The 71,332-nt window shown below is 45.0% G+C and overlaps 2 protein-coding genes across 2 annotated transcripts in view; both read right to left on the bottom strand.

The window, feature by feature from the left end:
- The window catches only part of LRRC32 (leucine rich repeat containing 32), a 17,103-nt gene extending 4,177 nt beyond the window's left edge, over positions 1-12,926 (bottom strand). Inside the window, exons 1-2 of the mRNA XM_060685555.2 lie at positions 12,410-12,926; positions 5,694-5,788 (exon numbers count right to left, since the gene is read on the bottom strand). Coding sequence (XP_060541538.2) covers positions 5,694-5,783 — 90 coding nt within the window. The 5' untranslated portion in view covers positions 5,784-5,788; positions 12,410-12,926. The remainder of the gene's footprint in view (positions 1-5,693; positions 5,789-12,409) is intronic.
- A 14,545-nt stretch (positions 12,927-27,471) lies between these two features.
- On the bottom strand, positions 27,472-68,978 carry LOC117671260 (retinal guanylyl cyclase 2-like). The gene is made up of 18 exons (XM_060685557.2): positions 68,243-68,978; positions 64,515-64,816; positions 60,149-60,515; positions 58,691-58,775; positions 54,939-55,035; positions 52,340-52,471; positions 51,174-51,254; positions 50,905-51,081; positions 48,569-48,725; positions 47,004-47,153; positions 44,139-44,287; positions 39,877-40,040; positions 38,275-38,467; positions 35,211-35,385; positions 33,020-33,118; positions 30,451-30,545; positions 28,770-28,855; positions 27,472-27,678 (listed from the first exon to the last, which is right to left on the bottom strand). Exons 1-18 carry the CDS (start codon positions 68,976-68,978, stop codon positions 27,594-27,596), a joined length of 3,330 nt encoding a protein of 1,109 aa, XP_060541540.2. The 3' UTR covers positions 27,472-27,593.
- Positions 68,979-71,332: the final 2,354 nt, after the last annotated feature.

The following is a 71,332-nucleotide window of genomic DNA, read 5'->3' as shown; positions in this document are numbered from 1 at the left end:
AGTTCCACTGGGGTTTTAATGGGAATTTTAGTTTTTATTGTTTATTTATTTATTTATTTTATTTCTATACCGCCCTTCTCCCGAAGGCCTCAGGGCGGTGTACAGCCTGATTAAAAGCACAAAGATAGACAAAATTTAAATAAGCAATCGAATCATACTAGGAATATAAATATAAATATAAATCTTAAAGATACCAGCAACAAGGTTACAGTCATACATTCATAAGTGGGATGTATTTGCAAGCAGGATTATGTGATGGTCATTTGCAACCTTCAGCCGTTTTCCAACAAGCCAGGCCAATGAGGGCAAACTGGATTCATTTAACGACTATGTGGTTCACTTAACAACCGCAGTGATTTGCTTAACAACCCTGGTCAAAATAAGGTTGGGTTCGATTCACTTAGCAACCCACCGTACAAAGCGACTGGTCCCAAGAGCCTTAGTAGTACAGTGGTCTAAAGCACCCTGTTATTAAACTGGTTATTAAGACCAGCTGCCTGCAATTACTGCAGGTTCGAATCTCGCCAAGGCTCAAGGTCGACTCAGCCTTCCATCCTTTCTAAGGTGGGTGAAATGAGGACCCAGTTTGTGGGGGCAATAAACGGACTTTGTATAAATATACAAAAGGATGAAGGCTATTGCTTAGCGCATTGTAAGCCACCCTGAGTCTCCGGAGAAGGGCGGCATATAAATAAATAAATAAATAAATAAAAAATTGGGGTCGTAAGTTGAGGACTACCCATATTTCCTGTCTGGCACCGGATTGTCCTCCTACTCCGGAGGCTCCTTCTGAACTTCTCCTAAGTTTGTCCAGACTTCCCTTCCTCTTTGGCTTTTGTTCTTGGAGACAGATATAGCTCCTTGGTGGAGCGGCCCCAGTCTGTTAAGGGCATTCCCAGAGGGGCCCAGAAGGAATGCCGTAAGAAAACAGGATGCCTCGTGTTCACAGGGCCTGCAGCTCGGCAGGAACTGCCCCACTGAAACGATGTCAAGCCCTGGATTTTTATTTTTTTTTTTAAAAAATGCCTTTTTAAATGGAAGCGTGTTAGTGATATCCTCTTCTAACTTTCCAGGAAACCACCGAGTGCATCACTCATGGGAATCTCAGGTCAAAGGTTGGCCATGCAGACGGTTTTTAGAGGAGAACAAGAACCAAGAACCAATCTCCCATTCTCTCTCTCTCGTTCTCTCTCTCATCCTTTCTCTCTCATTCTCTCGTTCTCTCGTTCTGTCCCATTCTCTCTGTCCCATTCTCTCTCTTTCTCTCTTTTGCTCTCTGTGTGCCATTCTCTCTCTTTCATCTTTTCTCTCTCTCTCTCTGTCCCATTCTCTCTCTCATCCTTTCTCTCTCTCTATCACTCTCTCTCTCTGTCTCCCATTCTCTCTCTCATCCGTTCTCTCTCTCTCATTCTCTCTCTGTCTCCCATTCTCTCTCTCTCATCCTTTCTCTCTCTTTCTTTCTCTCTCTCTGTCCCATTCTCTCTCTCATCCTTTCTCTCTCTTTCTTTCTCTCTCTCTCTGTCCCATTCTCTCTCTCATCCTTTCTCTCTCTCTCTCATTCTCTCTCTGTCTCATTCTCTCTTTCATCCTTTCTCTCTCTCATTTTCTCTGTCTCCCATTCTCTCTCTCATCCTTTCTCTATCACTCTATCACTCTCTCTCTCTGTCTCCAATTCTCTCTCTCATCCTTTCTCTCTCTTTCTTTCTCTCTTTCTGTCCCATTCTCTCTGTCCCATTCTCTCTCTCATCCTTTCTCTCTCTCTCTCATTCTCTCTCTGTCTCATTCTCTCTTTCATCCTTTCTCTCCCTCATTCTCTCTCTCTATCCCATTCTCTCTCATCCGTTCTTTCTCTCTCTCTCTCAATCTATCATCTATTACCCATCCATCATCTCTATCAACTATCTTTTTGTCTATCATCTGTCTGTTATCTGTCTATCTGTCTATCATCTATCCATCATCTGTCTGTCTGTCTGTCTCTCTGTTGATCTATCATCTATTACCCATCTATAATCTCTATCATCTGTCTGTCTATCTGTCTATCATCTATCCATCGTCTCTCTCTCTCTCTCTCTCTCTCTCATCTACCTTTCTAACTATCTGTCTGTCTGTCCATTCTCCCCATCTATCCGGAATTATATAGGTTCTCCTGATTGAAGACCTCCAAGGCAGTAGTGGGTTTCAAATTTTTTTACTACCAGTTCTGTGGGTGTGGCTTGGTGGGCGTGGCATGGGGTAGGATACTGCAAAATCTCCATTCCCACCCCACTCCAGGGGAAGGATACTGCAAAATCCCCATTCCCACCCCACTCCAGGGGAAGGATACTGCAAAATCTCCATTCCCACCTCACTCCAGGGGAAGGATACTGCAAAATCTCCATTCCCACCCCACTCCAGGGGAAGGATACTGCAAAATCTCCATTCCCTCCCCACTCCAGGGGAAGGATACTGCAAAATCTCCATTCCCTCCCCACTCCAGGGGAAGGATATTGCAAAATCTCCATTCCCTCCCCACTCCAGGGGAAGGATACTGCAAAATCTCCATTCCCACCCCACTCCAGGGGAAGGATACTGCAAAATCTCCATTCCCACCTCACTCCAGGGGAAGGATACTGCAAAATCTCCATTCCCACCCCACTCCAGGGGAAGGATACTGCAAAATCCCCATTCCCACCCCACTCCAGGGGAAGGATATTGCAAAATCTCCATTCCCACCCCACTCCAGGGGAAGGATATTGCAAAATCTCCATTCCCACCCCACTCCAGGGGAAGGATACTGCAAAATCCCCATTCCCACCCCACTCCAGGGGAAGGATACTGCAAAATCTCCATTCCCACCTCACTCCAGGGGAAGGATACTGCAAAATCTCCATTCCCACCCCACTCCAGGGGAAGGATACTGCAAAATCCCCATTCCCACCCCACTCCAGGGGAAGGATACTGCAAAATCTCCATTCCCACCCCACTCCAGGGGAAGGATACTGCAAAATCTCCATTCCCACCCCACTCCAGGGGAAGGATACTGCAAAATCTCCATTCCCACCCCACTCCAGCGGAAGGATACTGCAAAATCTCCATTCCCACCCCACTCCAGGGGAAGGATACTGCAAAATCCCCATTCCCACCCCACTCCAGCGGAAGGATACTGCAAAATCTCCATTCCCACCCCACTCCAGGGGAAGCATACTGCAAAATCCCCATTCCCACCCCACTCCAGGGGAAGGATACTGCAAAATTTCCATTCCCACCCCACTCCAGGGGAAGGATACTGCAAAATCTCCATTCCCACCCCACTCCAGCGGAAGGATACTGCAAAATCTCCATTCCCACCCCAGTCCAGGGGAAGGATACTGCAAAATCCCCATTCCCTCCCCACTCCAGGGGAAGGATAGTGTAAAATCCCCATTTCCTCCCAATCAGCTGGGATTTGGGAGGCAGAGAATAGTTGGGGGCAGGGCCAGTCAGAATTTTTACTACCGGTTCTCCGAACTACTCAAAATTTCCGCTACCGGTTCTCCAGAACTGGTCAGAACCTGCCGAAACCCACCTCTGGTGGAAATGGAGATTTTGCAGTATCCTTCCCCTGGAGTGGGGTGGGAATAGAGATTTTACAGTATCCTTCCTGCCACGTCCACCAAGCCACACCCATAGAACCGATAGTAAAAAAAAAATTGAATCCCACCACTGCTCTAGTCCCATGGACCTCCAGATGTCAGACCCACAACTCCCATCTTCCCCTGCTCATTGGCAAGGGTAGAAAAACGCTCCTTGGCCCCTCATCTGGACAGCATAAGACCAAAAGAACAGACCCTGTGATCTCGCTTTTCCTGGATTGCATCATTACAGTGATGTCGGACGGTGGAGTCTTGCTCTGGTTGCTAAAGATAGGAAACAAGAACTGTTGATTCTGGATTCTCAGAGCAGAAAAGCCGAAGGCTTTAATCCAAATATTGCATCAGCTGTAATTTAGCAGAGAGCCTCCAGTCACTGTTTGGCTGGCGTTTGCTTAACCAGTTCGGTGAACAAGCTTTGCAGATGCTTTCATACCATCTGCTAAACCTGGTTAATAAGAATGGGAATAGGAATAGGAATAGGAATAGGAATAGGAATAGGAATAGGAATAGAATAGAATAGAATAGAATAGAATAGAATAGAATAGAAGAATAAGAGTAAGAGTAAGAATAAGAATAAGAATAAGAATAAAACAGTGGAATGGAATGGAATGGAATGGAATGGAATGGAATGGAATAGAATAGAATAGAATAGAATAGAATAGAATAGAATAGAATAGAATAGAATAGAAGAATAAGAGTAAGAGTAAGAATAAGAATAAGAATAAGAATAAAACAGTGGAATGGAATGGAATGGAATGGAATGGAATGGAATAGAATAGAATAGAATAGAATAGAATAGAATAGAATAGAATAGAATAGAATAGAATAGAATAGAATAGAATAGAATAGGAGAAAAAATGCAGAATAGAATAGAATAGAAATAGGGATAGGATAGGATTCTTTATTGGCCAACTGTGATTGCACACACAAGGAATTTGTTTTTGGTGCATACGCTCTCAGTGTACATAAAAGAAAAGAGACATTCATCAAGAATCATAAGGTACAACACTTAATGATAGTCATAGATAGATAGATAGATAGATAGATAGATAGATAGATAGAGATAGATAGATAGATAGATAGATAGATAGATAGATAGATAGATAGAGATAGATAGATAGATAGATAGATAGATAGAATTCTTTATTGGCCAAGTGTTATGGGACACACAAGGAATTTGTCTTTGGTGCATACACTCTCAGTGTACATAAAAAGAAAAAATACATTCATCAAGAATCATAAGGTACAACACTTAATGATAGTCATAGGGAACAAATAAGCAATCAGGAAACAATATCGATATAAATCGTAAGGATACAAGCAACAAAGTTACAGTCATACAGTCATAAGTGGGTGGAGATGGGTGTTGGGAACAATGAGAAGATGAATAGAATAGAATAGAATAGAATAGAATAGAATAGAATAGAATAGGAGAGCCTTGGTAGTACAGTGGTCTAAAGCACCCTGTTATTAAGACCAGCTGCCTGCAATTACTGCAGGTTCGAATCTTGCCAAGGCTCAAGGTTGACTCAGCCTTCCATCCTTTCTAAGGTAGGTAAATTGAGGACCCAGTTTGTGGGGGCAATAAGCTGACTTTGTATAAATATACAAAAGTATGAAGGCTATTGCTTAACGCATTGTAAGCCGCCCTGAGTCTCCGGAGAAGGGCGGCATATAAATCGAACCAATAAACAATAATAATAATAATTATAAAGCGGCACTAACACTTCACGTGACCTTGATTCTGTTTATACAATTCGGTTGTAGCCCCCCCGTGCCTTGTTTTACGGCACGGATGTTGGCCAATGCAGCCAAGCTGGCTATCTTATGATTCAGCGTAAGGCATGAATCCAGACGATGGATGAAATTCACCGGCCAAATTAAACAAATTGACAATGTTGGCAAAAAAAAAAAAAGGTGGTAAAACGGGCCAAAGCTCAACACTTAACGACCGTCTCGCTTAACGACAGACATTTTGGGCACAATTTGTGGTCGTACGTCGAGGACTGCCTCCTACAAATGGATTTTCCTTGTTGTTGTTTTTTTTGTTTTGTTTTTTTCTTGGCTAACTCAAACCCTTACCATTTCGCAGGGCGCAAGCACGATGGGCCGATACGTCGAGATGCCACCGTTTAGAACAGCCCAGAAGAAGAGTAAGAGGGAAAACTTCATGGCTTCTAGAGAAAGGGAGAAAGGAGCAGTGGTTAGAGATCAAACTGTGCATGGGAAACACTGGTATAAAAGTCGAGCCTGGGGGAACGCAAGCAGCTGGCGCGGACAGTGGGAATTTCACCAGTCTTTGGCGGCGTCAACATCCAGCTGCAGAACTGTTGAAGGGCGAAGCCAGATGTCGACTCTCAAGGAATTCAGGGCTTTATTTGAGCTGTCATTCCCAGGGATTAGACCTCTATGTCCCATCTCAGCCACTTTTAAAAAACTAAAAAAAAAAACCCCCAAAACCAGAGTTTCTGGCAGGTTTTTTTTCCCCTAGCTTCGTCCATCTCTCTTTCTAGCAAAGGTACCTGCACTTTTTTTTTCAGCCTGAGGTGCTTTAAGATCTCTGGACTTCAACTCCCAGAATTCCCCACCTGGCAAGATCTTAGAGCAGCCAAGGTTGAGAAACTCTGCTTTATCGGCTTCCTTGTGGCTTTTAAAAAGTTTGCTAACAACCTGTATGTGGTGGAGCCTTTGGAAGATGCCTAGATAATTCTACATGGGGACTGTCCCAGTTGAGGATTATGGGGTGAGAGGGGGAGGAGGAGGAGGAGGAAGAGAAGAATGAGGAAGAGGAAGGAAGGGAGGGAGGGAGGGAGGGAGGAAGGAAGGAAGGAAGGAAGGAAGGAAGGAAGGAAGGAAGGAAAATAGAGAGGTAAAATAGTGAGAAAGGAGAGAGGGAGGAAGGAAGGGGATCATATAAGGGAGGGAGGAAGAAGAGGGAGGGAAGGAAGAAGAGTGGGAAAGGGAGGGGAGGGGAGACAAGGGAAGAGGAAGGAAGGAAGGAATAAGGAAGGAGGGAGGGAGATGATGGGGGACAGAGAAAAGAGGAGGAAAGAAAAAATGGAAGGAAGGGAGGAAGGAAAAAAGGGGAAGGAAGGAAAAATGGAAGAGACAGAGAGAGAAAGGGGAGAAGGTGGAAGGAAGGAAGGAGGGAGGGAGGGAGATGATGGGGAACAGAGAAAAGAGGGGAGGGAGGAAGGAAGGGAAGGAAAGGGCAAGAAATGAAAAATGGAAGGGATGGAGGGTGAGAAAGAAGGAGAGAAGGAAAAAAGGGGAAGGAAGGAAAAATGGAAGGGACAGAGAGGAAGGGGGAGACGGAGGGAGGAAGGAAGGAAGGAAGAAAGGAAGGAAGGAATGAAAAAGGGGGAAGGAAGGAAAAATGGAAGGGACGGAGGGAGGAAGAGGAAGGGAGGGAGGGGATGGCATAAGGAAGGGAGGAAGAGGATGGAGGGAAGAAGGAGGAAGAAAGAAGAAAAAGGAGGGATGAAGGAAGGAAAACAGGGAGGGAGCGACAAAGGAAGAAAGAAATGTGCTCCTAATCATGCTATAGGAGCAGAGTTGCAGAGTTGTCTTATCCTGCAGATTTTATGGGGCAACCCAGCAGAGATGGGTCAGGCTGCCTGTTGACTTTAGGATTTCTGGGTCTCCCACGAGACTCTTCAAAGGAGCCAAAGGGCAAAAGGCACGTGGGCCTGTGGAAGAGGACAGCTCTTCCATCATCCTGCGGGAAGACGGGCAGGAGAAGTGGGCTTTTCCCGTGGTCGGCGTGGTCCTGTTGCAAAACCCCAAATTGTGAGCAAATAATTCGATCCAGCCAGGGCCGAAACACGAAGTGGTTTGGTGAATGTAACACACAAGGAGGATGGATTGAGGGAAGGGGTTTAGTAGTAGCATTTGGTGGGATGTTCATGTCCCTCCCATTTCAAACTCCAAGGTCCAGATTCAATTAATGTTGCATAGAATTATCTTAATTCTTGCTTGTCTATAGATAGAGGCGGAGACGCCACCCCTCCTTTCTATCAGGAGTGATTTTTTATTTTATTTTTTACTCCTGTCGGGGGAAAAAAAAAGAAGTCTTTCCCTTTAAGGATTGTGGAAAGGCAGAGCTTTCCCTTCCTGAATTCAAAACTATATAGAGTTTTATATAGAGCCTTGGTAGTACAGTGGTCTAAAGCACCCTGTTATTAAGAACAGCTGCCTGCAATTACTGCAGGTTCGAATCTCGCCAGGCTCAAGGTTGACTCAGCCTTCCATCCTTTCTAAGGTGGGTAAATTGAGGACCCAGTTTGTGGGGGCAATAAGCTGACTTTGTATAAAATATATAGAAAAGTATGAAGGCTATTGCTTAACGCATTGTAAACCGCCCTGAGTCTCCGGAGAAGGGCGGCATATAAATCAAATTAAAAAAAAAAAAAAAACTCCTGGAATCAGTTTATTTATTTGTTTGTTTGTTAGCAGCACAAGTTACTGCCCTTTTAGGAATTGTTACAGAGATGAGTTAGAAATTACAATATGTAATAAGAGAAAAGAACTAATGGCAGTGTTATAAATTGACATTCTTAAAAAGCCAGAGAACTCTGAAAGAACTAAGAATAGAGAGGGCCCTTCAGTGATCATCCAGCTGGACCCGCATTTACCTACATTAATTTAGTTCATGGGACTTTATTCAATTTATCTGAGGGACCCATCAGGTTGCACTTAAGTGCTGATGAAACTGTGGAATGATTTCCCCTCTTGGCAGCCTCTAACTAAACCTGGGGAAAAGCAGCTGGGATGGACCCATTTTTACATTTTTCTTAGTTAAGTGTGCCATTTCCCCACATTTTTCCACATTACTAACACGGTGGTTAAGTTGTTAAGTGAAAAATGGCTTCCCCGTTGACATTGCTTGTCAGGAGGTTGCAAAAGGGATGACATGAAAATTCAGACGCTTGGCAATTGACTCATACATTCGTGGCCAAAATTGTGGAAACCTGTTGGGAAAAGTGCATTTTTGAGGTTTGATGGCTAATAACACCACTTTTTTTGGGGGGGGAGTTTCAAGATAATGATATTCCACTGCTGGAAAGGCCTGGGAATAGCCCAGACCTTAACCCAATGGAAAATCTATGGAGCCCACTAAAGAAACTGGTTAGTCAGAAGCAACCCAGCAATAAAACCCAGTTAATAGAAGCCATCATTCAATCTTGGTTTCACATTAGAACAGCTGCAGGACTAAAAGGCTTGGTTCACTCCATGGGAAGACGTTGTAACGCCATAATTCATGCTAAAGGTTACCCAACTAAGCATTAACTGACATGGGGATCATTTTTGCATATCTCGTTTTTTTCCATGGTGATAATTTTTGTATATCTCATTTATTCTACGTGTTTCCCTTTTCTTCTTTATATTGTAACTGCTATTCTAATAGCAAATCCTTCATCAAAGTGATTGCATGACATTCTTGATTAAATTATCTTTCCATTGATATATAATTTTATGGTACTACTCCAAAGAAAAGTGGTCTTATTAGGTAGTTTTAGAAAATACACTTTTCCCAAAAGGTTCCCACAATTTTGGCCACTATTTATGTACTTACGACCGTTGCAAATGATCCTGCGATCCTCTTTTTGTGACCTTCTGACAAGCAATGTCAAGGGGGAAAGCCAGATTCACTTAACAACCGTGTGACTATCTTAACAACCGCAGCGGTTCGCTTAACCACTGTGGCAAGGAAAGTCGTAAAAGGGGGCAAAACTCACTTAACAACCATTCTCGCTGAGCAATGTAAATTCGGGGCTGTGTTGTGGTCATAAGTCCAGGACTATATCTGTGATGGCTTTATTCCTGCCATAGATTTAACAACGTCTCATCCAGACTAAGTTGCTAACTAGGCGGCTCAGTGGCTAAAGACACTGAGCTTGTCGATCAGAAAGTTTGGCAGTTCGGCGGTTCGAATCCCTAGTACAAGTCTCCTGCGTAAGAAGGGGGTTGGACTAGATGACCTCTAAGGTCCCTCCCAACTCTGTTACTGTTAAATACTGATAAATTTCTGAAATGGGGTTAAACAGATCAATTGCAAATCCAACAAAGATGTTTACAGGTTGAGTTTGAACAATGTTAATTTTGTTTAGTCTGAAAATATGCAAGGGAGACTTAACCAACCATAAATAGTTCAATTCAGAGTTATTGTGCCACTCCCAAAATGGCCTTTTTTGGGGAGTAAAAGGTGAAAGGAATATAGAAGTAACATCTTTCCAGAGCCATTTTTCAGAATGAAATAAGCGGCATATAAATTTAATAAACGAATGGATAAATAAATACGTCATTCACCTCTGACATTTCCCCAGCTGTCAGATCCCCTGAATTATAAGTAGTCCTCGATTTACAACAGTTTGTTTAGTGACCGTTCAAAATTACAATGGCGCTGAGAATTTACAGTGACTTACGACCATTTTTCACACTTATGACCGTTGCAGCCTCCTCGCTGTCACATGATCAAAATTCAGATGCTTGGCAACTGACTCGTAGTTATGACGGTTGCAGTGAGTGTCCCGGGGTCATGTGATCACTTTTTTTGTGACCTTTTGACCGACAACGCCAATGGGGGGGGGGAACCAGATTCATTTAACAACCGTGCGACTAGCTCAACAACTGCAATGATTCACTTAACAACTGTGGCATGAATAGTTGTAAAATGGGGCAAAACTCCCTTAACAAATGTCTTACTGAACAACGTAAATTTTCAGCTCAATTGTGGTCATAAGTCAAGGACTACCTGTATACCAGAGTGTTCAAAGTGGGCAACTTTAAGACTTGCGGGCTTCAAACTCCCAGAATTCCTCAGCCAGTTGGGAGTTGAAGTCCGCATGTCTTAAAGTTGCCGAAGTTTGGAAAAGCTATGCTGTACTATTTTATTTTGCATTCGGTTTAGACTGCTGTATAGTTTCCATCAGGGCTGAAATGCTCCCGGTTCGGACCGGATCACTCGATCCGGTAGTGATGGCAGGCAAGTGGTTCGGAGAAACGGTAGCAAAAATCCCTGCGGGCCCCCCCCTCCACGCCCAGCTGAGCTGCACGATCATCAGAGGCTTTTTTTTTTAAAGCATTTTTTCTACAATCTCTTCCGACGAAAAAATGCTTTTAAAAGTAAAAAAAAAAAAGCCTCTGATGATCGCGCGGCTCAGCTGGGATCGTCAGAGGCTTTTCAAAGCATTTTTTTCTGCAACCTCTTGGCCGAAGTGGTGGTTAAAAAAATGCTTTGAAAAGTCTCTCTGACGATCCCAGCTGAGTTGCCTGATCGGCAGAGAGGCTTTTCAAAGCATTAGAAAAAATGCTTTTAAAAGTTTTTTTAAAAAAGCCTCTGATGATCGCGCGGCTCAGCTGGGATCATCAGAGGCTTTTCAAAGCATTAGAAAAAATGATTTGAAAAGTTAAAAAAAAAAAAGTTGGCCACGCCCACCAAGTCAAATTGCCCCCCCCCACAAAGCCACGCCCACAGAACCGGTAGTAACAAATTTTATATTTCACCCCTGGTTTCCATCCCCTATAGAAGACATTTAGGGTGTGTCCTGCTAATAGTTCTTACTTTCCTGCATAGCTCCTTCAGGCATAGTTAATCCCATTGAGTACAATGGGATTTAATTTATGTTAAATCCCATTGCACTCAATGGGACTTTACTTATTAAGGAAGCTCCCGAATAAAAGAACAGCCCCTTAAAAGGAAGACATAATGCCTTCCACTGGTTGAGGGGCTGTCATAGAGAATAAAGAGATTGACATGTTCTCCAAAACACCGGAAGACAAGACAAAAATGGATGGGGACTAATCAAGGAGAGATTCAACCTAGAATTAAGGAGAAATTTCCTGACAGGGAGAACAATTCATCAGTGGAACGACTTGCCTCCAAAATTTGTGGATGCTCCATCACTGGAGGCTTTCCAAAAAATAGACTGGAGAACCGTTTGATGGGATGGTGTATAAGATCTCCTGCCTTGAGTAGTGGGCTCGACTAGATGACCTCTGAGGTCCCTTAAGGCCCTAGGATAGGATTCTATGTTCTTTAAAAAGGGGGAAGAAACATGCCAAGGGATCCTAAACTAAACATCCCAGCACCCACGCTCCAATGCCATTGAATGGAACTTACTTACGAGTCGGAGATGAGAGAAAGCATACGCTTAAATCAATATCAATCAGAATAGAGCTGGAAGGGAGGGACCTTGGAGGTCTTCTAGTCCAGCCCTCTGCTTGAGTAGGAGACCCTATGTCATTCCAGACCTAGTGGCTGTCCAGTCTTAAAAAATCACTCCAGCGATGAAGCACCCACAACTTCTAGTGGCGAGCTGTTCCACCGGTTAATCGTTGTCCCTGTTAGGAGGTTTCTCCTTAATTTCCAGGTTGCTTCTCTCCTTGACGAGTTTCCATCCGTTGTTTCTTGTCTTCTGGTGCTTTGGAAAATAAACCCCTCGCTATGATGGGGCAGGCAGTGGGAAGAAAAAATATGTTTCCCAACAGCTTCATTTCTATTCTATCATGCTTCTAATCCCCCTCACCCATTTTCCTCGTGATAAGGGAGGGGAAAAATAAAAAACACACAGCTATCTCATTGATTGCAATTCCCAGATCAAAAAGATCAGGCAGAGCTTTGCAAAAAATAAAAAAACACACACGTTCCAGCAGCATCTGGTTACATTTCCCTCTCCCCTGTAACATACAAACACACAAATACACAACAACACAGACCCACAGACACACCAGCCCTCATCCCACAGGTCTTCTCATCCTCCCAGGGATATATATAAAAAAAATCATCCGGTACCCACCTAATTTTGCAGTAAAAAATAAAGTGCTCGGTGGCTTCACCGGGGTTTTTCCGCAGCTTTCTAATTTTCTTCCTTTTCCAGATGGTCCAGCTGGATCAAGCTGTGGGAAGTTTCTCCTTTGGGGAGGTGGGTGGGTGGGTGGGTGGGAATGGGCTGGATTTGCTGACCAGCAGGCGTCCAAAGGAAGGAGAGGGGGGGGAGAACCGGTGGGGAAGGGCAGAGGGAGGGGGGTGCAAGAATTCAGTCACCCGAGGAACAGAGTGGGTGAGCGAAACTATTTCTCACAGATTTGTCTCCGGGCAGGAGAGCTGAGAATTCATCCTGGCTTCTGCCGAACCAAATCCTCCAGACGGAGCACATGAATTTTAGCTGGGGAGAGATTTTATAGCCAGGAGGTGGGTGGGGTGGGGTTAGGGAGCTGGAAGGGTGTGTTTCCTTCTCCCCCAGTGTGCCAAAATTTCGTATTATTTCATTTACCTCGCCTGGATTTCCTGGGGAAGATTGTAGAAGAACAGGATGACAGCTTTGGAGAAGGGACCTCGGAGGTCTTCTAGTCCAACCCGCTTCTGCTCTGGGCAGGGGACCCTATACAGGTAGTCCTCGACATCACTGGCCGCCATGGAGCCCCAAAATGCCTGTCGTTAGGCGAGACAGAGGTTCAGCGAGTTGTGTCCCGTTTTACGAATTTTCTTACCTCCGCTCTTAAGCGAAGCCCCCCTGCAGTGGGTTGAGTTAGTAAGACGGCTCTGAAGTGATTCTCTGTTAACATTTTTTTTATTGAGTTAGAAGATAAAATTAGAGGAAGGAAGAAGGAAGAAGGAAGAAGGAAGAAGGAAGGAAGAAGGAAGGAAGGAAAGGAAGGAAGGAAAGGAAGGAAGGAAAGGAAGGACGGAAGGGAAGGAAAGGAAGAAGGAAGGAAGGAAAGGAAGGAAGGAAGAAGGAAGAAGGAAGAAGGAAGGAAGGAAAGGAAGGAAGGAAAGGAAGAAGGAAGGAAGGAAAGGAAAGGAAAGGAAGAAGGAAGGAAGGAAAGGAAGGAAGGAAGGAAGGAAAGGAAGGAAGGAAGAAGGAAGGAAGCAAGGAGGGAGGGAGGGAGATGATGTGGGACAGAGAAAAGAGGGGAGGGAGGAAGGAAGGGAAGGAAAGGAAAGGGGAAGGAAGGAAGGAAAAATGGAAGGGAGGGAGAGAAGGAAGGAAGAAAGGAAAAAAGGGGAAGGAAGGAAAAATGGAAGAGACAGAGAGAGGAAGGGGGAGAAGAAGGAAGGAAGGAGGGAGGGAGAGAGGGAGGGAAGGAGGGAGATGATGGGGACAGAGAAAAGAGGGTAGGGAGGAAAAGGGACCTTGGAGGTCTTCTAGTCCAACCCCCTTCTACTCTGGCAGGGGGCCCTATACAGGTAGTCCTCGACATCACGGCCGCAATGGAGCCCCGAAATGTCTGTCGTTAGGCGAGACAGAGGTTCAGCAAGTTGTGTCCCATTTTATGAATTTTCTTACCTCCGCTCTTAAGCGAAGCCCTGCAGTGGGTTAAGTTAGTAAGACGGCTCTGAGATGATTCTCTGTTAACATTTTTTTATTGAATTAGAAGATAAAATAAGATGCAAAATACAAAGGAAAATAGGAAAACAATTGGGGGGGGGGAAGAAAAGTGACAAAGGATTAGGAAAGAAAGAAAGAAAAAGAGAAAAGAAACGTTAACATCAAATCACAATTTATGGGTTTTTTCGTAATAATATAAACTAGCCATTTCTATAAGGATCTATCAATTGAATAAGCGGCAATATGAATTCAATAGATAGATAGATAGATAGATAGATAGATAGATAGATAGATAGATAAAAATAAAATAAAAATAAAAATAAATAAATAAATAAAAATAAATAAAAATAAATAAATAAGTAAGTAAGTAAGTAAATAAACAAATAAATAAATAAATCAAATCAAATCAGTAAAACCCACAATCGCAATGTTGCCCCTTTTTACGGCTTTTCTTGCCCTGGTTGTTAAGTGAATCGCTGCAGTTGTTCGGGTTAGTAACACGGTCGTTAAGTGAATCTGCCTTCCCCATCGACTGTCGACCCGTCGGAAGGTCGCAAAAGGGCATCATCACCCGGCCTTGGGAACCGCAATGGTCGTAATGTGAGTCGGCGGCCGAGCGTCTGAATTTCGATCACGGAGATGCTGCAAAGGTCGTAACTGTGAAAAACGGTCATAAGTCGCTTTTTTTCGGTGCCGTTGTAACTTGGGTCGCTAAATGAAGTGTTGTAAGTTGGGGACTCCCTGTATACCATTTCAGCCCAATGGGTGTCCAATCTCTTCTTAAAAACCTCCAGTGATGGAGCATTTACAACTTCTGGAGGCAAGGAGTTCCACTGGCTAATTGTTTGTATGCACTCTCTCTCTCTCTCTCTCTCTCTCTCTCTCTCTCTCTCTCTCTCTCTCTCTCACACACACACACACACACACACACACACACACACGGATACAGGTAGTCCTTGATGTACAACAGTTTATTTACTGACCGTTAGAAGTTACAGAGGCACCAAAGCCACTAAAAGTTCAAATTTTAGCAAACTCCTAGAAGTTCACATTTTGCTAACATTTTTCACACTTATGACCATTGCAACTGGCATGTACCTATGACAGTTGCAGTGTCCCAGGGTTATATGGGATCAACTTTTGTAACCTTCTGACAAGCAGTATAGAGGTTGGACTAGAGGATTTCCAAGATCTTCTCCAACTCTGTTATTCTGTATATTTAAACTCAATGAATTAAGCTCAAATTGAGGTAGGATTTTTTTTTAAATCTCTCTTTTTTTTAAAATGTACTTTTTATGAAAGAGGTTTACGATTTTAAAAAAACAACACAAACTGAAATCAGAGAGAAAAAAGAAAAGAAAAATAAGACTAAAGTGCAGAAAAAAAGAGGGGAGAGGAGAAAAGAGCAGAATGGAGGGGCGCGAAGGAGACAGAGAAGGAGAGAGAGACAAAATAAGAATATTTAAGCAATTGCCAATCTTCCTTGCAATAATTACTGGAAAATTAATGATTCCCATCTCCGTGAACTTACATGCACGATTCACTTTTTCCCAGAGATCTCATTGTCATTTCTCTCCAGAGGTTGGCTAAAAAATAGTCAAGGGATTCCAGAATTGTATAAAAATCTTTCCTGTTTTAGTCCTGATCAAAGAAGTCAACTTTATATTCCTTCCTTTTGCTTCTAACAGTCTTTTTAACTGAGGGAGTTATTTTTTTTTTTCTTTTTAAATCTCATCTGTGGCAAAGAAGATGCTTTTTAAGATTGAGAAGCAACTGTGTGTAACCTTCAAAATGTTACTCCACATTGTCGGTTTATGAACTGAATGGGAGCTTTTACAGTTAGTACAGCAGCTATTTCAAAATTCAATCCGATGTGACGATTGATGTGACAAGTGTAATGACCCGAAGGAAAATATGAGGGGAAAAACACACAAATTTTATGCCTCAGTATTTCAGCCCTGCAACAACAATAGCAATAAGAACAAGAGTAATATTTTGGCACATATATTTTAGGAAGAAAAAAATGCACTGGGAAATAAAGTCAGCTTTGGATGGATGGCACAATTCAGGATCAATGCTTTCAGATTTAAAATCTTTTCCACTGCTCGCTGTTTAAAAAAGTTGTTTAGAAGGTATTTAAAGGTATTTAGAAGGTATTTATTTAAATAACTTCTAAACAACAGAGCACCCTTTTATACATAGGTCAAAATAAACAACCAGTTTATTTATGCGGTGCCTAGTCTGTGGAACTCACAGTCACAAAATGAATAGATGGATGGATGGATAGATAGAGAGATACTGAATAGAGAGAGATGGATAATAGCTAGCTAGATAGCTAGATGATAGCGAAATAACTTGATAGATTAGATAGATAGATAGATAGATAGATAGATAGATAGATAGATAGATAGATAGATAGATAGATGGATGATAGATAGATAGATAGATAGATAGATAGATAGATAGATATGGATGGATGGATGTATAGATAGATATTGAATAGAGAGATAGCTAGATAATAGCTAGCTAGATAGCTAGATGATAGCAAAATAACTTGATAGATTAGATAGATAGATAGATAGATAGATAGATAGATAGATAGATGATATGATAGATAGATAGATATGGATGGATGTATAGATAGATATTGAATAGAGGGATAGCTAGATAATAACTAGCTAAATAGCTAGATGATAGCAAAATAACTTGATAGATTAGATAGATAGATAGATAGATAGATAGATAGATAGATAGATAGATAGATAGATGATATGATAGATAGATAGATAGATAGATAGATATGGATGGATGTATAGATAGATACTGAATAGAGGGATAGCTAGATAATAGCTAGATAGATAGCTAGATGATAGCTAAATAACTCGATAGATGATAGATTAGATTAGATAGATAGAAGATAGATAGATAGATAGATAGATAGATAGATAGATAGATAGATAGATAGATATGGATGGATAAATACTGAATAGAGAGAGAGAGAGATAATAGCCAGCTAGATAGCTAGATGATAGATAAATAACTAGATACTGTAGATGATAGATAAATGATAGATAGTAGGTAGGTAGGTAGTTAGGCAGACAGACAGACAGACAGACATAGACAGTCAGATAGATATAGATATATATATGGATGGATATTGAGAGATGGATAATAGATAGCTGATAGATAGCAGCTGTAAATGATAAGACAAACAGACAGACAGACAGACAGAGATAAGTGATAGCTAAATGATAGCTGGAGAGAGAGATTGAGTGAAGACAAAGGAGGGGCAGAGGGATGAACAGACAGACAAATAACTAAATAACTCTTCAGGCTTGTTTACACCGATTAATTAGAGACCATGTGCTGCACAGATTAAAGTGTTGGACTAAGAAAATCCATGAATGAAGGCAAATCTACGTGTCCCGAGTATAATGTTGCCGGATCCAATCTCCGGGACCAGAAATTTAGTCTTCCAAGCTTTCCGACTCGTGCTGGAGCCCATCCTTCGGGGAACGTCGCTCTCTCTCCAGAATATGTGCACTGGGTTGCTTTTTGCATAGTATTTATACGGTGCCTGGTTGTGTGTGGTACCACATAAATACTATGCATAGAATAGCCCAAAGAAGACATTCTTGGTGAGGGAGAAGTTCCCCAAGAATGGGCTCCGACACGACTCCAAAAGCTCACAAAACTAAACCTCTCGTTCCGGTGACCGACTCAGATTGGATCCTGTAAGACAGGGGTTCCCCAACCCCTCGGCCATGGCCCGGTACTGGGCTCCGGCTCATTTGGAACTGGGCCGCACAAGCGATGGGTAAGCATGCTTGAGAGCGCAGCTCCATTGGCACAAGCAAAGCCCCCTTGTGCAGAAATGGAGCTGCGCACGGGAGCGCACACGCCCATATTCCCTCCTCCCCCCGCCGGTCCGCAACGCTGGAAAGATTGGAGACCTCTACTGTGAGGCAATCCAGGCTGAATGCAAACCCAGTGGCGGCAAATTCACTGGAAGATTCTAGAACAGGGGTGTCAAACTCGATTTCATTGAAGGCCGCATTAGGGTTGTGTTTGACTTTGGGGAGCTCCGGGGGGGTAGGGCATAGCTGGGAGGGGGCATGGCTAGCTCGACGTCACTCATCGCGGCTCCGTTTTCGCAGGCGGCCCACCCAAGCTCCGTTTTCACTGGCAGAGGGCTGCAGGAGGCCATCGCGGCTGAAAACGGAGCCCAGGAGGGCCCAGTTGCTAAAAATTTTTTAGCAACTGGTTCCCTGCTCAGTTGCTGGGTGGATGTGGACATGGTAGGCATGGCCTACTTGGCTCTCCTGCACTACGATGGAGGTGTAGGTGTTTTCACCCTCCCCAAGCTCTGGAGGGTTTCTTTGAGCCTCCGGGAGGGCGAAAACGGACTCTCCCGGGCTCTGGAGGGTCTCTGGAGGCCGGAAACGGGCCCATTTCCAGACTTCCAGGAGGCCCGTTTTTCACCCTCCCAAGGCTTTGGAGGCTTTCCTTGAATTGCAGGCCCGTTTCCGGACTTCTGGAAGTTCCAGGACACCCGTTTTTCATCCTCCACGCAGGCCCTGCAATTACCTGGCATCCAAAATGGGCCGCGTGGAGATTCCTGGGAGGGGTGGGGTGGGGTAGGCAGGGCCAGCAAGTCCTTGCAACTACCGGTTCGGCGAACCAGATATAAAATTAGTATCCGGTTTGCCTGAACCAGTCCGAACTGGCTGAATCCCACCCCTGCCAGGAGGCCTGCATATGGCCGTCCCGAGCTACATTTTTGCTGGCAGAGGCCCTGTGGGCCGGTCCTTCGCTGCTTCCAGGATGGGCCCACGGGCCAGATCTAGGCACCCTGCGAGCCAGATCTGGCCCGCGGGCCTTGGGTTCGATACCCCTGTTCTAGAACAACGAAAATTCTCAAGGATTGAGCTGGGAACACCATTGGAAACCCTCCCAGCTCCTGGTGAAAAGTGTGAAAAGAGGCCTTTTTCGAAGCAGCAGCCATTGTGGGTTTGTCGTACCGCAAAACGAGGACGTGAACCCAAAGCCAACCTCTTTCATGTCCCTCTTGGCAGCTCGTCTGTGGTCCTCGGTTTGCCCACGAGATCCGTGTCATGTGGCCATGATTGAGACCAGCTTCCCCCACCCCAGACACCATCCAGACGTGGGTGGGTGGGGGATTAAAGGGCTTTCCATCCTAGCTTGGTGACAACGGAGGGTTTTACGATCCCAGGGCCTCTGCGTGACGTCCGAGGACACGGCTTCCGTTTCTCCATTTTTAGCAACTGGCGTTCAAATGTCTGATATTAGTCACTGTCCTAAGACACTTTGTTAGGCCCAGTTTGGATAAAAGAAGAAACATCTGCGATTATTATTCATCCAGAACAAGGGCTGGAAATATTTTAAGTCGAAAGGATGGGAAGCAGAGAGGCTGAGCCAGTTCAAAATTTGAGATCCTGAAAATGATCTTTTCTTCTGTGGGTTTAACAGGTCGACCCATCCAGGAATCCTCAAATCACACCCAAATATATCCAAGGGGCTGTTTTAATGATGCATTTATTATTTCTTCATTCAATTGGTAGCGATGGTGGCGGGAGGTTCGAGAACCAATAGCAAAAACCCCTGCCCCCCCCCATGCCCAGCTGAGCCACGCGATCATCAGAGGCTTTTTTTTTTTTAACTTTTAAAAGCATTTTTTCTACAACCTCTTCGGCTGAAGAAATGCTTTTAAAAGTTTTTTTAAAAAGCCTCTGACGATCGCGCGGCTCAGCTGGAATCGTCAGAGTGTTTTAAAAGCATTTTTTCTACAACCTCTTCGGGCCGAAGAGGTTGTAGAAAAAAAAAATGCCTTTAAAAGCCTCTGATGATCCCAGCTGAGTTGCCTGATCGTCAGAGGCTTTTGTTTTAACTTTTAAAAGCATTTTTTGCTGTTGTTTTTAAAAGTAAAAAAAAAAAAAGCGTCTGACGATCAGGCAACTCAGCTGGGATCGTCAGAGGCTTTTAAAGGCTTTTTTTTTTTTTGGTAGAAAAAATGCTTTTAAAAGTTAAAAAAAAAATTTGGCCACACCCATCCAGTCACATTAACCCCCTCCCCCCATCAAGCCACACCCACAGAACTGGTAGTAACAAATTTTACATTTCACCACTGGGTGAGTTGGCAGGTGGGCCCACTTGCAGTCGCCGCTACCAATTCGCCCGAATCGGTCCGAACCGGCTGAATATCACCTCTGGTTAAGATAGCAGGGACCTGTTGGAATTTTGGGAACTTCCTTTCTGTCCCTGGATCATCTTTTACCTCAGTGATCTCCCCAGTCTGGCATCTCTTTCTGGATTCCTGTGTTCCCGCCGAGTCTTTTTCCTGGCAGAACGTTTTTTATACCTTCCTGTGCAAATCCTACACAACAAACACACTCCCCCCCCTTTCCCTTCCACCACTGCTTTCATCTCAGATGTTTCCTGCGGCGGGTTTTATGTGCTTTTTTTCTTTTTATTTTCATTTGTTTATTTCCCGCCTTTATTCTTTTTTTTTTTTTTACAAATAACTCAAGACAGAGGACCTACCCAACGCACCTTCTTCGTCCTGTTTTCCACACAACAACCACAACGTCGAGAAATGGACTGGCCGAAAGTCACCCAGCTGATCAGGCGGGACTAGAACTCACAATCTCTTGCTTTCTAGCTTGAAGTCTTAAGCACTAGACCAAACTGGCTCTGGGTCTCTCTTCCTTCCCCTCCCTCCCTCCCTCTCTTTCTCTCTCTCTTTCTCTTTTCTCTCTCTGCCCTCTGTTTTTTTTCTCTGTATCTTTCTCTCTCTCTCTCCTCTTTTCTTTCTTTCTTTCTCTCTCTTTCTCTGTCCTTCTCTTTTCTCTCCTTTCAATTTTCTCTCTTTTTCTCTCCTTCTCTTTTCTCTCTTTCTCTGACCTCTTTTCTCTTTCTCTGACCTCTTTTCTCTCTTTTTTTCTCTCTCTCCTTCTGTTTTCTCTCTTTTTCTGTACTTCTCATTTCTCTTTCTGACTCTTTTTCTCTCTCCTCTTTTTTCTTTCTCTCTCTCTCTGTCCTTCTCTTTTCTCTCTTTTCTCTCCTTTATCTTTCTATTTTTTCTCTCCTTCTCTTTTCTCTCTCTTTCTCTGACCTATTTTCTCTTTTTTCTCTCTTTCTCCTTGTTTTCTCTCTTTTTCTGCACTTCTCATTTTTCTTTGTCTCTCTTTTTTCTCTCTGACCTCTTTTCTCTCTTTCTCTCTCCTTTCTCTTTCTCCTCTTTCTCACTCTCTTTCTCTTTCCTTCTCTTTTCTCTCCCTTTCTCTGTCTCCTTTTCTCTCTTCTTTCTCTTCTTCTTTCTCTCCTTCTCTTTGCCTCTCTCCTTATTTCTCTTTCTCTCTCTCCTTTTCTTTCTCTTTCTCTCTTTCTCTGTCCTTCTCTTTTCTCTATCTTTCTATTTTCTCTTTCTTCCCTCTTTTCTCTCTTTCTCTGATCTCTTTTCTCTCTCTCTTTCTTTTTTCTCTCTCTTTTTGTACTTCTCATTTCTCTTTCTGTCTCTCTTTTTCTGTCTTCTTTTTTCTCTTTCTCTCTCTTCTTTCTCTTTCTCTCTCCTTCTCTTTCTCGCTCTTTCTCTTTCCTTCTCTTTTCTCTCCCTTTCTCTGTCTCCTTTTCTCTCTTCTTTCTCTCTTCTTCTTTCTCTCCTTCTCTTTGCCCCTCTCCTTCTCTCTCTCTCTCTCTCTCCTTCTCCTTTCTCTCTCTTTTTCTCTCTCTCTCTCACTCAAACAAACACGGACTGCTTCCTATACTGGCCATAGATCATCCTGTCTTTTCTTCAGTGGGGGGTGACTAGATGGTCTCACTTCACCCAGTTCTAGTTTACAGACCGGAGAGTTTTATTCCCATATAAGATGCCACTGGAAAAAGCCCAATATGTATGAATTGGCCATTCAGGTTGCCACGGGTACAAATGAACGAGTGACGTGCCAGAATTTGGCAAAAGTGACGAATAACTTTGGGGGAAAAAATAGTTGCAACATTTCGAATGAATGTGATTCCACGGAAATCATTTATTCAGCTGAGTGGTGTACATGAATATATGAGGACAAGATAACGGAATTTTAAAAATGGGATTTGGAAACTCAGGAATGAAGGAGAACGGCGGCTCCAGCTGCTCTTTTTCTAGCTGTTTAGAAAAAGTGTAGTTTCAAATGCACGCTTAAGCCATCCACGCCTGGCAAAAAAATAAATATAACTCCCAAAGCATAAACAATTTGATTTTTTTCGGGAGCGTGGATAAATATGAGGGATAGAAGAATGATGCAAAAATCAGCGTGGGGAACCCATTCTCTTAGGAAAGAGTTTTAAAAAAGGAAATTTGAGTGCCAAATGAAAAGATAACAGTCATAGAGTCTGAGGGCCGGGAGGGATCTTGGAGGTCATCTAGACGAACCCCCTTCCCAAGGCAGAAGTTCTCAACTTATGACCACAATTGAGAGCAGAATATCCTGTTAAGCAAGGGGATTGTTAGTTGAGACGCGCCCAATTTTACAATCTTTTTTTTTTTTTTTGCCACAGTTGTTAAGCGAATCACACAGTCATTAAAGCAAATTCCCTTGGCAACTGGCATGTATTTATGACAGTTTCAGGGTCCCAATTATGTACAAACGTCCCAGTCCGCTTCCGACAAGCGAAGTCGACGGGGAAAGCCCGATTCACTTAACAACCATGTTACTAATAGAGTGACTGCAGTGGTTTACTTAAACCACCATGGCAAGAAAAGTCATAAAATGGGGCAAAATTTCAGTTAACAAATGTCTCACTTAGCAACAGGCATTTTGGGCTCAAATTGTGGCCATAAGTTGAGGACTACCTGCAATTCACTTAATCACCGTGGCAGAAATGACTCAGTTAGTGACCTCACTGCTTAGCGACCGAAGCTCTGATTCCAATTTCGGTCATAAGTTGAGAACCACCTGTACCCACCATCTCCAGGTTAATGTTGATGGAATCTAGGTGTCTTGTGGGATCAATGGTTTGAGACTTTGAAGAGTGGTGCGGTGGCCTAGAGGTGGAGCTCTCGCCTCACATTCAGGAGGCTGTGAGTTCGATCCTAGGTAGAAGCAGATATTTCTCTCTCTGGGTACAATGAGAATATATCTGCCGAACAAAACTCCTCATCGGAGACATGAAGGGCATCCGGCCATTAAAACACTCTGCTAGCTCCATTCAGTTGCCCAGACTCCACCCCACAAGGGATTATGGCGTCGTTAAAAGGAGATGATTTTACTACCTGCTGCAAACTGGTAGTAAAGGTAAGTAGAACCCACCCCGATCTACTTGAACCCCCAAATTCTCATCCCGTAAATACCGTCAGTTTCCCAGCCATATTAGGGCATCTTCGAAGAAGATTTCGTTGTCCCCAAATTTTTCACCCAGCCAAGTCTTCAAACCAGAAGCAAATCACTTCCATTCCAACTGAGTCATTCAAACATTGCGAAAGCACTAATATTCTGTTTTTTCCTCCTCCTCTTCTTTCCGTCATCCTCCGTCCCGTATGTTTAACATTAGAAGTCGGAGGACATGAACTAACTATTGTTGATGAATCTGTAAAACTACTTGAGAGCCTCTTTTGGCCGGGGCCTAAAAGCTTGAAATGAAAATTAAATTCCTTCCTTCTCCGGCCTCCCTCCCTCCTTCCTCATTCCTGCTCGCAGCTGATTTGCCTGCAAGCCATTTGAACCCCAAACTGATTAATTAGCAAAGTAAATTCCAGAGGGCCAAAGGGAGCTGGTGGAGCTGTGATTTAATGGTGGCTCTTGGAAATTTCAGTGTAAAGCAGGACTAGAACTCACAGACTCCTGGTGGTTGGCTTAAAGTAAGTCACTCAGCTGGCTTTCATGCTTAAGGTAGGACTAGAACTCACCGTCTCCGGGTGATTGTCCCAAAATCACCCAGCCGGCTTTCATGGCTAAGGCGGGACTAGAACTCACCGACTCCTGGTGATTGGCCAACCGTCAGACAGCAAGCTTTCGTGCCTAAGGTAGAACTAGAACTCACTGACTCCTGGTGATCGGCCAACAGTCAGACAGCAAGCTTTCGTGCCTAAGGCGGAACTAGAACTCACCATCCCCTGGTGATCGGCCAACAGTCAGCCAGCCAGCTTTCATGGCTAAGGCGGAACTAGAACTCACCGACTCCTGGTGATCGGCCAACAGTCAGACAGCAAGCTTTCGTGCCTAAGGCGGAACTAGAACTCACCATCCCCTGGTGATCGGCCAACAGTCAGCCAGCCAGCTTTCGTGCCTAAGGCGGAACTAGAACTCACCGTCTCCTGGTGATTGTCCCAAAATCACCCAACCGGCTTTCATGGCTAAGGCGGGACTAGAACTCACGGACTCCTGGTGATTGGCCAACCATCAGACAGCAAGCTTTCATGGCTAAGGTGGAACTAGAACTCACCGACTCCTGGTGATTGGCCAACCGTCAGACAGCAAGCTTTCGTGCCTAAGGCGGAAGTAGAACTCACCGTCTCCTGGTGATTGGCCCAAAGTCAGCCAGCCAACTTTCATGGCTAAGGCGGACTAGAACTCACTGACTCCTGGTGATTGGTCCAAAGTCACCCAGCCGATTTTCATGCCTAAGGCGAAACTAGAACTCACCGTCTCCTGGTGATCGGCCAACAGTCAGCCAGCCGGCTTTCATGGCTAAGGCGGGACTAGAACTCACCGTCTCCCGGTGATTGGCCCAAAGTCACCCAGCCGGCTTTCATGCCTAAGGCGAAACTAGAACTCACTTTCTCCTGGTGATTGTAACATAGTTGTTAAGGGAATCTGGCTTCCCCATTGACTTGGCTTGGTAGAAGGTCGCAAAAGGTGAACACATAACCGTCATACGCACATGCCAGTTTCCAAGCGTCTGACTTTTGATCACATGGCCACGGGGATGCTGCAAGGGTCGTAAGCAGTGGTGGGATTCAGCCGGTTCGCACCACTTCGGGAGAACAGGTTGTTAACTTTCTGAGAAGTTTGGCAAATCGGTTGTTGGAAGAAATCATTAGGGCAGAGAAACCGGTTGTTAAATTACTTGAATCCCACCTCTGGACGTAAGTGTGAAAAACAGTCATTTTTTCAGTGCTGTTGGGACGTCAAACCATTACTAAATGAGTGGTTATAAGTCGAGGACTCCCCGTAGAGGGAAATCCATCTTGTGTGCATCGTAGAGTCGGTTGGAAACTAGCTGAAGCAGGTTTGAGTCGGCCGGCTGTGAGCCAGGCTCCCAGACTTCACGTAGAGTTTTCTGTCCAGAGGTTCCAGATGTTTTACAGCTTGGGGGGGAAAAAGTTCTCATCCCTAAGAAATGTCAAGAATTCCGAAGTAGGATTTTTAAAAAGGGAGCCGTCGGTTACTCAGCGTGCAAAACGAGGGGAAGGTTGGCTAAGAGCGAGGACGAGAAAGCTGATACTACGGGGAGGAAGAGGAGGAGGGGAGTTTAAGAAAGTTTAAGGATGTTTGGCTGGCGAGGGGATGATTGACAGCACTTGACAAGTCCCACATGGGGTTCACTCAGTGACATGCAAGTTGGGTCCTGTCCGATGCATCCAGCCTGCCCCCTACTGGTCAGAGATGGCGATGCCTTTCTCGTTTAAATCGGCTTTTATATAAATGGTATTGTTAAATAGACAGAATTTAGGGAAATAATTGCGAATTGTATTACGTTGTGTTATTTGAATTAAGCACTTTGTTTAAATGTTAAATTGGTATATTTTCAAGATTAGACTTAAATTTGATGAAGTAATAATTAAATAAAGACTGAATGAACATTACAGAGAGTAATAATAAAACGTAAGGAAGTTCTAGAAATGGAAATAAGATTTAGAAATGTAAACATGTTTGAATTGTATTTTTAATAGTGAGTATTTGGGGTAAGAATTGTGAAATATATTATGAGGTATTAATTGAATTAAGATTTAAGGTGGATTAATAGAAGGGTAATTGCTTTGATTAAGTTAATATGAGGTAGCTTTCTATAAGATGGTAATAGTTGAGATAGGTGATAAGTGATAAGGCAAAAATAGAATATATGAAATTTTGTTAAAGATGAACAAAAAGTTGAACAAATTTATGACCGGATCAATGCTCTTTTCCGAAAAGATGTATTGTATGTTTATTTGTGTGTTTTAAAAAAAAAATAAAAAAATAAAAATCTAAAAAAAATAAAGAGATGGCGATGCCTTAATTTGGGAAACAAAATTAATTGGGAACGAATCTCCCAATACAGATAGTCCTCGACTTATGACCACAACGGAGGCCAACATTTCTGTTGCTAAACAATTGTTAAGTGAATTTGGCCCCATTCAACCGCCTTACTGGCCACCGTTGTTAAGTGAACCGCTGCAGGTGTTAAATTAGTGACATGGTTGTTAAGTGAATCTGGCTTCCCCATTGAATATGCTGTTCAAAAGGGGATCATGAGACCCCGGGACGCCGCAACCGTCATAAATATGAGTCAGTTGCCAAGCGTCTGAATTTTGATCACTTGACTATGGGGAAGCTGTAACGGTCGTAAGTCTGAAAAATGGTCATGTCACTTTTTTCAGTGAATCAATTAACTAATCAGGGAGAGAAGCAACCTAGAACGAAGGAGAAACTTCCTAGCAGTGAGGATGATTAACCAGTGGAACTGCTTGCCACCAGAAGTTGTTGGGTGTTCCATCACTGGAAGTTTTTAAGAAGAGATTGGACAATCGCTTGTCTGAGATAGTATAGGGTTTTCTTCTTGAGCAGGGAGCTGGACTAGAAAACCTCCAAGGTCCCTTCCAGCTCTATTCTGATTGAATCTTCGCAGATATTAAATTAGGAACCCGGTTGTTAAGTGAATGACTTTGCTTCCCCATTGACTTTGCTTGTCAGAAGGTTGTAAAAAGGGAACACACTGCAACTGTCATAAATACGAGTCAGTTGTCAAGCGTCTGAATTTGGACCCTTGGGGATGCTGCAATGGTCATAAAGGGGGGGAAACGGTCATAAGTTACTGCATAAACACTGCAGTCGTTAAGTGAATCATGCCGGCAGATCTGGCTTCTTCCATTGACTTTGCTCATCGGAAGCAGAGCTGGGAAGGTTACTAATGGTGAAAAATTGGGTGCAAATCGCTTAACCGCCACTTTACTTAGCAACATAAATCCTGGTCCCAATTGTGACTGTAAGTCGAGGACTAGATGGATCTGTCTTATCGATCTTCGGTCTTGTGTAAAAATTCTATTTCAAAAATGTATTCCGTTCCTCCCTCCTCTTCCTTTTCATTCTCTCCTCCCCTCCCTTTCCCACCCTTCTTTCTTTCTTTCTTTCTTTCCCACCCTCCTGACCAAGAGGGTTGGACTAGATGACCTCCAGGGTCCCTTCCAACTCTGTTATTCTGTTAAGTGCACCAATGGTTTAGGTCCACTCCCTCTTGCTTCCCTTCCCAGCTTCGCTCACAATCTCTCAATCCATAAAAGCCACATACCGACTCCACTAGGACACAATTCAAGAATCCCATACGACACGGTCAAATGCTTTCTACAGATATTTCATATTTGCGGTCAAATGCCTTTAAGGCCGGTTTCTCAGAAAAGGAAGGAAAGGATTTGGAGGGTGGGCAAGTCTTCCTCCTCTCTGCACCCATTTTACAGCTCTCAGCTCTGCTGGTCCATGAACTTCTTCTTGGAGATCTTCATGGCAGCCTTAATTTCTCGGTTGATTATTTCTTGCCAGGGTTGGCTGTGAATAAGGAGGAACAATTGGCGGACAAAAGTCAGATTAGGAGGCCCGTGGGAATGTCACAGAATGGGAACATGGCCAGGAAAATGTCAGAAGAGCCTCTACTACAGCTAGTTCTTGACTTACAACACCTTCTGTCCAGCGGTGGGTTTCAAATTTTTTTACTACTGGTTCTGTGGGCGTGGCTTGGTGAGCGTGACATGGATTGGTGGGCGTGGCTTGGTGGGCATGGCAGGGGAAGGATACTGTAAAATCTCCATTTCCACCCCACTCCAGGGGAAGGTTACTGCAAAATCCCCATTTACTCCCAATCAGCTGGGACTTGGGAGGCAGAGAATAGATGGGGGCGAGGCCAGTCAGAATTTTTACTACCAGTTTTCTGAACTACTCAAAATTTCCGCTACTGGTTCTCCAGAACTGGTCAGAACCTGCTGAAACCCACCTCTGCTTCTGTCCCTCCCTCCCTCCCTTCCTCCCTCTTCCCTTCCCTTCTTTCCTATTCTCCTTCCTTCCTTCCTCTTTCTTTCTTTCTTTCTTTCTTTTTCTTCCTCCCTCCCTCCCTCCCTCCTCTTCCTTTTCATTCTCTCCTCTCCTCCCCTCCCTTTCCCACCTTCCTTTCTTTCTTCTTTCTTTCTTTCTTTCTTTCCTTTCTTTCTTTCTTCCTCCTTCCCTCCCTCCCTCCTCTTCCTTTTCATTCTATCCTCTCCTCCCCTCCCTTTCCCATCTTTCTTTCTTTCTTTCTTTCTTTCTTTCTTTCTTTCTTTCTTTCTTCTCTTCCTTCCTTGGTCTTCTGTTCCATTCTCCCCTCCCTTTCACTCTGTCCTTCCTTTCTTCCTTCCTTCCTTCTTTCTTTCCTTCATCCCTCCCTCCCTCCCTCTTCTTTTCCCTTCCCTTCCCTTCCCTTCTCTTCTCTCCTCCCCTCTCTTCCTCTTTCCTTCTTCCCTCCTTCCCTCCCGCTTACCTTCCCTTTTTTTTCTCTTCTGTCATTCTCTTTCCTTCCTTCTTTTACCTGCAACGATTTACCTTTAAAGACCTTTAAACTGCAACTGCCTGTCCCAGGTCCCAAATTCAGTCTGAACAATAATATTTACCCGGCTTTTATTTCTGGAGGTTGAGGGAGGGTTTTCGTGAATCCTCTTTTTCCTACTAACCAGTAGGTGTCTTCCAACCCTTTGCCCTATTTAAAAAAGGGACGCGTGAATCCAATAGAATAGGTATATATATATATATGTGTGTGTGTGTGTGTGTGTGTGTGTGTGTATAGGTCTTTGATTATTCGGGTTTTCTCCCGCGTAAAATTGGAGGTGGAGCTTGGCTGTGTTCTGATTGGGTGGAGGTGTGTTCTGATTGGTTGGTGGTTTGGCTGTGCTCTGATTGGATGGGGGGTTGGCTGTGCTCTGATTGGATGGGTGTGTGTTCTGTTTAGGTGGGGGCTTGGTTGTGCTTGAGTTAGTCTGAGTAGCAGGGGGATTTGAGCTGGTGAGCTGCGTTGCTGTTGTTTGGCTTCGTGTTCGTGGCCGTGCCACCTCTTCATGGTGGGTGTCAAACCTCCACCCAATCAGAACACACCTCCACCCAATCAGAACACAGCCAAGCTCCCACCCAATCAGTTCACACCCCCACTGGCAGTTAAAAGGAAGAAACAGCTGCGATCACACACATTGCTCCTAGAAGCACGAAGCCGAGAACACCAGCCTGAAGATGACGAATGAGACTTCGTCGCAAGTCAAGAGGACTAGTCCCTTGAAACAATTAGACAACACCATTCCAGCACGATGGCCCAACAGTTAAAGATGCTGAGCAGCTTGGGTCCGAGACCCAGGCACCATACAATGGAGTAAATTCCCCTTACTGGCACCAGCTCCTGCCCACCTAGCAGTCCTCGACTTACAACTGCAATTGAGTTCACAATTTCCACCGCTAAGAGAGAGAGTTGTTGTGAGTTTTGCTCCGTTTTACGACCTTTCTTGCCAGAGCTGTTAAGAGAACCACTGCAGTTGTTATGTTGTTAGCACAGCTATCAAGCACATCTGGCTTCCCCACTGACTTTTCTTATCAGAAGGTCGCAAAAGGGGAATCACATGACTCCGGGAACACTGCAACCATCATAAATATGAGACAAGCGTCTGAATTTTGATCACGTGACCACGGGGAATGCTGCAATGGTCGTAAGTGGGGGAAAACGGTCGTAAGCAGTGGTGGGACTTGAATAACTTAACAACCCATTCTCTGGCTGGGTAGGCGTGGCTGGTTGGTCATGTGACTGGGTGGGCGACATCACTCATCACACCCAGCCCCGCCTCCTTGCCACTTCCCTCAAAGGCAGAGGCAGGATTCAGCCGGTTTGGGCTAATCACACCACTGGCTGGCCAGTGGCCCCTCCCCTTTTTTCAGCTGTTTTGGGGGCCTTTTTCAAGCTGTTTTTGGGCCATTTTCAGGCTGTTTTTAGGCCTGTTTTTGGCCCCAAAAACAGCCCAAAATAGCCCAGAAAACAGGCCGAAAAACGAGCAGGGGTGGGGCCAGCGAATGATGGGATTTGCAGGTTCGCCGAATTGCGCAGAATCTTAACTACCGGTTCGACTAAATCGGTGCGAACCGGAAGCAACCCACCTCTGGTCGTAAGTCACTTTTTTCAGTGCCGTCGTAACTTTTTTGGGGGGTAACCTTTAGAGTAACGATCGCTAAATGAACGGTTGAAAATCAAGGACACGACTGGACAGGGGGAACTTTATCCGTTCCTTCATTCCAGGGCATCGCACTGAACCTTCTTACCTTCAGTTCTGTCTTCCCCCTGAAGTTCATTTTGTAACCTTCTTTAAGACTGTGAAGGATCCTCATGGTATTTTGGCTGATGTGAATCCTGTAGGCTGATTTTTTTTAAAAAAGAAAATTTTAACGAGAAAGAAAAAGCATACATGAATCCTGGTGCATCTCTCGTACATATGTTTGAAAGCAAGAGAGAAATAAAAAAAAGGAGGAAAGCAGAATGAACTCATCTAGGTATGTTTCCTATTTGGTGGTCTCTCCGGTAAGGCTGACACATGCTTTCTTGTCATTTTGAGTTCAAACCTGGTTACTTTGGTAACAAAACTGGTCTGTTTCCATCAAGGTCATCTTGCTTGCTCTCTAAGATAATGCTTGCAAGAATGCAAAATAACAGAGCTGGAAGGGACCTTGGAGGTCTTCTAGTCCAGCCCCCTGGACAGGAGACCTTCTACCATTTCAGTCTCTTCTTAAAAACTTCCAGTGTTGGAGCACTCACAACTTCTGGAGGCAAGTTGTCCCATTGATTAATTGTTCTACTAACTGTCAGGAAATTTCTCCTTAAGATCGGAGTTGCCTGGACACCATGGTGGAAAATATTAAATTGAAAATGAATACAGCAATAGAGAGAGATGAAAGAGGAGTAGAGAGTAGAGAAATGGAAGAGAAGGGGAGAAGAGAGAGGGATGGACGAGAGGGGAGGAAGGAAGAGAGGGGAAATGGAAGAGAGATGGAAGAGAAGGGGAGAAGAGAGAGGGATGGAAGAGAGGGGAGGAAGGAAGAGAGGGGAAATGGAAGAGAGATGGAAGAGAAGGGGAGAAGAGAGAGGGATGGAAGAGAGGGGAGGAAGGAAGAGAGGGGAAATGGAAGAGAGATGGAAGAGAAGGGGAGAAGAGAGAGGGATGGAAGAGAGGGGAGGAAGGAAGAGAGGGGAAATGGAAGAGAGATGGAAGAGAAGGGGAGAAGAGAGAGGGATGGAAGAGAGGGGAGGAAGGAAGAGAGGGGAAATGGAAGAGAGATGGAAGAGAAGGGGAGAAGAGAATAGGAGAGAGGGTCAGACAGGGAGGAAGAAAGGAGGAGAAGGAGAAAGGAAGAGGAAGTAGAGAGGAGGGGAAGAGGAGGGGAAGAGAAAGTAAGAAGGAAAGAAGAGAGGGAGCTGGCAGGATTGAGAAGAAAGATTGCTGTACAACAAAAAAAAGATGAAATGGAAGAAAGGCAACCCCGAACACATATAAATATACTAAGATAAAGAATGAATGGTTAAAAAAATAAAAGAGAATAAATATGAATAAGCAGGAAAATTAGAATTTGAGGGCGAATGAAGATCTTGTTTATATAAATAAGCAAAGAAATATTGAGATATGATTAAAAAGGGGGGGGAAGAAAATTGTGGCAAAAATTATAATTGAGTAAAATGTATTTGAATTTGATAAATTGTATAAGATAAGATATGGCCAATACTCCGTTCCAAAAAAAATGTGGGGGAATGTGGGGGGAACCAATAAAACTTGATTTTTTTTTAAAAAAAGGAAATTTCTCCTTAATTCTCCTTAATGCTTCTCTCCTTGATTGGTTTCCATCCGTTGCTTCTTGTCCTGCCTTCAGGTGCTTTGGAGAATAGGTGGATACCTCCCCCTCTTCTTTGTGACAGCTCCTCAAATATTGCAAGACCGTTAGTAGGTCAACTCCTAGTCCTTAATCTCTTCTTAAAATCCTCCAGTGTTGGGAGTGTACCCACAACTTCTGGTGGCATGTAGTTCCACTGGTTAATTATTCTCACTGTCAGGAAATTTCTCCTTAATTCCAGGTTGCTTCTCTCCTTGAATGGTTTCCATCCATTGCTTCTTGTCCTGCCTTATTCAGGGGCTTTGGAGAATAGATTGGCCCCCACCACCCCCAGACAAATTTCAGATTAAAGGCCTTGCTGGCAACTCCATGCCAACATTTCCTTGACACAACTGTTGTGGCTCCGTTGCCTGAGCCTGGGCTATCGACAGATGCAGACTCTGAGAGTGAGGGAGAGGAGTTGGCAAGGCCTCCCTCTCCAGGACCCTCCTCTCTGGCAATGCCTCCGGAGGACACCGAAGGCCAAACGATAGGCTCAGAGCCAAGCACGTCCCCGCAGCCACAGGTGGACAGCGACGAAGGAGATAAGTGCTGGCTGGACCCTCGGCAGAGGCGCAGGAAGAAGCGTGCGCAGCAGAGGGGAAGGCGTGCCAGAGATTAGCTGAGTCACTGGACCACACCCCACAGGGTATAAATGTGGGTGTGGTGGCCGGTTCAGTTTGTGACGAGCAAAAACTAGAAATAATCCATGATCTCTGCGTTACTGGACTTTGCCTGCTTTATCGGACTGCATTTGGATTAATCCTTGTATTGTTGACACTCTGCCTGTTTTATCAGAATGCTGGCAGTCTAATCTTTGTTTTGTGTGAGTAAAGTCTGAATTGGCAGCTAGCCACTGGGTTGCTGCCAGCTTTCTCTTCAAAGAGTTTTGTCGTGTGGCTTATTAACTCCGGGCTGTCTGTGGGGGGTGCGTGTGGGGTAGGAGGACAAAACAACAACACTCAATCCTTACGCAATCCTGTAGACTCTATTCGGGAAGCTGTATTCACTGTGTCTCCAAACAGGCAATACCTGGGCATGGTGAGGCCTACCACTCCTGCAGCACAAGGACCTAGGAAAAGTAAAAAGATATTTTTTAAAAAATTTTTTACCTCAGATGGATCTAGGTTTTGCGACCAGATCATAGAAAATGGCAAAAAAACCAACAACAACAGTGCAAGATCAGAAGATGTGGAGAGACCTGGCCTGTAGACTCAGTTGATTGAATAGAATAGAATGATACAGTTGGAAGGGACCTTATAGGTCATATAGTCCAACCCCCTCCTGCCCCAAGCAGGAGACCCAGTGGTGAAATCTAATTTTTTTTTACTACCGGTTATGTGGGTGTGGCTTGGTGGGCGTGACAGGGGAAGGATACTGCAAATTCTCCATTCCCTCCCCACTCCAGGGGAAGGATACTGCAAAATCTCCATTCCTACTCCACTCCAGGGGAAGGATACTGCAAAATCTCCATTCCACCCCACTCCAGGGGAAGGATACTGCAAATTCTCCATTCCCACCCCATTCCAGGGGAAGGATACTGCAAAATCTCCATTCCCACCCCACTCCAGGGAAGGATACTGCAAAATCTCCATTCCCACTCCACTCCAGGGGAAGGATACTGCAAATTCTCCATTCCCTCCCCACTCCAGGGGAAGGATACTGCAAATTCTCCATTCCCTCCCCACTCCAGGGGAAGGATACTGCAAAATCTCCATTCCCTCCCCACTCCAAGGAAAGATACTGCAAAATCTCCATTCCCACCCCACTCCAGGGGAAGGATACTGCAAATCTCCATTCCCACCCCACTCCAGGGGGAAGGACATTGCAAAATCTCCATTCCCACCCCATTTCTGGAGCCACCCAGAGGTGGTATTTGCCGGTTCTCCGAACTGCTCAAAATTTCCGCTACCGGTTCGCCAGAACCTGTCAGAACCTGCTGGATTTCACCCCTGAGGAGACCCTATGCCATTTCTGACAGATGGCAGTCCAATCTCTTCCTGAAAGCTCCTTATTTCCAGGTTGAATCTCTCCTTGGCCAGTTTCCATCCATTTGGAATGGATAACACCATCAGGTTATGCTAAGCCAAGGCAAAGTTTTCCGCAAGAATCAGGTACGGTTAAGTTGGACTACAGTTTTAAGGACTTCAAATTTATTGCAATCTTGTTTTATTCATTGTCAACTGATATTGGAGCATAGAAACAAGGCGGGCAGGTACATAAATCCTAAAAAATAAATGAACTGCAGTGATTTCACACTGGAACAGGAATACGGGCAGTCCCCGACTTACAGCAGTTCATTTAGTGACCGTCCAAAGTTACGACGGCACTGAAAAAAGTGACTTATGACCGTTTCTCACACTTAGACAGTTGGCAACTGGCTCGTAGTTATGACGGTTGCAGCGTCTTGGAGTCCTGTGATAACCTTTCGTGACCTTCTGACCAACAAAATCAACAGCAAAGCCAGATTCACTTAACAACCCAACTTAATGGCAATGATTCATTTAACAACAGTGGCAAGAAAGATCCTAAAATGGGACAAAGCTCACTTAACAAATGTTTCGTTTAGCAACAGAAATTGGGAGGGGTGTCAATTGTGGTCGTAAGTTGAGGCTAGCGGTGGGTTTCAAATTTTTTTACTACCGGTTTTGTGGGTGTGGCTTGGTGGGCGTGGCAGGGGAAGGATACTGCAAAATCTCCATTCCTTCCCCAATTCCAGGGGAAGGTTACTACAAAATCCCCATTTCCTCCCGATCAGCTGGGACTCGGGAGGCAGAGAATAGATGTGGGGGCCGGGGCCAGTCAGAATTTTTACTACCGGTTCTCCGAACTACTCAAAATTTCCGCTACCGGTTCTCCAGAACTGGTCAGAACCTGTTGATACCCACCTCTGGTTGAGGCCCAATCTGTATAGTCTATCATCTGTCCATTGCACTTTCCATTATTCCTTATCCACGGCTTTAAAAGGGGAGGTCAAGTTAGGATTTGAACTTGAAGCAGAAAATTGTGTCAAGGGTGTGTCCACCAACCTCCATTTTCACGGAACAAGCAGGCACGACAAAGAAGCCATCAGTAAAAATTCAAGGCCTCAATAAATTTAACACCAGAATGAAAACTCCTCGGGCGCTAGATCACATGAAGCAGGAAGAAATACACCTTGATACCTGAATGCAGCCCCATCCGTATCTTAACCGGCAAATCCGGGATATGTTTCACTTTGAAAGCTCCCACTGAGCTGAGGATATCCAGAGACATGTTGGCGATCTCAGCGGCATGCCTGTGGCCATTGCGTGTCGGGAGCCCCGATGCCACCATATAAGCATCGCCGATGGTCTCCACCTGGAAATCAAAATATTATCTGTATTTATTTCTTTTTTTTCCCCTTTTTTAAAAATTTGTAATTTTATTATAACGCATATATGACATTCACATAACATACAACATATACATATCTTATCTCTTTTAAACATTGTTTCTTCGTGGTCTTCTTTCTGTTATTTTATCTTTCTTCCCCTATGTCTTCGTTTCTTTCTTCTTCTTCTTTTTTTTTTCTTTCCCCATTGTCCTTTTATTTCCCCCCTCAAAAAATATGTTTTTTAGCTTTAACAAGCTTAACTTTATACATTTCTCTACAATTATTATATACATATTTTAATTATATCTTTAATATGATACCTTTCTATATTCTTGTTACATAACAAATTTTATTTTTTTTAATTTATACTACTTGTTTTTGTCCGTTTCGATATTTTTATTCCACTCCATGCATTTGTATATATTTGTATATACAAATATATATAAATGTATATGTATAAATATATTTGTATATATTTTATATGTCTAATTTTCTCCCCTGATAGTTATCATTCTTTATTTCTCGCCTTAAGCCATTTATACCAGTTATTCCATATTCTATAATAATCCGTCTCTTCTTTTTCTTTCATTTCTTTTGTTAATCTGTCCATCTCAGCACATTCTAAGATTTTCTATTCTATTATTATCACATTCTATTATTTGTATTTCTAAGGGGAAAATAAGAGCTGAAAGAAGGCACTGAGATGGATGCTGGGTTAAATTTCCTGTGTTTGAGCAGAAAGTGGGTGTATTTCTGCTCCAACACTGGAGGTTTTATTTATTTATTTATTTATTTATTTATTTTATTTATTTATTAGATTTCTATACCGCCCTACTCCCGAAGGACTCAGGGCGGTGCACAGCCAAACAATAAAAACCCATACAATACAAAATTTAAAAAATAGAATAAAATCAAATTAAATAATTTTGGCCCCGACAAATTTAAAACCCCAAACTTTTAAAACCAATTTAAAATTGAATATATAAAATACTAAAAGATATTTAAAATTTTAAAATTTTTTTATAAAAGAGGGAGAAAATTAGGCCAGGCCTAATTTTGAAGAAGAGATTGGATAACAGTTTGTCAGGAATGATATAGGACTGTGATGGTAAACCTATGGCACGCATGCTACAGGTGGCATCTCTGCGGGCAGGTGAGCCGACGCCCAGGTAAACTCCACCTCGCGTTCCCGCGCACCTCCCGCCAGCCAGCTGATTTTCAGGTCTCTGCCGGGAGACGTGCACGGTTGCGCAGGGGGTGGGGGGGTGTGGTGTGCCCCACCCCTCATTTTAGGTTCCAGGACGCTTCAGAGAGGCCTCCTAGCATAAAAACAGGGGGTCACGTCAGTGGTGGATTGCTCCCAGTTCGCACCGGTTCGCAAGAACCGGTAGTAAAAATTTGTAGTAGTTCAGAGAACCAGTAATAACATTGGCTGGCCACGTCCCCGAACTGGTCCCTGGCCCGGTCGCCGCTCGCTTACCCCGCCCATCTCATCAGAGGCTTTTTTTTTTTAATCTTTTAAAAGCATTTTTTCTACAACCTCTTCGGCTGAAAAAATGCTTTTAAAAGTTAAAAAAAAAAGCCTCTGATGATCGCACGGCTCAGCTGGGATCGGCAGAGGCTTTTAAAAGCATTTTTTCGGCCGAAGGGGTTGTAGAGAAAAAAATGCCTTTAAAAGCCTCTGGCAATCCCAGCTGACTTGCCTGATCGTCAGAGGCTTCTAAAAGCATTTTTTTTCTGCAACCTCTTCAGCCGAAGAGGTTGTAGGGGGAAAAAAATGCCTTTAAAAGCCTCTGCCGATCCCAGCAGACTTGCCTGATCATCAGAAGCTTCTAAAAGCATTTTTTTTCTGCAACCTCTTCAGCCGAAGAGGTTGTAGGGGGGAAAAAATGCCTTTAAAAGCCTCTGGTGATCCCAGCTGAGTTGCCTGATCGTCAGAGGCTTTTCAAAGCATTTTTTTTTCTGCAACCTCTTAAGGTTATAGAAAAAATGCTTTTAAAAATAAATAAATAAATAAAAGTTGGCCACGCCCATCCAGTCACATCACCACCACCACCAAGCCACACCCACAAAATAAGCCACGCCCACAGATCCGGTAGTAAAAAAATTTAGAACCCACCCCCTGGGTCGCGTGTGCATCCGCCACAAAAAGAGTTGGAAATCGGAGGAATAAGAAAGGAGTCGGGGGGGTGGGTGTCTGAAAAATATATGCTGAGAACCACAAACTAATTTTTTTGCCCCTCTGATGTAAAGAGGATCTTCATCCTACGGGATAGCAGTCTTCCAATACTTGAGGGGCTGCCCCAGAGAAGAGGGGGAATAGGTTTATTCTCCAAAACACCCGAAGGCAGGAGAAGAAGCAACGGATGGAAACTTATCAAGGAGAGAAGGAACCTGGAATTACGGGCAAATTTCCTGACTGTATAAACAATTAACCAGTGGAACTGCTTGCCACCAGAAGTTGTGGGTGCTCCATCATTGGAAGTTTCTAAGGAGAGTTTGGATAATTGGATAATGCCTGACTAGGTGGCTCAGTGGCTAAAGACACTGAGCTTGTCGATCAGAAAGGTCGGCAGTTCGGCGGTTCGAATCCCTAGTACAGGTCTCCTGCGTGAGCAGGGGGCTGGACTAGATGACCTCCAAGGTCCCTTCCAAATTTTGTTATTCTGTTCTGTTTCTATCTTTTGATACGGTCTGGTGGTCCACATCTGCAGCATTTAAGCAGGATTCAACCTGGACTCTGAGGGGAGATACCAGCAAATAATATCAAGGCCATGGGGTAAGATGGGGAAAAAAAAATCAAAACATATCCCAGAAAAAGGGCATCACGAGCCTTTTTTGGTCTTGAGGAAAAGTGGAAGACAAGGACCTACCTTGTAAACGTCATGATGGCCGATGACGGCGTCAAAGAGAGTGTAGAGGTCATTTAGAAGGTCCACAATTTCAATGGGCTCACAGAGGGCAGACATGGTGGTGAAGCCGATAATGTCGCTGAAGTAGATGGTGACCTCGTCAAAGTATTCCGGCTCCACGGATGCTCCCCTGATCAGTGTTTCGGCCACTGGCCTGAAATGACATTAGGAAAAGGGTGGGGGCAACGATGGCCCTTCTATTCTACTTGTGGACTTCAACTCCCAGAATTCCTTCTATTCTACAGGATATATTGGTAGAATAGAATAGAAAGAGAAAGAGAAAGAGAAAGAGAAGATAGAAGAGAAGATAGAAGAGAAGATAAAAGATAAGATAAGAGAATGTAGAATAGAAATAGAATAGAAATAGAATAGAATAGAATAGAATAGAATAGAATAGAATAGAATAGAATAGAATAGAATAGAATACGAATACGAATACGAATAATAAGAATAAGAATAAGAATAAGAATAAGAATAAGAATAAAACAGTGGAATGGAATAGAATAGAGAAGAGAAGAGAAGAGAAGAGAAGAGAAGAGAAGAGAAGAGAAAAGAAGATAGAAGATAAAAGATAAGATAAGAGAATGTAGAATAGAATTAGAATAGAATAGAATAGAATAGAATAGAATAGAATAGAATAGAATAGAATAAGAATACGAATACGAATACGAATACGAATACGAATAATAAGAATAAGAATAAGAATAAGAATAAGATTAAGAATAAGAATAAAACAGTGGAATGGAATGGAATAGAATATAGAATAGAATAGAATAGAATAGAATAGAAGAGAAGAGAAGAGAAGAGAAGAGAAGAGAAGAGAAGAGAAGAGAAGAGAATATAGATAGAGAATGGAATGAAATGGAATAGGAGAGAACAGAAGAGAATTCAAAACAGAAGAGAACAGAAGAGAGCAGAAGAGAATAGAATTCAAAACAGAACAGAATATAATAGAATTCAGAATAGAAAAGAAAAGAACAGAAGAGAATTCAAAACAGAACAGAACAGAATAACAGAACAGAACAGAACAGAATAGAATAGAATAGAATAGAACAGAATAGAACAGAATTTAAATAGAACAGAACAGAACAGAACAGAACAGAACAGAACAGAACAGAATAGAATAGAATAGAATAGAATAGAATAGAATAGAATAGAATAGTATCTGGATGGCATAACACAATACAGGTAGTCCTTGACTTACAATAATTTGTTTGGTGAAGTTACAACAAAAATAAAAGTGACATACAACCAGTCACAGAATCATAGGGCTGGAAGGGACTGTGGAGATCGCCAGTCCAGTCCAGTCCTCGCACTTACAACCTTGCAGTATCCCCATGGTCACCTAATCGAAATTGGGTTGCCTGCCAATCCTCATCCATGGGGTGAAGCTGAATTCGCTTAACAACTGCCTTAATCGCTTCACCACCGTGGCAATACAAGTCGTAAAAATCAGGCGAGACTCACTTAAGATGCTCGACAAAGGAAATTCTGGTCCCGTTGGTGGTCGTAAGTCGAGAACCACCTGTATCTCGCGGAGAAGCTGGTTTGCTTTGCACTTACAACGGAAGCATTTGAGACAAGAGTTTGTCCGTCTTCTGTTTTTCCACCTCCAATTCTTCCGTTCTCTCTCTGATTAATTCTTCCAGGTTGCTGGAATAGTTTTCTAGCATCCGCAGCATGGAGTCCACGATGTTCATCCGTTTTCCTTTGTTGATGGTTTTGAACTTGGGGAGAAAAAAAACAAAGGAAAGGAATTGGGGATGGATTTGGCGGGACGCAACGTTGGTCGTTCCACAAGGCAAAATGTAGCTTTTGTAGGCTAAATTGTGCGTTGGCTGGAAAAAAGCCTTCCGGTCTCAGCGCAGAATCCATTAGACCAGGGGGTCTCCAACCTTGGCAATTTTAAGCCTGGAGGACTTCAACTCCCAGAATTCCCCAGCCAGCCATGAATGATAGAGTTGGAAGAGACCAGAAGGGTCATCTAAATCAGGGGGACTCCAATCTTGGCAACTTTAAGACCTGTGGACTTCAATTCCCAGAATTCCCCAGCCAGCCATGAATGATAGAGTTGGAAGAGACCAGAAGGGTCATCTAAGTCAGGGGTCTCCAACCTTGGCAACTTTAAGACCTGTGGACTTCAATTCCCAGAATTCCCCAGCCAGCCATGAATGATAGAGTTGGAAGAGACCAGAAGGGTCATCTAAATCAGGGGTCTCCAATCTTGGCAACTTTAAGACCTGTGGACTTCAATTCCCAGAATTCCACAGCCAGCCATGAATGATAGAGTTGGAAGAGACCAGAAGGGTCATCTAAATCAGGGGGACTCCAATCTTGGCAACTTTAAGACCTGTGGACTTCAATTCCCAGAATTCCCCAGCCAGCCATGAATGATAGAGTTGGAAGAGACCAGAAGGGTCATGTAAGTCAGGGGTCTCCAACCTTGGCAACTTTAAGACCTGTGGACTTCAATTCCCAGAATTCAACAGCCAGCCATGAATGATAGAGTTGGAAGAGACCAGAAGGGTCATTTAAGTCAGGGGTCTCCAACCTTGGCAACTTTAAGACTTCAATTCCCAGAATTCCACACCCAGCCATGAATGATAGAGTTGGAAGAGACCAGAAGGGTCATCTAAGTCAGGGATCTCCAACCTTGGCAACTTTAAGACTTCAATTCCCAGAATTCCACAGCCAGCCATGAATGATAGAGTTGGAAGAGACCAGAAGGGTCATTTAAGTCAGGGGTCTCCAACCTTGGCAACTTTAAGACTTCAATTCCCAGAATTCCACAGCCAGCCATGAATGATAGAGTTGGAAGAGACCAGAAGGGTCATTTAAATCAGGGGTCTCCAACCTTGGCAACTTTAACACCTGTGAACTTCAATTCCCAGAATTCCCCAGCCAGCCATGAATGATAGAGTTGGAAGAGACCAGAAGGGTCATCTAAATCAGGGGGACTCCAATCTTGGCAACTTTAAGACCTGTGGACTTCAATTCCCAGAATTCCCCAGCCAGCCATGAATGATAGAGTTGGAAGAGACCAGAAGGGTCATCTAAGTCAGGGATCTCCAACCTTGGCAACTTTAAGACTTCAATTCCCAGAATTCCACAGCCAGCCATGAATGATAGAGTTGGAAGAGACCAGAAGGGTCATTTAAGTCAGGGGTCTCCAACCTTGGCAACTTTAAGACTTCAATTCCCAGAATTCCACACCCAGCCATGAATGATAGAGTTGGAAGAGACCAGAAGGGTCATTTAAATCAGGGGTCTCCAACCTTGGCAACTTTAACACCTGTGAACTTCAATTCCCAGAATTCCCCAGCCAGCCATGAATGATAGAGTTGGAAGAGACCAGAAGGGTCATCTAAATCAGGGGGACTCCAATCTTGGCAACTTTAAGACCTGTGGACTTCAATTCCCAGAATTCCACAGCCAGCCATGAATGATAGAGTTGGAAGAGACCAGAAGGGTCATCTAAGTCAGGGATCTCCAACCTTGGCAACTTTAAGACTTCAATTCCCAGAATTCCACAGCCAGCCATGAATGATAGAGTTGGAAGAGACCAGAAGGGTCATTTAAGTCAGGGGTCTCCAACCTTGGCAACTTTAAGACTTCAATTCCCAGAATTCCACAGCCAGCCATGAATGATAGAGTTGGAAGAGACCAGAAGGGTCATTTAAATCAGGGGTCTCCAACCTTGGCAACTTTAACACCTGTGAACTTCAATTCCCAGAATTCCACAGCCAGCTGTAGGGGAAAATTCCACAGCCACTGTAGGGAAAGTAAGTTAGCCCTAACCCTAAACCTGACAATAATAATAATACTGTTTTGGTATACATGATAGTGATCTTTCAACTTCTAAGCTTTGCATATAAACTTGGATTTATAATGTATTTATGTTTTGTAGCAGTGTACATAATCATGCTTTCCCGATTTCTACTTTCTACCTCTTTTTTCTAATCCCTAATGCAACAATTCCCATATTAAGAAGTATTATGCAGTATATCTATCCATCATCTCTTACCCGTTACTATTTAAGCATACGTAGCAGTAGTCTTTCAACTTCTAACATTTACATATACATAATAATGATAGTAACTTATATTGTGTGGCAGTATGCATAATAACACTTTCCCAATTTCTAATTTCTAGCTCTATTTTCTAATCTTTAGTAAGACAAATCCCATATTAAGAGGTGTTCTGTATCTATCCATCATCTCTTGCCCTTTTTAGTATTTCAACTCTTATTGACTTTTTGACCAATCTTCCATGCTCCTCCCTTGGGATCTTATATCTGTCAACTCGCAAAGCATCCCTGGTCTGCTCTCGAGTTGCCATAGGCAAGGGGGATAGGAAACCAACGAAGCAGTACGGCAGCCAAAGACAGGAGCACATTCCAGACATATCTCTCTCAAGGCTGTCTCCCAGGGTTACCCACAGTGGCCAGAGGAGAGTGATCTCTTCAACCCGCAAAATTGCTCCATTGGCGAATGTGATTGATGACACACTCTGGGGGAAGGGGGGAAACAGGATCATGATTGGGGCTGTAAATTACGTTGCATCAGAGTTGGCTTCATTTGGGAACCTGCCGACATGAAGCTCCTAATAAATAACTGGATTTCTTTTGAAGCTTGGCTCGAGGCTCATGATTTAATTAGGGCATCCATCAGAACCCGACAATATCCCTCTATATCACTCATGTTTAGTCTAAGTATTTCCTCTGCCTCCACATCTGCCTCTCGCTGTCTACTCTCCACACATTCTCTGTCACATGACCCTCCAACTTCTCTGAAGATCTCCAGCGAAGGAGAGAATACTTAACTTCATGTGTCAGTCTGTTCCACTGGCTAACATTTCTTGCCACTGATACAGTGGTGGGATTCAACCAGTTCGCACCACTTCGGGAGAACCGGTTGTTAATTTTCTGAGCAGTTTGGTGAACTGGTTGTTGGAAGAAATCATTAGGTCAGAGAACTGGTTGTTAAATTATATGAATCCCACCACTGCACCGATACCTTCCTCCTAGCATCTCACTTGCATCTATAGAGAGTCCTCAAATTACAACCAGTCACTAATGACCATTCAAAGTTATGATAGAACAGAATAACGGAAGGGACCTTGGAGGTCTTCTAGTCCAACCCCCTTCTCAAGCAGGATGCACCCCCCCAAAAAAAAGCTATTTACGACCCTGTTTTGAAGTTATGGCCACTGCAGTGGTTCTGCAGTCATTCACCCTTATGACTGACCATAGAGATGCTGCTATGCCCCCTTCCCCACCTATCTCCCCCCCTTGATTCCAACCTATCAGGGCCCCCCAGGAGTGGGGTCTGCTTTTACCATGTGGTGATTGACCAAAGTCACCCAGCTGGCTTTCATGCCTAAGGCGGGACTAGAACTCACTGTCTCCTGGTGATTGGCCCAAAGTCACCCAGCTGGATTTCATGCCTAAGGTGGACTAGAACTCACCGTCTCCTGGTGATTGGTCCAAAGTCACCCAGCTGGCTTTCATGGCTAAGGCGGGACTAGAACTCACCGTCTCCTGGTGATTGGCCCAAAGTCACCCAGCTGGCTTTCATGCCTAAGGCGGGACTAGAACTCACCGTCTCCTGGTGATTGGCCCAAAGTCACCCAGCTGGCTTTCATGCCTAAGGCGGGACTAGAACTCACCGTCTCCTGGTGATTGGCCCAAAGTCACCCAGCTGGCTTTCATGGCTAAGGCAGGACTAGAACTCACTGTCTCCTGCTTTCCATCCTGGTGCCTTTACCACTGGACCAAATTGACTCTTAATATAATAAATAACTTTATTTATAATAAATAAATAAACCTGTTCAAAGATCTTGTTAAAGGTCGGCCTTCGATTGGGCACTTCACTCCAGCACTTCTTCATCAACTGGATATATTCCAAAGGGGTATTTTCCAGGGGGACACTCGGACGAAACAACGTCAGGGGGTGCTTCAGTTTGCTTATAATCTCTGGGCCAAAGGGAAAAAAATCACAAAGAAGGTTCTTTTCATCAGAGGTTCACGCACTAATAATTCTTCTCTTCCCAAGTGAAGATATAGCTTTGTGTGATTACTCAGACACAGAAAATGGGTTAATTCAACGTACGACTTGTGCAAACCCAGTTATCGGAGAGATGAATTCTGGGACTTGAAGTCCACAAGTCTTAAAGTGGCCATAGTTGGAGAGACCTGTTCTAAGGAAGCCTCAGGGCCAGGCCTACCATTAGGCCCTCCAAATGGCTGGCTGAGGAATTCTGGGACTTGAAGTCCACCAGTCTTATAGTGGCCAAGATTGGAGACCCCTGTTCTAAGGAAGCCTCAGGGCCAGGCCTACCATGAGGCCCTCAACATGGATGGCTGAAGAATTCTGGGAAGTCCACAAGTCTTAAAATTTCCAAGTTTGGAGACCCCTGTTCTAAGGAAGCCTCAGGGCCAGGTCTACCAGTAGGCCATCAGCATGGCTGACTGAGGAATTCTGGGACTTGAAGTCCACAAGTCTTAAAATTGCCAAGTTTGGAGACCCCTGTTCTAAGGAAGCCTCAGTCCAGGCCTACCATTAGGCCCCCAACAAGGCTGGCTGAAGAATTCTGGGACTTAAAGTCCACAATCTTATAGTGGCCAAGTTTGGAGACCCCTGTTCTAAGGAAGCCTCAGGGCCAGGCCTACCATGAGGCCCTCAACATGGCTGGCTGAGGAATTCTGGGACTTGAAGTCCACAAGTCTTATAGTGGCCAAGATTGGAAATCACTGTTCTAAGGAAGCCTCAGGGCCAGGCCTACCATGAGGCCCTCCACATGGCTGGTTTAGGAATTCTGGGACTTGAAGTCCACCTGTCTAAATATTGCCAAGGTTGGAGACACCTGTTCTAAGGAAGCCTCAGGACCAGGCCTACCATGAGGCCCTCAGCATGGCTGGCAGAGGAATTTTGGGACTTGAAGTCCACAAGTCTTATAGTGGCCAAGATTGGAGACCACTGTTCTAAGGAAGCCTCAGGGCCAGGCCTACCATTAGGCCCTCAACATGGCTGGCTGAAGAATTCTGGGAGTTGAAGTCCACAAGTCTTAAAGCGGCCATAGTTGGAGAGACCTGCCTTAGAAGACACAAAGCTTCAAGGGACAGCTATGCTGTCCTTGGTCCTGAAGCTCTAAATTACAGACAGCTCCACAGTATAAGTAGTCCTTGACTTACAACCGTTTGTTTACTGGCCGTTGAATGTCACAACGGCACTGAAAAAAGTAACTTCTTATAACCATTACAGCATCCTCATGGTCATGTGATCAAAATTTAGACATGTGTTTACAATAGTTGCGGTGTCCTGGGATCATGTGATCCCCATTTTTCAACCTTCCGACAAGCAAAGTCAACGGCAGGGGGGGGGAAAGCAGATTCACTTAATGACCGCATGATTTGCTTAACAACTGCAGGGGTTCGCTTAACAGCTATGCCAAGAAAGGTTATAAAATGAGGCAAAACTCACTCAACAACTGTCTTGCTTAGCAATGGAAATTGGGGGGGGGGCTCGACTGTGGTCGTAAGTTGAGGAGTTACAGTGGAGTTAAGAGAGCACTTTAGGAGCTTCAAAAACTTTTGAACAGCAAGATAGCTGTCAGGTCTGCCATCTTCAGCTTCTTCACTTCGCTGGCATCCTGCCATAACTTGCAAGGGACGGGAAAGGAATTTGGAGTAGTAATATGTGGGCCTGGGAATCAGAAGACAAATGGTGGGACGGGTGACATGTTGGTACCTCGCTCAATAGTAGTAACTGTGAGAGGGATCTTGGAGTCCTAGTGGGCAACCATTTAGATATGAGCCAGCCGTGTGCAGCAGCTGCCAAAAAAGCCAACACAGTTCTAGGCTGCATCAACAGAGGGATAGAATCAAGATCACGGGAAGAGTTAATACCTCTTTATAAGGCCTTGGTAAGGCCACACTTGGAATCCTGCATCCAGTTTTGGCCACCACAATATATAAAAAAAAATGTTGAGACTCTGGAAAGAGCGCAGAGAAGAGCAACAAAGAGGATTAGGGGACTGGAAGCTAAAACATATAAAGAACGGTTGCAGGAACTGGGTATGTCTAGTTTAATGAAGAGAAGGACTAGGGGAGACATGATAGCAGTCTTCCAATATCTCAGGGGCTGTCCCAAAGAAGAAGGAGTCAAGCTTTTCTCCAAAGCACCTGAAGGCAGGACAAGAAGCAATGGGTGGAAACTAATCAAGGAGAAAAGCAACTTAGAACTAAGGAGAAATTTCCTGACCGTGAGAACAATTAATCCGTGGAACAACTTGCCTTCAGAAGTTGTGAATGCTCCAACACTGGAAGTTTTTAAGAAGATGTTGGATAACCATTTGTCTGTCTTTGATGAGAACCAGAGGTGCCAAACTGGAATGAACCTGCCTCCAAGGACATCTGGCTTGGTAACCGAATGCAAAACTGCGGTGCCAAACATTTTAGCCACTCCCAAAACATCCCAAAGGCATCCTATTGGACACTGGTGGACTGGCCATGGGGAGATGGCCAGGGAAAGGGGGGAAAGTGTAACCTTTGTGCAGGGATATTCAGATCTTGCTTTACTTTCGCTGCAACCACTTAACTTTAGTAAAAGAACCCATCCCTTCAATCAAATGGAGTCGAGAGTCTTTCTTTTCTAAACATCTAAATTGAGGCAGGACTGACAGTAGCTCACCTTCAGCAGTCAGTTCCATCATACAATAGGGAGGCCCTCGGAGAATTACTTCTTGCAGAATAATGGCAAAACTAAACACGTCGCCTTGCGAGGTGCCTTTGGGGTTAACTTCGGGCTCTCTCAGTAATTCAGGAGCGGTCCAGAGCAATTCTTAAAAAAAAAAAAATCAAAATACTGGAACCCCCCCCCCCCCCGTTAATCAGCAATTGGTTGCAGGGAGATTCTGTAATAATTGCTCTAGCTCTTACAATACTGATTAAAACGTTAGATAGCTGTTTATAACTATAGGTTAAACTTTAGGCTCAAATTGCAAACTTGAAACAGTTTCATCATTCTTTAAGAACTCTTACTTCCCTGCAAAGCATTCTGGGATTGAAAGTTGTTCGTGCATTCACTCATTTGAATTTTTATGGGTTTTGTTGTCTTTTTTTTTCTGGTTTCTTTTCTAGGTGAATTTAAGGCCATTGAAAACATGAGGATAATTAAGATCCTTTCCTTTCTTTCTTGGTCCTTCCTCACTCCTTCTTTCTCTTGTCTCCTCCCCTTCTTTCCTTCCTTCCTCCTCCCTCTCTCCCTCCATCTTCCATTCCCTTCTCTCCTCCCTTCCCTTCCCTTCCCCTTCCTTCTTTCCTTCCTTCTTTCCTTTGTTCCTTTCTTCTTCCCTCCCTTTTTTCCTTCTCTTTTCTTCCCTCTCTCCCTCTTCTGCCTTCTCTCCTCCTTTTCCCTCCCTTTCCCTCCCTTTCTTTCTTTCCTTTTTTCCTTGCTTGCTTCCTCCCTCCCTTTTCCCTTCTCTCTTTCCTTCCTTCCCTCCTTCCTTTCCTTCTTTCCTCTCCCTTCCCCTTCCCCTTTTCCCTCTCCTCCTTCCATGTTTTTTAAGCAGGAAATTAATCTGAATAGTCATCTATCAGAGAAGTACTGGCAGCTTCTGCACCAAGAATGGGGTTAGACTAGAAGACCTCTATAGTCTCTTCTAACTCTACAATCTATCTCTTCATTGCCTCTTTCTCTAGTCCACAGCATCCTAAAAATGATATAAGCATAATATCCAGAATTCCATTTATAGAAATTCACCCAAGTGCTCAATTTCTTCCTTAAGAAAAAAAACAACTGCTGAGATGGATGGCAAATAAATTAGACGCAGGCAGTCCTCGACTTACAACAGTCATTTAGTGACGAACGTTTCAAAGTTACAACGGCACTGAAAAATGTGAGCTATGACCGTGAGCTATGACCATTTTTCACAGTTACCAACTTTGCAGCGTCCCCCGTAATCACGTGACCAAAATTCAGATGCTTGGCAACCCGTTCATACTTATGACCGTTGCTGTGTCCCAAGCTCACGTGATCCCCTTTTACGACCTTCTGGCAAGCAATGGGGAAGCCAGATTCACTTAGCAACTGGTTTACTAACTTAGCAACGGCAGTGACTCAGTTGTTTTGTGACTCAAAGGTCATAAAACGGGGCAAAACTCACTTAACAAATTTTTCACTTAACAACAGAGCTTTGAAGCTCAGTTGTGGTCATAAGTCAAGGACTACCTGTAAATAGACAGAAAGAGAGATACCTTCTGCAGAGGCCTGACTCTGGGAGACGCCCTGCGCTGCCATTAGCTCACTGTAACCATAATCAGTGATTTTCAACACAAACCGTCCATCCACCACACAGTTGCGAGATTTCAGGCGTCCATGGCTAATGTCCTGGTTATGTAAGTATTTCATGCCCTGGAAAAGGAAAAAAAAAACTTTGGTATTTTCTTCTTTGGCCAATAGAAGAAACACGGAAGCAAAAATAAACTACAGTAGTGGCCAAAATCGTGCAAACCTTTTGGGAAATGTGTATTTTCTAAAACTAGCTAATAACACCACTTTTTTTTGGAGTCGTTCCAGGGATGGGTTCTAAATTTTTTTACTACCGGTTCTGTGGGCGTGGCTTATTTTGTGGGTGTGGCTTGGAGGTCATGTGACTAGGTGGGCGTGGCTAGCTGGTCAGAGTCATTTCTGGAAGGTCCTCGCACTTATGACCAGTCCTCGCACTTACGACCCGACTCATTTGTTTGCTTTTAACTCTGATCAGCTGTAGGACGGCCCTTGGAAGCCCCGCGGCAAGAGTTTAAACAGTTTTTTTCCCTCTAGTCATCAGCTGGGACTCAGGAGGCAGCAATAGATTGGGGGTGGGACCAAATAAAAGGTAAGAATAACGTGGGGGGGGTGGGGGGGTGGGAGGGCGGACGGGAGAACCGGTTCGGGGACATCATATCGTCACCGCTACTGGCTCGGCCGAACGGAACCGAACCGGGAGGAACCCACCACTGAGTCGTACCCTAAAATTATATATCAATGGAAAGATAATTTAATCAAGAATGTAATGCAAGGACTTTCATGAAGGATTTGCTATTAGAATAGAAGTTACAGTATAAAGAAGAAAAGGGAAACATGTAGAAAAAACGAGATATACCAAAATTTATCACCATTGATAAAATGAGATATGCAAAAACGATCCCCATGTCAGTTAATGCTTAGTTGGGTAACCTTTAGCATGAATGATGGCCTTACAACGTCTTCCCATGGAGTGAACCAAGTCTTTGAGTTCTGTAGCTGTTCTAATGTGAAACCAAGATGGAATGGTGGCTTCTATTAACTGGGTTTTATTGCTGGGTTGCTTCTGACTAAACAATTTCTTTCATCAGCTCCCTAGATTTTCCATTGGGTGAAGGTCTGGGCTATTCCCAGGCCCTTCCAGCAGTGGAATAGGATTATCTTGAAACTCCAAAAAAAAAAAAAAAAAGTGGTGTTATTAGCCATCAAACCTCAAAAATACACTTTTCCCAAAACGTTTCCACAGTTTTGGCCACTACTGTAACCTTCAGAAATCAACCCTCAAGATGGTGGTGAAATTTGTACCTCAGCTGGAAAAGGGCAAACTGGTTTTTATGAGGGCCACGGTCATTCTTTCTTACATCGCGGTGACCAAAATTGGATGCAGGATTCCAAGTGTGGCCCTACCAAGGCCTCATAAAGTGGTATTAACACTTCTCATAATCTTGATTCTATTCCTCTTTTAACGCAGCCTAGGATTGTGTTGTCTTTTTTGGCAGCTGCTGCACATGGCTGACTCCTATTTAAGTGATTGTCCACTAGGATTCCAAGATCCCGCTCGTAGTTACTACTATTGAGCCTGGTGCCACCTATTCTACACCTGTGCATTTGGTTTTTCTTGCCTAAATGTAGAGCTCTCTACATGGGGCTCCCCCTGGGGTGCACCCGGAGGCTCCTGCTGGTCCAGAACATGGCCGCGCGGGGGATTATGGGGGCGACGAGGCGCTCCCATGTGACACCTCTCCTGCGCGAGCTGCACCGGCTCCCGGTGGTCTTCCGGGTGCGCTTCAAGGTGTTGGTGACCACCTTTAAAGCACTCCATGGCCTAGGACCGGGGTATTTACGAGACCGCCTTCTGCCACCAATAGCCTCCCACCGGCCAGTACGCTCGCACAGAGTGGGCCTCCTCAGGGTGCCGTCCGCCAGACAATGTCGGCTGGCGACCCCCAGGGGGAGAGCCTTCTCTGTGGCGGCGCCCGCTCTCTGGAACAACCTCCCCCCAGAGATACGTACAATAACAGACCTCCGGATTTTTCATCGGGCCCTGAAAACCTATTTATTTCAACTAGCTGGGCTGGCTTGAGTTAAATTTTAAATTGATTTTAAATTGGGTTGTTTTAATTTACGGCCAAAATATTTAATTATTTTAAACTGTTTTTAAATTTTGTATGTTCTGTTTTTTACTTTGGCTGTTCACTGCCCTGAGTCCTATTGGAGAAGGGCGGTATAGAAATGGAAACAAATAAATAAATAAATAAATAAACCTTACGGCGACAGCAAATCAAGAAATTACAGGGAGGCTTACTTTAATTAAATCCAACAAAAGGGATGATTTAAACATCCAGTCCAGCTTTATGTCCATGTTTTGGAGCAAGTCCTGGAGACTTCCCCTGGAGCAGAAGTCCATCACAACTGCAGAAAGTCCCGTGTCAGATAAAAGACCTAGAAACGGATTCACGTTTTCATGGCGTAACTCCCTCATCTGCAGACAAATCGGAAAGGAAGAGAACGAGGAGAAACACCGGGTTAAGGTGTGTAGGTGGGGCACCGTTTGCACACTCCCTAGCGACGTACCTTAGTAAGCACCTGGGTTGCACGTGGCTTCCAATCCGTGGTCACTGCAGTCTCGAGTTTTTTCAGCCATACCCAGTCACCCTGTCCAAGCAGAGGAAGATTTTTTTAAACAGGTGTGGGATTCAGCCGGTTCGGATCTGTTCAGGCGAACCGGATACTAATTTTACAACTGGGCAGGGCAGGGTGGGCTGGCCCCGCCCACCCTGCCCTGCCCCTCCCAGGAGTCTCCACCCAACCATTTTGGATGCCAGGTAAGTGCAGTGCCCACGCGGAGGCTCTGGGAGGGCGAAAAACGGGCCTCCCGGAAATTCTAGAAGTCCGGAAACGACTCGTTTCTGGTCTCTGGAGGGCCTCCAGAGCCTGGGGGAGGCTGTTTTTGCTCTCCCGGAGACTCGAGGAAAGCCTCCAGAGCCTGTGGAGGGTGAAAAACAGGCCTCCCAGAAGTTCCAGAAGTCCGGAAATGGGCCCGTTTCTGGCCTCCGGAGGGCCTCTGGAGCCCGGGGGAGGCTGTTTTCGCCCTCCCAGAGGCTCAAAGAAAGCCTCTGGAGCCTGGGGAGGGTGAAAAACGGGCTTCCCGGAAATTCTGGAAGTCCGGAAACGACTCATTTCTAGTCTCTGGAGGGCCTCCGGAGCCTGGGGGAGGCTGTTTTCGCCCTCCCGGAAACTTGAGGAAAGCCTCCAGAGCCTGGGGAGGGTGAAAAACAGGCCTCCCAAAAGTTCCAGAAGTCTGGAAATGGGCCCGTTTCTGGCCTCCGGAGGGCCTCTGGAGCCCGGGGGAAGGCTGTTTTCACCTTCCTGCAGGCTCGAGGAAAGCCTCCAAAGCTTGGGGAGGGTGAAAATGCCCCCCCCCCGCCATAGTGCAGGAGGCCGAGTAGGCCACGCCCACCATGGCCACATCCACCCAGCAACCGGGCAGAGAACCAGTTGCTAAAAATTTTTAATCTCACCCCTGTTTTTAAACCAAAGTTCACATAACTATGGGTAGTCCATGCATTTTTTACCTGCTTTCGAACTGCTAGGTTGGCAGAAGCTGGGACAAATCACGGGAGCTCACCCCGTTACGCGGCACTAGGGGATTCGAACCGCTGAACTGCTGACCTTTCGATCGACAAGCTCAGCGTCTTAGCCACTGAGCCACCGCATCCCTTATACACGTTATACGTTACCTCATACACAGCCACATTCGAGGTTTCGTAGGTTAGAGTTGTGCTTTTCACTGACAACGAGTGAGTCACGGATCTCAAGCTGTGGACTTCGGAGCAGCTCCTTGATTCACTGAGATTGTCCAGAGTTAATCTCTGTGGAAGGCAAGCAATCAGAGGCCAGAAATTAAGCAAAGATGGAAACCAGTGAGGGAAAGAACATATACGGGCAGTCCTTGACTTGCAACCATTCATTTAGTGGCCGTTCGAAGTTACAACGGCAGTGAAAAAAAGGGACTTATGTCTGATGCAACCGGCCAGCATCTTGACTTTTTGGACACCTGGGCACACACCCCTTTAGTGTGTCAGCGAGCGATGGTCCCATATCACTTACCATTCTAGTGTCCCAAAAGTGCTTTTTCAAGAGGCAACTGGACTTCCTGGTTTTTCTCTGAAGACGTTTCGCTTCTCATCCAAGAAGCTTCTTCGGCTCTGAGTAGATGGTGGGGAATGGAAGGATTGATACTCCTTGCAGACAGAGCTGGTCATTTGCATTCTTTTAGAGCAGGGGTGTCAAACTCGATTTCATTGACAGCTGCATCGGACTTGTGTTTGACCTCGAGGGGGGAACGTGACCAGGATGGGTGTGGCCAGCATGATGTCACTTGTGTTTGGGGGCACCTGTGGTGGCCCGAACCAGAGGTGGTATTAAGCCGGTTCGGACCGGTTCAAGCGAACCGATTGTAGCGACTGTTGTGGTCCGCCAGCAGCCTGCGGAGCTGGCAGTGGAGTCGGACAGCGATGAGGCTGAGGAACATGGGCCAGTCCTGAAGGCTGGGGAAGGCCCGGACGAGGGCTCTACATCGGAGGCAGAGATGGGGCCAGGGCCATCGGGGAGTGATGGGCAGATTCCGGAGCCTCCAGAGGCTGACAGTACAGAGGCAGAGGAATAGGAGGAGCCTGTTCCTAGTGCACGTATGAGAAGAGCTGCCAGAAGGCAAGAGCAGCTACAGCAAAGAGGACGACTCAGGAGTAAGGCCAGGAGATGATTGGCCCCTCCCATAAGGCTTAAAAGACCAGCAACAGCTCTTGGGCTCTTTGTCGGAAAACAACGTTGATAGACTTGTTCTTATCTTGTTGCACTTATCTCTGGTCGGCATCTTCTGCTTCTGAACTTTTGCCAAGAGAAGCCTTTGGCAGTTTGCCTAATTACACCAAGGTTGGTGATTATACTGAAGAATTTGTGTTATGAAGAATTTGTTTTAATTTAGTTTGGACTACGCTGAGAATGAGTTAATTCTCAGCTGTTTTAATAAAGTCTGTTTGTTTTGGAACTGTTTACGTCTAATACTACCTACTTGGGCCTGGCTCACAACAGCGACCTGCGGGTGGGGTGGGCCCAAACCCGTTCACCCGCCCCAGAGCTATGCTATCCCATTTATCCACGTTTTCAAGCCACATGCATGCATGCAAGCATGTGCGAGAAAATCACATGCACGGAAGGCCGTGTGCATGCACTCTCTCACATTTTCAGTGCTGGGCGAACCGGTAGGTAAATTATACGAATCCTACCTCTGGCCTGAAGTCTCTGCCAGCGAAAACTGGCTCCCGAGTTCCGTTTTCGGCTGGGACAGCCTCCTGCAATCTTCTGTCGGTGAAAATGGAGCTCGGGGGGGGGGGGCAGCCCTCACGAGCTCCATTTTGATTGGCAGAGGCTTTCCGGGCCGGTGCTTCACTGTTTCCAGGGCAGCCCCGTGGGCCAGATTTAAGCACCCCACGGGCCTTGACACCCCTGTTTTAGAGAGTCGTTGAGGCTACCTGGAGATTTATCTGTGTCCTCAGAGTCACCTAAGTGGTGCAAATGGGTGTGGTGGTATTCAGACGATTCTATCCGGCTCGGGCGAATTGGTAGCGGTGGCTGCGGGAGGCTCCGTCCACCCGTGACCTCATCACGTCCCATTTTTGACGATCTGTGCATGTGTAAAAGTCCCTCACATTTGTGAACCGGTAGTGAAGGTAACTGAATAGCACCCCTGGTGTGGAGCCTTCTTGGAGCTATTGAAAGAACTGTGTTGTAGATTTGAGATAGATCAGGGATGAAATCCAGCAGGTTCTGGCGAACCGGTAGCGGAAATTTTGAGTAGTTCGGAGAACCGGTAGCGGAAATTTTGAGTAGTTCAAAGAACCGGCAAATACCACCTCTGGCTGGCCCCAGAGTGGGTGGGAATGGGGATTTCTCAGTATCCTTCCCCTGCCATGCCCACCAAGCCACGCCCACCAAGCCACGCCCACAGAACCGGTAGTAAGAAAATTTGGATTTCACCACTGAGAAAGATGATATCGTATCCCACCCCCTCTGTTGAGAGAGGGCTGTTCAATTTTGATCTACATGGCCTCTTCGACCCCTCTTTCAAACCAGCAGTCCTCTCCATCCAAAATGTGGATTTTGCTGCCTTCGAAAGTGTGGCCTTTGTCTTTCAGGAGCTGAAGAAGCTTCTTGGATGAGAAGCAAAATGTCTTCAGGGAAAAATTAGGAAGTCCAGTCGCCTGTTGAAAAAAAGCAGTTTGGGACAAAAAAAGTTTGGGACAACTTGGATGACGGAGAATCTCCATAGACATTTACCATTCTACTGATTTTGGTGTTCACGAAAGTTAGATCGTCTAAAGTCAGAAACAGCCTCTGCGACCCTTTCGCGAACCGGCGGTCAGGATTACTGTTTCTGAAAAAGAGATCAAAAACATGCCTAAGTCTTTGGCCACATAAATGTGCATTTTTATTTTATTTATTTATTTGGATCCCGCCTTTATTATTTTTACAAATAACTCCAGGCGGTGAACATATCCGCGACATATATCCATCTTCTGGTGATTGGCCTAGGTATCCCAACAGGTCTCTGGAACCCCAAAAACTCTTTTGAGTAAACAATTACAGGTAGTCCTCGACTTACAACAGTTCATTTAGTGACCGTTCAAAGTTGCGACACTGAAAAAAAGCGACTTTTGACCGTTTTTCACACTTACGACCGTTGCGGCATCCCGATGGTCATGTGATCAAAATTGGTTCGTATTTATGACCGTTGTTGTGTCTCAAAGTGAAGCGATCCCATTTTGTGGCCCTATGACCAGCAAAGTCAACGGGGAAGCCAGATTCACTTAACAACCGAGTTGCTAAATTATCAACTGCAGGGGAGTCACTTAAGCACCGAGGCAGGAAAGGTCGTAAAATGCGGCAAAACTCACTTAACAAATGTCTCACTTAACAACTGAAATTTTTGGGACTCAATTGTGGTCGTAAGTCGAGGACTTCCTGTAAGGTAGGAGCTGTATAGATTGGCCAATTGATACCCCTTCTAACTCTAAGGCAGGGTTGCAACTCATCTTCGATTTAGTTGCTAAGTTTGCACAACGCAGGGGTATCAAACGCAGGGGTATCAATGCAGGGGTATCAAACTCAAGGCCTGTGGGCCACATCTGGCCCATGGGTGTTTAAATCCGGGTCACAGGGCCGGCCTGGAAATAGCAAAGGACCTACCCGTGGTGCCTCTGGCAGCCAAAATGGGGCACAGGCAGTTGTGGGATTCAGCCGGTTTGGGCCGGTTCAGGCGAATCAGTAGTTAAATTGCTGGCTGGCCGCACCCCTTCCAGGAGTCCCCATGTGCCCCATTTTGGCTCCCAGGTAAGTGCAGAGAGGCCTACTAGGCCCAAAACGGGGTGCGGGCACTGCGGCGTGCCCCCCTCCTTCGTGGCCCGTTTTAGCCCCAGGAGGTTTCAGGGAGGCCTACTAGGCCCAAAACAGGGTGGGGGGGCAGCACATCCCCCCCGCGGCCCATTTTTGCTCCCGGGGGGTGCAGGAGGCCGAATGCTGCCTGTCACACCCACCCAGCCGGTCATTAGGGCAGAGAACCACTTGTTAAATTATTTGAATCCCAACATTGGGCATGTGGGGCCACACAAGACCCTCCCATGCCCCATTTTGGCCAGCAGAGTGCTGCAGGAGGCCATCCAGGCCAAAAATGGGGCACATGGGGGTTGCACATGGCCGCCCCATGCGCTGTTTTGGCTGGCAGAGTGCTTTGGCAGGCATCCGTCCCATCTCCCCACTCCCCCACGCCGGCCCGCAAAGGAGAACTACAATTTTGATCCGGCCCTTGAAGAAATCCAGTTTGACACCCCTGCCTTAGAGTTATTCCAACAAAAACTAGGAGATACAATCTCTGGTATCAGATATAGAAAGAGTCCAGCTGCAGCGAGTTTTCTTTGGCTCCGTTAATAACTTTGCATTAATATTATTTTTCAGAGGTGAGGCAGGGAGCCAGTTATTTCTCTCTCCCGGCTTGAATTGTCAGAGGAATCCAAGCATCTGGCTTTGCAATAATTGCCCTTTAAAATTTCTTTACTTAGCACAATTTATTTCCTGAAATCATTAGCTAATTGGGCCACCCAGAAAAAAGCTCCTGAGAGAGATAAAGGATGCTCGGGTCCAGCTGTGAGCAAAATCTGGAGTGGATTCCTGGTTGAGGATGGGTCGAGACTGATTGTGCCATTGTGAAGATGGGTCTGTCTGCAGGGTGAGGTCAAAAGAGTCAAGATGGCGGCCCCAGTAACTCAGCCGAAGCTCCGCCTGCTTTTTAGGCACAAAACAGGCGAAACTGCTGTGCCTCCCATCTTAACTTTTGAATCGCTTGATGGCATTATTATAAAATATACCGTATTTTTCGGAGTATAAGACGCACTCTTTTCCTTCCTAAAAGAGGCTGAAAATTTGGGTGTGTCTTATACTCTGAATGTAACCCCACCCGCCCACCGGCCCCCACCCTTCGGCCTCCGCGCATCCTCTTCCTGGCTGCAGAGATTGCCACCGACAATGGCTTGTGTTTTTCGGCTCCATGCGTCCCCGTTTTCAGCCTCCAAATGCTCCATTTGAGAGCCCTTGAAGGCTGCGGGGATCGCCAAAGCACATCACCGCTGGTCGCCACCCAAAAACGCGACACGTTTGGAGGCTGAAAACGGGACACACAGTGCCCAAAATGGCTGCTGCCTTCTCTTACCCCTTCTGTGTTTCGTCTGCTTTTTCAGCCCCCATGTGAGCTAAGCGATCTTCCGTGCTTTGCCTGCTTTTCTAATTGCTGCTCCCTCCGATGATCAGCTGTGCTTTAGAAGCTGTTTTTTAGGCCCAACCAGCCCCAACCTCAAAACCAGCGAGCGAACTAATGTGCTGAAGCTGACCAGGCTAAGGACTAGCCAGATGAATACCTGGTAGGCAGATTTCCCCTACCCCCTATTTTCGTCCCCAAAAACTAAGGTGCATATTTATTTATTTATTTATTTATTTATTTATTTATTTATTTATTTAATTAATTAATTAATTAATTAATTTGTATACCGCCCTTCTCCCAGAAGGGACTCAGGGCGGTGAACAGCCAAAAATAAAAAACATACAAATACAAAAGTTAAGATAATTAAAAAAGAATTAAATCATTAGCTTCCCAATTTAAAACCCCCAAATCCATAAAATTTAAAATCCCAATTAAAAACCATTTAGGCTAGGCCGGCTTGGTGGAATAAAAACGTCTTCAGGGCTTTACGGAAGGTACGGAGGTCCGGGATCAGCCGTATTCCAGGAGGCAGCTCGTTCCACAGGGCGGGTGCCCCCACAGAGAAGGCTCTCCCCCTGGGGGCCACCAGCCGACATTGCCTGACCGACGGCACCCTGAGGAGGCCCTCTCTGTGAGAGCGTATTGGCCGGTGGGAGGTTATCGGTAGCAGCAGGCGGTCTCACAAATACTCTGGCCCTAAGCCATGGAGCGCTTTAAAGATGAGAACCAACACCTTAAAGTGCACCCGGAAGACCACCGGGAGCCAATGCAGCTCGCGCAGGAGAAGTGTTACATGGGAGCGCCACGTCGCTCCCATAATCACCCGCGCGGCCGCATTCTGCACCAGCTGGAGCCTCCGGGTGCTCCTCAGGGGGAGCCCCATGTAGCCCCATGTCTTATACTCCGATGCGTCGTATATTCTGAAAAATACGATAACTAGCATATACAGATAGTTTTCGACTTGCAATCATTCATTTAGTGAACATTCAAAGTTACAATCATCATCATCATCATCTTTTAATGACCCCATAATCCCTTGTGGGGTGGAGTCTGGGCAACTGAATGGAGCTAGCAGAGTGTTTACTGGCCGGATGCCTTTCCTGTTGCCAATGTGGAGTTTTGTTCAGGAGATATATTCTCATTGTGCCCAGAGAGAGAAATATCTGCCTCTACCTAGGATCAAACTCACAGCCTCCTGATTGTGAGGCGAGAGCTCCACCTCTCGGCCACCGCTCCACTCCTACCATTTAAAGCGACAATGGCATTGACAAATGCTGACCTGATGAGGCACGTCAGGTACAGGCCGAAGAGAAGCAGAAAGAGAGGCGGTGACAGTAGTAGAATCACAATCCGCAGTCCTGGATCTGGCCAAACAAAGAGAGATCAAACAACGATGGTTTAGAATTGACCGATTTGCGTGCGAGGACAGATAGTCGTCGACTTACAACCATTCGTAAAGGAGAATATTTGTAACGCGGGGATTGAAATGTGGGGTCCTTGGTTCTGTCTGAGCTTGCTTGTTTTCTTGCAGGCATTTCATGACCCAACTAAGGAACATCATCAGTCTAGAAGGGAGTGGGGTTTATGAGGAGGAGGAGGAGGAAGAGGGGTGTGCTCTCACTTTATGTTCTCCCACTGCCTTCTAACACTGATGATGTTACCCAGTTTGGGTCATGAAACATCTGCAAGAAAACAACCAAGCTCAGACAGCATCAAGAACCCCATAGTCCTTCTCTCCCTCTTCTTCTCTTTCTTCTCCTCGTCCTCCTCCTCTCCGCAAACTCCACTCTCTTCTAGTACTGATGATGTTACTTAGTTGTGTAATGAAATGTCTGCAAGAAAACAACCAAGCTCAGAAAGCACCAAGGATCCCACTATCTTCCTCCTCCTCCTCCTCCTCCTCTTCCTCCTCCTCCTCTCCACAACCCTCCTCCTTTCTGATGTTACCTACTTGGGTAATGAAACATCTGCAAGAAAACAAAAACGCTTAGCGAGCACCAACCGTCCCACATTATTCCTCCTCCTCCTCCTCCACCTCCTCCTCCACCACCACCTCTTCCAACTCCTCACAACCCTCCTCCTATCACAGATGACACCACCTACTTGGGTCATGAAACATCTGCAAGAAAAAAAACCAAACTCAGAAAGCACCAAGGACCTCTCCAGTAAGTGCATTCATAGTTGGTTGGTTGGTTGATAACCCCCTTTCAACATGTTATAAACTCATGATGGTGAACCTATGGCCGTGATGGCGAACCTATGGCACGACAACCTATGTCGCCTGGCACGCCAGCTCAGCTCTCTCTAGGAGTCTCTGGAGGCTGGGGACAGCAAAAAACGTTACTTCCTGTCCAACCGAAAGTTGGAAAACGGGCCATTTCAGGCCTCCGGAGGGCCTTTAAGGTGGTGGGGAAGGCTGTTTTTGCCCTCCCCAGATGCATAGAGAGAATCTGGAGCCAGGTGAGAAAGAAAAATGGGCCTACTGGGCCATCGCATGCCAGGAGTGGGGGGGGAAGGGGGGGTCGTGCGAGCATGCGCAGGGCGGGCCGCATAGAATTATGGGTGTGGGCACGTGCACGAACCTCCCCCGCCCCCCCCCTCTTTCTAGCATGCGATGGCAAAAAGGTTAGCCATCACGGACCTATGGCATGAGTGCCAGAGGTGGCACACAGAGCCCTCTCTGTGGGCATGTGCACCGTCGCCAGCTGCTCTAATGGTTTCCAGATGTGATACTAACAGGCGTCATCTCTTTCGCAGAGGACGTCGGGTTCAAACCAGCAGGCCGAGTCAACTGGGGGCGATCTCCCCCCAGGGAAATGGATTGCCCTCCCCAAGGGCTGCATCATGCCCGAAGATGCCTCCAGTAGGTAAGTGGGGTACAGGTGACTTTCTTTGCAATCCGTGTCCAGAATCACGTATCTGGCCAGCGGCCTTCCTTTGCTGTCGACTTGAATCCTGTGGCTGAAGCCGGCAAAGTCCAAATTTCTGACATGATGAATCAACGTTGTTCCCAAGAGTTCAGAAGTTTGAGGCCGGGCAACCTTGGCTAGGACTTTGGCGAGCAGGTAAATGGCATCGTAGATTGTCCCAAAAAGTGGAGTGACCTGCAGAAGAACACAAGACGGAAAAAAATAGGTTTTTAGGTGTTTATTTCATTTGTCTATATCCCGCCTTTATTATTTGTACAAATGACTCAAGGTGGAAAATACCAGCCCACCTTCCTCCTCCTGTTTTCCTCGCAGCAACAACCCTGTGAGGTGGATCAGGCTGAGAGAGAGAGCCACTGGCCAAAGAACCCCAGCTGGCTTTCGTGGCCAAAGTGGGACTAGAACTCACCATCTCCTGGTGATTGGCCCAAAGTCACTCAGCCAGCTTTCCTGCCTAAGGTGGGAGTAGAACTCACAGGTTCCTGGTGATTCACCCAAAGTCACCCAGCCGATTTTCATGCCAAAGCAGAACTAGAACTCACTGTCTCCTGGTGATTGGTCCAAATTCATCCAACTAACTTTCCTGCCTAAGGTGGGACTAGAACTCACAGCTTCCTGGTGATTGGGCTAAAGTCACCCAGTTGGCTTTCATGCCAAAGCAGAACTAGAACTCACTGTCTCCTGGTGATTGTTCCAAAGTCACCCAATCAGTTTCCATGCCCTAAGGCAGGCCTAGAAGGTACAATCTCCTGCTTTCTAACATGAAGCCTTAACCACTTCACCAAACTGGCTTTCACAATGATAGTTACTATGTTCCAACAACAACAAGAACAATAATAATAATAATAAATGTGAACCAAAGTACAGAAAAATTGCTGCAGGCTGTGAAAACGGAGAACATTATAAAAACAACAGAAACAAAGGCAGAATATAAGGAATAACAGCTGGATGACAGATTAAACGGATGGAAAACCAAAGCTTTGCATGGACAGCGCTTGAAAAACAGTGAAGGAAAATGTGATGACAACTTGACATGGGCATGGCTTAAGATGGGAACTATCAAGAAAGAAACAGAAGGTTTAATACTCGCTGCTCGAGAACAAGCACCACAAACTAATGCCATGAAAGCGAAGATACAAAAATCCACCGACAATCCAAACTGCTGACTTGGCAACAACAAAGTCGAAACTGTTTCCCATTTAATATGTGAATGCAGCAAAATCGCACAAAGTGATTACAAAGCTAGACATGACCGAGTTGCTAAATTAGTCCACTGGTCATTATGTAAAAAATACGACTTATCTGTATCCAAAAAGTCATGGGAACATAAAGTGGGAAAAGTTATAGAAAATGAGAAGGTGAAGATTTTGTGAGACTTTCGAATACAGATGGATCATCACTTGGAACACAACACGCCAGACATCACAGTTGTCGAAAACTGAAACATACAATTTATTGACATCGCGGTACCAGGGGATGCCAGAGTCGAAGAAAAAAAACTGGAAAAAAATCACAAAAATATCGCGACCTGGCCATCAAAACTACGTGATTATGGATGAAATATGTAACAGTGATACTCATTGTCATCAGGGCACTTGGTGCCATGTCCAAGATATATCAACAAATTGCAGCTTCCTGCAATAACACCAGCAGAACTGCAAAAAACTGTGCTGCTCGGAACATCATATTGTCAGCACCTCAGCGCTGACATAGGAAGGGAGATAAGCCCTGAACTTTTGCCTGCTAAATCCCTTTGAAGCCCGGTTTCCGTGGAAATGAAGAGGGGGGGAACATTCCTGTGAAATGACGAGACAAGAAGTCAGGAGAGTGACTTGGAAGATAGCCAATGAGAAGCAGATAATTGGGGATCGGAAAGGGAGGGATTGGGGGGCAAAAGGTCAGTCTTGTCCGCATCGAGTCATGATCCGGTTGCTGTGCTCGAATAAAGAAAAGATTTCCTTAAAGATTGGCAGTTTGGAAATTCATTTATTTTGAGATAGCATCGAAATCTGACACATATATTTTAAGCAGGTACTTGGTTGATACCTAGGATGTTGGCAGCAACCTGTATCAACCATTAGCACCAGTCATTGGTATTTGTGATGCATTTTTAAATGTTCAGTTGACTGAATTTCATGTTTAATGAATAAAAGAGATGATGATGATGATGGTGATGATGATAATGATGCCCTCGAAGTGATGTCCCAGTGTCTGGAGGCCGTGCGGGTCTGGATGGGGAGGAACAGGCTTCGGCTCAACCCTTCCAAGACCGAGTGGCTGTGGATGCCGGCGTCCCGGTATAGCCAGCTGGTGCCATCGCTGGCTATTGGGGGCGAGTCACTGACCCCCACAGAGGGGGCTCGCAACTTGGGCGTCCTCCTGGACACACGGCTGTCTTTAGAAGAGCATATGACGGCCGTGGCCAGGGGGGCTTTTTATCAGGTTCGCCTGATACGCCAGTTGCGCCCCTTTCTGGATCGGGACTCCTTGTGCACAGTCACTCATGACTTGGTTACGTCACGCCTGGACTACTGTAACGCTCTCTACATGGGGCTCCCCCTGAGGAGCACCCGGAGGCTCCAGCTGGTGCAGAATGCAGCCGCGCGGGTGATTATGGGAGCGATGTGGCGCTCCCACGTAACACCTCTCCTGCGCGAGCTGCATTGGCTCCCGGTGGTCTTCCGGGTGCGCTTTAAGGTGTTGGTTCTCATCTTTAAAGCGCTCCATGGCTTAGGGCCAGGGTATTTGCGAGACCGCCTGCTGCTACCGATAACCTCCCACCGGCCAATACGCTCTCACAGAGAGGGCCTCCTCAGGGTGCCGTCGGTCAGGCAATGTCGGCTGGCGGCCCCCAGGGGGAGAGCCTTCTCTGTGGGGGCACCCGCCCTGTGGAATGAACTGAACCTCCTGGAATACGATTGATCCCGGACCTCCGGACCTTCCGTAAAGCCCTGAAGACGTTTTTATTTCATCAAGCCGGCCTAGCCTAAATGGTTTTTAATTGGGATTTTAAATTTTATGGATTTGGGGTTTTAAATTGGGTAGCCAGTGATTTAATTCTTTTAATTATCTTAACTTTTGCATTTGTATGTTTTTTTAATTTTGGCTGTTCACCGCCCTAAGTCCCTTCTGGGAGAAGGGCGGTATACAAATTAAATTAAAATAATAATAATAATAATAATAATAATAATAATAATAATAATAATAATAATAATAGCCTTTATTGTCATTGTACCTCATGTATACAACGAAATTGGTTGTATATCAATTGTATATCTATCAATTGGCCTAATGAAACAAATCATGGTAGAAAGACCAACAGATTAATTTTACCGTTGCTTAATTTCAGTGGGTGGGTATGAAGGAATATTGCTTGGACCATGGTACCGATCCATCGAGATTGGTTAGATTTTGCCTGGAGCAATCATGCGAATCCAGAAAACGCATAATTTCTATAATCAGGTTAATTGTATTGTGTGAAGGCAGCCAGGTTGAAAATTCAGTCGGACTATGGCATCCTCGCGAATACATTACGGCTGCACACAGAATGAAGGACTTCAAGGAACAGGTAGTCCTTGATTTACAGCCGTTCATTTAGAGACGGTTTCAACTTCTGACAGCACTGAAAAAAAGGACTTATGACCATTTTAATTGGGGAATTTTATGGGCAAGGGGTTTTAAATTGGAGAAGCCAAAGATAATTTAATTTCGTTTTAATGTATTTTAATATTTGTATTGTGTGTTTTTAATTTTGGCTGTTCACCGCCCCGAGTCCTTCGGGAGAGGGGGCGGTATAAAAATTTAATAAATAAATAAATAAATAAATAAATAAATAAATAAATAAATTTTTCACATTTATGACCATAGCAGCGTTCCCGTGGTCACGTGATCAAAATTCAGACACTTGCCAACTGACTCATATTTATGACGGTTGCAGTGTCCTGAGCTCATGTGATCTCCTTTTGCGACCTTCTGACAAGCAAAATCAATGGGGAAGGTAGATTCACTTAACAACCGTGTTACAAACTTAACCACTGGAGGGATTCACTTAACGACTGTGGCAAGAAAGTTTGTAAAATGGGTCTGAACTCACTTAACAAATGTCTCACTTAGCAGCAGAAATTTTGGGGCTCAGCTGTGGTCATAATTCGGGGACTACCTGTAGATGAGACTGACCTGTTCTGGTTCCAAATCTGCTTTTATTTCGCCTTTTTCTTTAGCCGCTTGGAAAGCTTGGTAGAAAGTCCGTTCTCCAGACTGCAAGGTAATTGTCAGCACCGCGTCATAAGCCTTCCGGAAGGCTCCATCGTTTTCCAGAAGGAAATAGGAATGGTTTCCGTAGGGGAGGCTGTAGAAGAGAGTATCGTAGGGCACAAAGACGTATCTGCCATCAGCCAGTCCGAGTTCCTGGGCTTTGCTTAGAAAAGTCGCTTGGTCTTCGCCTCCGATGAGAGCAGACGCCATGCAGAGGAGGAGGACTGAGGGGAGGAAAGGAAGGGGTTAAAGCTTTCTGTTTACACAGGAAAGGAAGGGAAAGAAAAAAAGAATTAATAGCAAGAGTTGGAAGGGACCTTGGAGGTCTTCTAGTCCAACTCCCTGCAATAGGATGAACATCCATCCAGTGCAGTAATGTGTTTCAAATTTTTTTACTACCGGTTCTGTGTGTGGAGGTTGGTGGGCGTGGCATGGCTTGGTGGGTGTGGCTTGGTGGCAGGGTGGATAAAAATCAATGATTTTTTTAAAAAAATCAGAAAAATCAGATTTTTTTATTTAAATCGGATTTTTTTTATTTAAATCGGATTTTTTTTTATTTTTATCGAATTTATTTTAATAAAAAACTTTGGGGGTAAAAATCGATCGTAAGATAGTTTTCTATTTAAGATACATAAAAAATTGAGTTTATTCAGCATGAAATGGAGCTGAGTTATGTAGCATGAGGCTGTATATTCTGCAACACTGGGACTATCGGTGAGTCAACAGTGGGTCAAAGGAGTAGCAGAGATGACAGTTGCTCTTTAAAAATTATGATTTAAATCGAGCTGATTTAAATCAAGCCTTTTTACTAGTGATTTAAATCACGATTTAAATCGTGATTTAAATCAACTCGATTTAAATCAAATCCACCCTGCTTGGTGGGCATGGCACAGGAAGGATACTATAAAATCTCCATTCCCACCCCACTCCAGGGGAAGGATACTGCAAAATCTCCATTCCCACCCCACTCCAGGGGAAGGATACTGCAAAATCTCCATTCCCATCCCACTCGAGGGGAAGGATACTGTAAAATCTCCATTCCCTCGCCAATCCAGGGGAAGGTTACTGCAAAATCCCCATTTCCTCCCGATCAGCTGGGACTTGGGAGGCAGAGAATAGATGGGAGCGGGGCCAGTCAGAATTTTTACAACCGGTTCTCTGAACTACTCAAAATTTCCGCTACGGGTTCGCCAGAACTGGTCAGAACCTGCTGAAACCCACCTCTGGTACAGTGGTGGGATTCAAATAATTTAACAACGGGTTCTCTACCCTAATGACCAGATGGGTGGGTGTGGCCAGGGGGTGAGACAGGCAGCACTCAGCCTCCTGCACCCCCCGGGAGCAAAAATGCACCACCGCTCCCCTTTGTCCCATTTTGGGCCTAGTAGGCCTCCCTGCAGCCTCCTGGGAGCAAAAATGCACCGCCGCCCCCCTGTGTCCCATTTTGGGCCTAGTAGGCCTCCCTGCAGCCTCCTGGGAGCAAAAATGGGCCGCGGGGGGGCATACTGTACCCCCTCGTGTCCTGTTTTGGGCATAGTAGGCCTTTCTGTGCCTCCTGGGAGCGAAAACGGACTGCGGGGGAGGGCGCATAGGGACTCCTGAAAGGGGCGGGGTGGGGAGAGGAGTGGCCAGCCAGCAATTTAACTACCAGTTTGCCCAAACTGCCACAGCTGAATCCCACCACTGCATCCATCCCACAATTAAAGTAGAAAGCTCAGTTGGAGACTTGAAGTTGTTACACGCAGTCCTCGATGTACGATCACAACTGGGCCCCAAATTTCTGTTGCTAAGCGAGACAGTTGTTAAGTAGGTTTAAGGGAGGGAAGAAAGAAAGAAAGAAAGAAAGAAAGAAAGAAAGAAAGAAAGAAAGAAAGAAAGAAAGAAAGGAAGGAAGGAAGGAAGGAAGGAAGGAAGGAAGGAAGGAAGGAAGGAAGGAAGGAGGGAGGGAGGGAGGGAGGGAGGGAGGGAGGGAGGTTGGAAATAGAAGGGGAAGGACGGAAACAAGAGGGGGAGGAAGGAAACAGAAATGGGAAGGAAGGAAGGAAGGAAGGAAGGAAGGAAGGAAGGAAGGAAGGAAGGAAGGAAGGAAGGAAGGAAAATATTAGACCAACAATCGAGGAGTAGACATTTCCTCAATCAAAGAACCACCAACTCAGACAAGCAACCCAACAGTAAACCACAGCCTAATCAAGGAACCACCAAAATCATTTTCACCAACACTGACTGGGCAAGCCATCAGTATATAAGCAGAGAGCAAACCCCCATTCCCTTCTAGCACTGATGATGTTGCCTAGTTGGGTAATTAAACGTCTGCAAGCAAACAACCCAGCTCAGAGACCACCCTGAGCTCCAAATAGCTGCTTCCATGGAATCTTGAAAGGTTTTCCAAGATGTTGAGATGTAGGTTGGGATCTGATCAATCTCCATTTTGCTAGCTTTCCATCCGAATCACTTCCCCACTTACCTGTTCTGACCTAGGCTTCCTTAGAAAGCCCGAAGCAAAGGCTTAATTCCAGCCAAACCTCTTTAAATGACTGTGAATTACGGTCATTCACAGTCAACAAGGCTTTGGCAAACAGTCTTTCAGAGGAACGTTGATCAACACCCACCGTATCTCTTGGAACGCTGCCAGAGAACCAATTTCCAAAGGCAGGGCAAGGCCAAACTTGGCACAGATTCTATTAGAGTTCGCGAACAGAACTTTCCAATCTTGAATCGACCAAATGAACTAATCGCTTCCTGCAAAAGCCCACGTCCTGTTCGCTCCTCTTATATGTCCTATGGGAGGGGCCAATTATCTCCAAAGTGTGGCCTTACTCCCGAGTCGACCCTGATTTCTTAATTGTTCTTGTCTGCTGGCAGCTCTGTGCATGTGCACATGGGGAACGGGCTCCAGCTGTTCCTCTGCCTCGCTGCTGTCTATCTCCCTCTCTGCCTCTGACACAGAGCCCTCGTCCGAGCTTTCCCCAGCCCCCAGGACTGGCCCAAGTTCCTCTCCAATCTCCTCACTGTCCGACTCTGCTGCCTGTTGTGACTCCGATCCCTGAGCCCGTCTTATTGGAGGGAGAAGACTCCGAAGGTGAAGGAGAGGAGTTGGCCAGGCCTCTGTCTCCAGGACCCTCCTCTCTGGCAATGCCTTAGGTGTCTCCCAAAGGAGAAGAGATTGGCCAGGAGCCAGGTATCTCTGAACAGTCGCAGTCGGACAGTGATGGAGATAAGTCTTGGCTGGATCCACACCAGCGTCGGAGAGACAAGCGCACGCAGCAGAAAAAGAGGCATGCCAGAGATTAAGATGAATCACTAGACCACACCCCACAGGGGATAAAAGGGTGTGTGGTGGCCATTCAGGCTCTGTGACGGACAAAAGTAAACAACTAGCGAGTCGCATTGTATTGCTGAAACTACGTTATCTGCCTGTCTTGGATTTAATACGGACTGGACTTGACAATTCTATGGCTTTCTGTATTTATTTTGGTTTATCTGACGGAGGAGGAACACCTCCCTCTGTGAGTAAAGTTCTTGGCAAGCAGCTACTGGGTTGCTGCCAATCCTGTTATCGAAGGAATTTATTGTCTGCAAGTTTTATTTAACTCCTGGCTGACTGTTTGTGTGCGTGTGTGAGACGGGGACAGCTCCACCAGCCATATTACCTTTGATGTTTCCAGCAGCTTCTATCTTGGTCCAAGCCTCTTCTACTTTTTCTGTTTCCGTCCCCGTGGATGTAACAAGAACCACAGGTAGCCCGTGGCTTCTGAGAACGCTAGCCAGCTTCTGGGCTGTGTCCATCCAAAGGTCCCCCTTGGAAGAGATGATGCCGACATGAGCCCAGTTGAAATATCTCAACACAGTGAGGAGGACAGAAGCCGCAGAAGGCAAAGTTCTGATAAACCTCGGTTGGTTAATTGGCTTATCCAGGTCGTCATTTAGACAGGCCCAAGATAACATGGGTTTGTTCCAAACTTGGACTAGCAACGAGGCAGCCTCACAATAGCTAGGATTCAGCGGTCCTATGAATGCTGACCGATTCTTGGAGGAGTCAAGGAATCTAGCCATTGCTTTCCAAGTCTGGAGATCTTCCTCAAACAATACATAATCCAGCGGATGGACCGCGGCAAGGGAAGGATCCTTCTTGATCCGCTCCATAGCTAGTTGAGCAGCAACTTCAGGCAGGGCGTTGGAGAAGTAGGAGTCAAAGGACCAAGGTCCCACCAGACCGATCTTAAGGGCTGGGCAACAGGCTGGAGAAAGTGTCAGGACCATCCCTAAGATGTGAAGATGTGAACCTCTGTGAAGGTTCAAGAAGACCCAAGAGGGCCATCTGACATACGAGGAGAAGACAAGCTTATCGGCCATTGCATCCACCGTTCGGGAGGCCAAGACATCCATCGGTAAGGATGGCCAACCTGTTGAAGGAGAGAAGAGGTTAAAAGACGGGACTGAGAGATTCGCGTCAGATGAGTCAGTTGTAAGTACAAGAGCCACGGTAGCACAGTGGTTAGAATGCAGTACTGCAGGCTACTTCTGCTGATTGCCAGCAGTTTGGCAGTTCGAATCTCACCAGGCTCAAAGATGACTCAGCCTTCTATCCTTTCCAAGGTGGGTCAAATGAGGACCCAGATTGTTGGGGGCAAGAGGCTGACTCGGTAAACCGCTTAGAGGGGGCTGTAAAGCACTGTGAAGTGGTATATAAGTCTAAGGGCTATTGCTATGGCTAGTCCTAGACTTATAACAGTTCCTTTAATGTTACAAAGTTACAATGGCATGGAAAAGAGCCTTGGTGGCGCAGCAGACTAAAGTGCTGTTAAGTAGCACTAGCTGCCTGCAATTACTCTGAGTTCAAATCTCACCAGACTCAAGGTTGACTCAGCCTTCCATCCTTTCAAGATAGGTAAAATGAGGACCCGGATTGTGGGGGCAATAACTGACTTTGTATAAAAAAGTACACCGCTTGGTGGGGGGGCGAAAGCCCTACTAAGCAGGTATATACAAAAGCACGAAGGCTATTGCTTAACGCATTGTAAGCCGCCCTGAGTCTCCGGAGAAGGGCGGCATATAAATCGAACCAATAAATAAATAAATAAATAAATAAATAAATAAATAAATAAATAAATAAATAAATAAATGAATGAATGAATGAATGAATGAATGAATGAATGAATAAATAAATAAAGTGAGTTATGACCATTTTTCACAGTTACTTTCCCCATGATCATGATCCCCATGATTATGTGATCTATCTATCGATCGATCGATCGATCGATCGATATAGATGTAGATAGATAGATAGATAGATAGATAGATAGATAGATAGATAGAAAGAAAGAAAGTTGGGGCACGATTGTGGTCGTACATTGAGGACTACCTAGAGAGACTACCTCACAAACATACACACATACACACATTCTCTCTCTCTCATTCTCTCTCATCTCTCTCTCTCATTCTCTCTCTCTCAACTTTTCCTCTCATCTTTCTCTCTCATCTCTCTCTCTCATCTCTCTCTCTCTTTTTTTTTATCTTTCTCTCATACTCTCTCTCTCATCTCTCTCTCTCATTATCTCTCTCATTCTCTCTCTCATATCTCTCTCGCTCTCATTCTCTCTCTCTCATCTCTCTCTCTCTCATTATCTCTCTCATTCTCTCTCTCTCTTATTATCTTTCTCTCATACTCTCTCTCTCATCTCTCTCTCTCATTCTCTCTCTCTCATCTCTCTCTCTCATTCTCTCTCTCATCTCTCTCTCTCTCATTATTTCTCTCATTCTCTCTCTCTCTCATCTCTCTCTCTCTCTCATTATCTCATTCTCTCTCTCATCTCTCTCTCATTCTCTTTCTCTCTCATCTCTCTCTCATTATCTCAGTCTCTCTCTCATCTCTCTCTCTCTCATTCTCTCGCTATAAAACACTGGGAGTGACCCATTGCTGTTCTACCAGTTTCTAACCCGGTTTTTTTTACGGATATTGTGTGGATGGATGGAAGAGAGATTTGCAGAACTGAATAATAAGGGAAAGTAATTTTTCCTCAAATATATCAAAGCCTTTAACATTTCAAATGGTCTCTCTAGCTAGCGGCCAAGATAAGGATGCCTCGACTTCCAAATATTGCTTGAAATCAAGCAGCTTTCTCAAGTCAAGTGAGGCGTTTACAACGATTTGGATTTTTAAATAATAATAATAAAAATAAAAATAAAAAACCAACAAGGTACTTGGTGGATACCTAGGATGCTGGCAGCAACCTGTATCAACCATCAGCATCAGTCCATGGTATTTGTGATGCATTTTTGAATGTTCAGTTGACTTGACTTTCATATTTAATGAATAAAGATAATATTTGTTTATTTATTTATTTATTTATTTATTTATTTATTTATTTATTTATTTATTTATTTATTGGTTCGATTTATATGCCGCCCTTCTCCGGAGACTCAGGATAATAATGAATATTTATTATTATATTATAATATTATAATAAATAATAATAATGAAATAGTTGATTCTCTCTTTCCAAAGCCAAACTCGGAAAAGCTATTCAGGTGGGGGCAGAAATCCACTTACCAAATTCTTGAGTGGAATTGTCCAAAGTTAGGGATACCACGATGCAGAAAAACCCACAACGTTCAGAGTGCGTCTGTTTGATGGGCGTCCTCGTTTTTGTTTTTTAAAGAAAATAACTGAAAGAAAATAATTCTGGAAAAAATGACTTTACAAGTCACCTCTCTCTCTCTCTGAAAAGCTGGCACTTTCC

This window comes from Pantherophis guttatus, chromosome 5 (assembly GCF_059756535.1).
Source record: "Pantherophis guttatus breed Tessera chromosome 5, ASM5975653v1, whole genome shotgun sequence".
Taxonomy (NCBI): Eukaryota; Metazoa; Chordata; class Lepidosauria; order Squamata; family Colubridae; genus Pantherophis; species Pantherophis guttatus.
The sequence above is the reverse complement of the archived record's forward strand: the minus strand, read 5'-3'. Positions and strand labels throughout refer to the sequence as shown.

Bases quoted from the DNA above. Each gene is read 5' to 3' on its own strand.
- LOC117671260 (XM_060685557.2), bottom strand. From the start codon at position 68,978: ATGGATGTCTTGGCCTCCCGAACGGTGGATGCAATGGCCGATAAGCTT. The intron at 48,726-50,904 runs GTAAGCCTCCCT...TTCCTTTTCCAG, and splicing joins TTTTGTTGGATTTAATTAAA to GGCATGAAATACTTACATAA. The intron at 47,154-48,568 runs GTATCTCTCTTT...TTTTTTTTTAAG, and splicing joins GAGTCAGGCCTCTGCAGAAG to AATTGCTCTGGACCGCTCCT.